The sequence below is a fragment of the Chelmon rostratus genome, chromosome 13, assembly GCF_017976325.1.
Source record: "Chelmon rostratus isolate fCheRos1 chromosome 13, fCheRos1.pri, whole genome shotgun sequence".
Taxonomy (NCBI): domain Eukaryota; kingdom Metazoa; phylum Chordata; class Actinopteri; order Chaetodontiformes; family Chaetodontidae; genus Chelmon; species Chelmon rostratus.
The window spans coordinates 8,856,994-8,924,418 of NC_055670.1; the positions used below are offsets into that span (position 1 = coordinate 8,856,994).

The 67,425-nt window shown below is 42.6% G+C and overlaps 3 protein-coding genes across 6 annotated transcripts; 1 reads left to right on the forward strand and 2 right to left on the reverse strand.

Moving 5' to 3' along the window:
• Positions 1-14,756: 14,756 nt before the first annotated feature.
• LOC121616534 (TLR adapter interacting with SLC15A4 on the lysosome) lies at positions 14,757-16,806 on the reverse strand. Of its 2 annotated transcripts, none has more exons than XM_041951336.1 (2): positions 16,709-16,806; positions 14,757-15,956 (listed from the first exon to the last, which is right to left on the reverse strand). In XM_041951336.1, the coding sequence occupies exon 2, from the start codon at positions 15,952-15,954 to the stop codon at positions 15,007-15,009; it is 948 nt and encodes a 315-aa protein (XP_041807270.1). In that variant the 5' UTR covers positions 15,955-15,956; positions 16,709-16,806; the 3' UTR covers positions 14,757-15,006. The 2 variants fall into 2 exon arrangements, with proteins under 2 accessions (XP_041807270.1, XP_041807271.1); XM_041951337.1 differs by having other exon boundaries at positions 14,757-15,975; positions 16,709-16,787.
• Positions 16,807-18,365: 1,559 nt separating this feature from the next.
• On the forward strand, positions 18,366-20,624 carry LOC121616609 (uncharacterized protein C13orf42). The gene is made up of 3 exons (XM_041951451.1): positions 18,366-18,820; positions 18,901-19,045; positions 20,380-20,624. Exons 1-3 carry the CDS (start codon positions 18,407-18,409, stop codon positions 20,622-20,624), a joined length of 804 nt encoding a protein of 267 aa, XP_041807385.1. The 5' UTR covers positions 18,366-18,406.
• Positions 20,625-21,847: 1,223 nt separating this feature from the next.
• On the reverse strand, positions 21,848-27,863 carry rnaseh2b (ribonuclease H2, subunit B). 3 transcript variants are annotated; one of them, XM_041950892.1, is made up of 11 exons: positions 27,677-27,863; positions 27,187-27,255; positions 25,497-25,604; positions 24,886-24,962; positions 23,526-23,640; positions 23,376-23,440; positions 23,157-23,262; positions 22,791-22,872; positions 22,647-22,692; positions 22,287-22,364; positions 21,848-22,002 (listed from the first exon to the last, which is right to left on the reverse strand). In XM_041950892.1, exons 1-11 carry the CDS (start codon positions 27,747-27,749, stop codon positions 21,892-21,894), a joined length of 930 nt encoding a protein of 309 aa, XP_041806826.1. In that variant the 5' UTR covers positions 27,750-27,863; the 3' UTR covers positions 21,848-21,891. The 3 variants fall into 3 exon arrangements, with proteins under 3 accessions (XP_041806826.1, XP_041806828.1, XP_041806827.1); XM_041950894.1 differs by lacking the exon at positions 22,287-22,364; XM_041950893.1 differs by lacking the exons at positions 27,187-27,255; positions 27,677-27,863 and adding an exon at positions 25,862-27,105.
• Between the last annotated feature and the right edge of the window lie 39,562 nt (positions 27,864-67,425).

Consider the following 67,425-nt stretch of genomic DNA (forward strand, 5'->3'; position numbering starts at 1 on the left):
ACTGCCGCACAAGGGTCTTCACAGAAGGTTGTCTACTGCGGAGAAAGGATGACACTGAGTGCACGGCCACATTCATGAAATAGCAGTAAGCGGGACCTCAGCGTCCCCTGCTGTGCCGCGTTGAAGGACGCGGCTATGAATGGAGGCAGGATGAAAAACTTTTGCAGTAGTGCCACAACATTGTTCGGAGGCTGAATGTCTTTGTATTGATTTGGCTGAGAGAGAAAACAGAGAGATTTTTCACATGTTTATATCAAGGACGCCGCGGGATAAACAGCCTTCGCCCAGCCTGTCTCTTCTCCTGCTCAAGGCCCAGCCAGCGCAGGTTATAAAAATCCTTCTGTCTCAAGGAGAGATTACATTATTGTTGCAAAAGCACAGAATTGAAAAGACAGCTACAGCGCTCTGTCGCTCTTTGTCTTGCTCTCGGCCTCCTTTGTTTATTTATCAAATTTGCACAAGATGTAGGCTACTTAAGAAGCTCTCCACTTCACCATCCTTCCTCAGACAGAGCAAATCAAATAAGCCTTAAATATGTCTTTAATAAATGAAAAAAAGAGACCCCAACTCATGATGTGTAGCCACATGTAGCTCAGAAAACCAGGACTTTAGTTTAAATTCAGATCAAAAACGTCCAAAGGTAGCAAAGTGTGTCTACAAGGACGCACAATGGATGATGAATGGAGAAAACATAAGGTCTTGGGTTTGAATATTTCACTTGATAGCGAAAATACTGTATACGATATATTATGATCATGGTAGCGACAGAGTAAAGACAACCCAAGGAACACAGAGAGGGTGATCAAAGAGATGCTGAATGAAAGACTGAGTCGGAGAAGCTAGTGGAACAGAGGCCAGGCCGGACTTGAGGCAAGGAAACACTGAGTGTAAGCTCATTAAGTGGATGCTGCAGAAACAAAGCAGAGCGTAATATAAAACGTGGGGTTTGATTTGATGAAAATCTTAATGATTTTAACTAAAAAGGAACTAAAACAGGATGTTGGAAATGTAAAAGCGGGTGATAATAATACTTCAAACACTGTTCAAACACTTGAAAGCATCTGTTCCTGACAAGCAGCCTCTTTGTGGTAATTTCTGCCCTCTCTGAGGAGCAAAGTCAGAAGAAGTGTGATGTTGATATGCTGCAAAATATCTAAAGAGGAAGGCGATGGGGTTGGACGCCTGTGGCAGTTTAATACTCGCTCTTTTGTCTTTCATTGTGAAGCGCTTTGTGACATTTGCTCTTGAACGCTGCTGTACAAATAAACTCACTTCTTAATAAATGTGCAGATTTTTTCAGCAACGAAGGTTCATCAAAACACTGGACTAACCGCCAAAAGCATTTTTGTTTTTTTTACAAACCATGATTCCTACAAAGTTTGAGGGATGCTGTGTGAGAGCAAATAAAATCATTTACAAACTAATTGTGTTTAGCATCAGCCACGCTGAACCTCGCTCCATTCTCGCTTGTGAACAACTGAGCCTTTCCAGGATGCTCCTTTCATACCCAATTATGATACTATCACCTGTTACTAATCAACCTGTTTACCTGTGGAATGATCCAAACAGGTGTTTTTTGAGCGTTCCACAACTTTTCCAGTCTTCAGTTGCTCCTGTCCCACCTCGTTGATCAAATTCAGAATAAGCAGATATTTACCAAAATGTATAAGGCGAGGTCAAACATTTAATGTATATATGTTACTAAAAACTTATACTGTTTTCAATTGAGTATATGTCAGAAAAGATTAGCAAATTATCACATTCTGTTTTATTTATGCTTCACACAGCATCTCAGTTTTTTGGGAATCGGGGTCAAATTTGAACCCAAATCAGTACAACGCAGTGGACTCTGTCCATCTCTCTGTGTGTGTGTGTGTGTGTGTGTGTGTGTGTGTGTGTGTGTGTGTGTGTGTGTGTGTGAGAGAGAGCAGTATGTAGCTCTACCTTCAACCCTTTTACCAATTCTTAACTGCCGCTGGAACAAGAGGTCTGTTTTTCATTTTTCCGAAGTCTGTGGAAAAGCGGATGAGCAGATATTTACAAAGATCCATGTACTCAATGAGGTAACATTATGATTGATATGTGTATATATTGCATCTTGTCTTTGTACTGTTTTCAACTGAGCACATGTCAGAAACGATTGGCAAGTTATCACATTCTGCGTCCCAATGGAATCGGGGTTTCAGAAGTTACACCACCAAGTAAAGCAGCCACAGTCATGGTATCAGCTCCGCAGGTCCAGTTTGTTCTTGGGTTTCTGTGACATAGAACAGACTCTTCCTCTGGCCCAGTGCCTGCTGGTCCCAAGCCCAGTTTAGAATTGCTCAGCGTGGAGAGGCCGCCTCACAGCCCTACCCCATAACTTTAAGGATGAGAACACACTTGCCACAGAACACAGCGCCCTGTTTGTCTACAGTTAGTAAACTGTCATATTTCAGCATCACATATATGAGCTCTGTCCGAGTCTCCTCTGACTCAGCTGGGTCACACTGGCTAAACCTACCAAACTGCTCTGATGCAAAAGTGTATTTATACGATTTATCAGACGCCACACGAAGCTCTCCTCTCTCCCCGACTGCCTTCTGCCAAAGACTGATCCGAAATGTCGGCACACACAATCTCACAAAGAGTTCGCCTGTTTTTAAACAAAAGAGAATGAATGCACAAAGCTTGTTCTCTCTCACACACACACACATCTGTGTGTGATCTGCACTTCTTAAAATAATTGCTATGACACCCAGACAGCCGGAGTCAGACAGCATCAGCCACGCTGCAGCTTTGAGTCTCACGCTGAAATTTAGAGCAAGGTCAGCACCAAAGACGCTATTTACTCATAGTCGGACAAAGGGCATGGGAAAGTGAGAGCAGAGCACATGCAGGAAGTGGGAAGGGAAGACAGAGTAAAGTGAGCAGGGTTCCAGTGTTTGAGGATGGTGAGTCGGCTTTGTGACAAGATCGCTTTAAAAACAATCATTCGAGAGAATAAGTGCAATTGCTTCAACTTTTTTGTTCTAAACCTCCACTAGGATTTCTCTCAACTCTCACTCTGTTTCATCTTTGTCTGCAACCAAACTCTTTTTCAACACGGGCCAATTGCTCAAGCAAATACACAAAATGTTTTCAATAAGTGAGCATTGTTATGCCATGTTCTTTTGCAGCAGTAAGCATTTCCTGAAGGCTGATTGCACAAATGAAATTTTGAGGTTGCCATGACCCAAGAAGACAGCTCTTTGGCGCATTCAGCCGAGCCGGCCTTGAAACACAAGGGTGGAGAAAAACACAAGGTTTTTACCAAACACTTGGGGCTTAGACACCCACAGACACTCCAAGACAGGTCTCTGAAACTTAAGAGGACAACTTTGTATGATTCAAGGCTTTGCATCAAATGGCTCCCCTGGAAAAGTCTTGTACTGCATTGTTTGTTGATTTGTTGGGCGCTCTTCTGGCGGTTGCTATAGTGACTGCCTCCATTTTCTCTCTGTGGCTGCTCACATAAAGGACTGTGTCCTTGTCTCCATAATAGTTACAAATTGAATACTGCACTTTCCAAGGACTCATGTCACCAACTTACAGCAGAGAGAGAGAGAGAGAGAGAGAGAGAGAGAGAGAGAGAGAGAGAGAGAGAGAGAGAGAGAGAGAGAGAGAGAGAGAGTGTGTGTGTGTGTGTGTGTGTGTGTGTGTGTGTGTGTGTGTGTGTGCGTGTGCGTGTGCGTGCTTGTGTGTGGTGTTTGTTGGAGGGGAAGAAAGGAGACAAGTTTGCATTAATGCGAGGCAAAATATATATTTTATTTACTTAGTCTTTGTTCATTTTGTGAATCAGACAATACAAAAGCGATATTAATGCAATTACTGTGTATCAACAGCACAAACACTGAAATCAATGAAAAAAACAAAATCCTTTAAGACACAACGAAGCACAACAAAGATACAGAAAACAAATAAACAGTAAAGTAACGACCGAACGATTAAAAAGGTCAGCATTAACGTACATCAGAATTATTACGAGACGTAACTCACACTCTTCTCACTAATGGATTACATGAGGGCTGCCAAGTCAGATCACCACCCATTCATCTTTTAACTGGAAATAGTGAGTAATAGCTCCAAAGAGGAAAGAGAAGGTGTGTAATGGAACTGTGATCATAAAAGAGATCGTTTTCTTCACATAAGCTCTTGATAGCTGCTAATGTGAAGAAATATATATATATATATATATATATATATATATATATATATATATGTGTGTGTGTGTGTGTGTGTGTGTGTGCGTGTGTGTGTATATGTATGTATATAGATATATATACATTCGGAGTCATTTCAGGGAGGGGGTGTACAGTGGGATTGAGTTTTTTTCAAGTTATTGCGGGGAACCGTGGCCATATGAGCACACCTCCCCACAAGTTCCTGTTCAAACTGAGGCACCAAAAAAGCTCTTAGAAGAGCCTCTGCACTACATAATGACAATTTGTACAATGACATCAGTGACATCATAGCAGCACAACCAAAATAATGTAAGTCGACATCTCAGCACTCAGCCATGAGCACATTGGTTCCACAAAAATATTTGAAAATGGCTCAAAAATACATATAGTTTGACAGTGATTTCCTAATCCAGCTGGGCGCTGTGGTTTCAGCACACAAACAAAAGAAAAGAGAAGGAAATGGTGTATTTGTTGGGGACTATTTTCCGCTGTGCACTCGCTGCTGTCCAAAAGCTTTGCGCTTATCAAGTCGCAGGAAGGCGGTTGCGGTGGATGGACAAAGTGATCGCTGTTTCAGTGAAATGTTGCTGAGCAGACCATCTTCATTCCCTAACCTTCGTCAAGTGCTGCAGCGCATCAACACACCCAGACCTACACCCTGCTGTAGTCACGATGTGCATTTTTGCAACTTGCCTGATACGTTAATTAACAGTATTCCCTCATGGTGTTAATGGATAACAGAATCCAGTTGTAATTTCTTTCGACACCTGTTTGCTGCTGTAAATTATCTGCATGTAAACTATACATTTCTAGGAGACGGCGTTACGTGGAGACAGCTCAAGGGTCTTGTACGGATCTTTGGTGATGCCAGGTGGTCGTATGTGGTGGAGAGCAAGGCAGTAAAACCTCTGTCTCTGTTCAAAGATGCTCTTTGGCGCTAGATTTATTTTTACAGTGAGTTGTGTGTAGTACCATCACTTAATGAAACAGCTCAATGACGTACAGAACGTTCCTTTGAACAAATGCAGCTTTACTTATTGTCTAATTGTGAACCTCCCTTTGAATGTGGGTAAACATTCGATGATACAATGGTCCAGTCTATTATCTCTCCTACTGTTGCAGGGTTCAATGTCAGTATGTAAACACAAGGTCACCCTGCTTACAACAAACAAAGCAGCAGATTTGGTGGTTTTCAGGCCAGGCACAAGGCATCTAGCTGTGACAGACTTCTGCTGGGTTGTGTTCCCACTTGTTGTGATAAGATATGTGGCATTGAGTCACATTGCGAGGCAGTGTTTTCTGGTGGTGCGCACGGCGACGCTATTCATCTGTGTTTTCGACCCTTCAGTGCTTGAGCTTTGCAGCTCAGTGATTTTGTGTTGTTGGTTGTCTGTCGCATCAGCTCGTTCCACATTAAACAGCATAGCAAATATGTTCAGTTCCTTTTGTTTACTTTGCATGTCCTGAAAACTTGCGCCACACGCCCGAAGGAGTTTTCACACTCAGCAGCATATTCATTCCCAGCTGCGCTTGCCACAGCTTTAATTTCACTTCAAATGATTTCACATTTGAAAGCAGAGGGCTGAGAAGCTGGCCTTCAGCTCCGAGAGGTACTTGGTAATGTCCACCATGAAGGCCAAATCACACAGACACTTGCTGTCACTGAGTCTCCACGTCAGGTTTTCTCTTCATCTCTATGAATTATTCCAGACAGACACTCTGGAACTGTTTTACTTTGTCTGCTGCTCGCAGCTCCACAGCTGCAACAAGGCTCTCCTTCATAAACTCCCCTTCTGCATGAGGTTTCAGCTTCCTGCCTGTTAGCTCTCTCACCACAAAACTTGCCAGCAGAACACTGTCTCTGTCAGAAAGCTGCTTGTTGAGCCTCCAAACTCTGCCAAAGAGCGTTAACTTCATCCAAGCGCGTTTGTCCTTGCAGCTCATCCAGTTTAGCATCAATCAGTCTGTAATGGTGCTCGAGATTGGTCTTCTTCATCACTGCGACTAACTCTTATTTTCTTTTATGGCAGAAAAAAGTAACTGCAGTTTGTTTTATTTCTGGGCTGCATTTTCTTGTGTCTCTGAAATGCCTCGTTGGCTGGATCACAACGTCTCACAAGTTCCAACGACTTAGAGGCCAGACGTTCATACCCCCACTTTAATCAACCATGTGTTGACAAAGTGGTGAACCTCGCTCCATCCTTGCTCGGGAACGACTGAGCCTCTCCAGGATGCTCCTTTCATACCCAATCATGATACTATCACCTGACACCAATCAACCTGTTTACCTGTGGAATGATCCAAACAGGTGTTTTTGGAGCGTTCCACAACTTTCCCAGTCTTTTGTTGCTCCTGTCACAACTTGTTTGAAACATGCTGCTGCATCATGTTCAAAATAAGCAGATATTTACAAAAATCAACGAAACTGATGAGGTGAAACATTGAACATATTGCCTTTGTAGGTTTAGCAAGTTCTCACATTCTGTTTTATTGATGTTTTTCAACATCATGTGTCCAACTTTTTTGGAATCAGGGTTGTGCAAATATTGCTGCCATATTTTCACTGAAGTGTTTGTAAAGCCAAACAGCTAAAATAAAAGCAAACCGAATCTGCCTAAAAACGACCAAATATCCTGCATTCTGTAAATGTGTTGTAATTAAAAGCTGAACAGCGGCTCAAATAACTATTTTCAGCTCTGCATTACTGCAGTCTTTCACTGAGATCCGAGCTTTGGGTGGACACAGGGAGTGATGAGCCACAGGGACATCAGTCTGGGGCATGATGCCCCTCAAACTGCAGCCTCAGGCCACTCGCCAGCCAAACATGGGAGTCTTGAATTGAACCAGACCACTTGGCAACAAGCTGCCAATAAGAACCACCTGTGTGTTGATGCTGTATTTCTCAGGTTCTTATGTCTCCATCTTTATTATTGTGCAGCTTTTTGGACATATCATGTATCACATGAAAACCTGGTAGCAGCTTTATTTATTTATTTAGCTGAATACAATTTAAAGGCAAAAACCTTATAGTTTTCCAAACCGAGTGTGGTCTGGAGACGGTATCTATGGTTTGTACTATATAGTTCTACCCACAGATAACTGAGTCAGTTGGTAATTTGGCCTTAATGATCCAAATTAAGGACTAGTTGAAAGGATCTTTAAATGTTAAAGGTCTTCTCAACTGCTCCTGATGATCCAGAGATCTGGGAGATTATTGTTACTGGAACGATTTGTGAATAATTAGTTAGGAGCTATTATTTGCCTTAAAGGTGGAGTGAGTCATTCTGGAGAATGATTGTTGATGACAGATTGTTGAGATATTCACTGAATTTGAAATTCGGTGAATATCTCCCCAAGGTCGTGTAGCTGTCCGCTCTGTGTGTGCACAGCCCTGGCTCTGTAAACAGGAAGCCATCAGAGTGGCTCGGACCGAGCCACACAACACTATTCCAGCCAATCGGGAACAGGTGGCGTTGGTCTACTGGTCGGGCCGAGTGTGAGAAGGACAGCATATGCTAACATATAATCGCATTGTGAAGAAGGAGAGAGGGCAATATCAGCAATTTTTCTCCTGAATGACTCAGCCCACCTGTAAGAGGTTTAATGAATACAGCCTCAAGGATATCAAAAACTCAGATTGGATGGGTTTTAGAGGCACTTCAGAGGCACACAGGAAATTGCAGGTGTAAAGAATAGCAGCGCTGGTGGCTCAGTCACTTGGCCGCTGTTACCGGCTACTTATGAGAAGTAGCAAGGCCAAAACTTTGAAAATCTTAAGCTGCATCCATTTTTTTAACATTCACAGTATAACATCAAGACAGATTTTCACTGTCATGTTATATATTTTAGGGAGCAGCGATTAACTAGGAAGCCTATTGTTAGAAGGAATATTGGACCTGTTTCAACGTTCATCGTCATCATTTATTTAGAGTCTCTGTTCTGTCCTCCTGATCAATGTAAGTTCAATATTCACTCTCTTTTAGTTCTGTTTTTGGTCTCCACCAGCTCCTGAGGGAAATATCAGGCTCTTCAGCTGTTTAATGTGTCTGCCATTTGGTGCTGGCCAGGCAGGGTTCAGGGTTTTTGTTGTTGTTGCTGCGCTGAAAGATGGTGTAACGCCTGTAGAGCTGAAGGAAAGGTGATTCGTTTCTATGAGTGCGACCTCATCATCTGATGAGGATTTAGCCGCCGGGAGCAGCAGTCAGTGAGTCAGGCTTCCGGTGTGGCCAGTGGATATCCGCCTAATGGATAATGGATATCTGGGCCAAGACTTCCTCTTTATTGTTTACAGGCCGATTAGCAGCTTGACCTTCGAACTCGACATGAGCTCCAAGCTAAATTGTCATCAGACAATAGCCGATGGGTTCAGAGATTGTATTTCGGCTAATGTCTCTTTCGCTCTTTACATGGACTGTTTGCATGCATGCAACCAAAGCTTGCTCAAACGTGATTGGTCGGACCACAAACGAACTACAAACAGAAACCAGAACACTTCCGCTACTAACATATTGTCCCTTGCCTACAGAGTCTGCATTCATATCTGTTAATAAAGATTAATTTGAGTATACATGTAGTTATCTGATCGCTTCTTATTCTAAAATGATTATAGCAGCTTTCGATGTCCTAAAAACACGCAAACACAGGTGCCCACAGAGACAGATTAAAAGGATAGAGATAAGTCGTTACTACCTGTACCACTGCCATACAAACACAAACACAAATACAGATACGCTCACTACAACAAAATGAGGGAGTGAGCGGGAGGCAGCGCAGAGGCGGGACGCTGCAGTTGTAATGTCCTTGTTGTGGATAAATAGTGTGTTGAACATATGCCACTGGGACGTGAGCTAATTAGCCAAGGTTGAGTGGGACCCTGGGTGGTGGGGGGTGAAGGGGGGGGGGGTTAACATGTAAGGAGGAGGGAGGAGAAGAGGAAGAAGCTGCCAAGGTCAAACCCACCAGTGAGCATGTGCTACCGAATCCTTACGGCACAGTAGTCCCCCAGTGCCGCTCCGATGGGTCCTCGAGACCACTTTGACGGTACATACAGTACCTTCCTTCCAATTATCTCACTTACCTCAGCAAGTCACAAATAATTTACCCTACAGTAGTGTTGTAAAAGTACATTTAGACATAACAGTGATCAAAATGCAGATTGCCTCACCTGACTCCTACATACACATCCCATTTACCTTTTCCCTCTCTTGCCCTTTCCCTCTATCTCTGCTTGTCCTCCCTGATCTATTTATCTTGTCCAAATACATGTCACACCATGAAACAATGTTCCTCTTTCATATGTATAGCCATTACCGAGACTACATGAGAGACACGCATGCATCAGTGTGTGTGTGTGACGTGATGTGTGGAAAGGCTGCTGAGTGAATTATGAAATATTGTAGCTGTGGACTAATAATTTATGTCCCTCCTATCTCATTCTTTATTGGTCTCACAGTGACTACAGTATGAATATTTTGCCTTACAGCATATCGAGGACAGGGTCATGTTTGCATAAGGAGGTAAATTATGACACTAATAACAATGTCGGCGTGCCAGGAAGGGACGCGGGAGGAGGCGGTGAGGATGAGGGGGCGAGTGGAAAACAGGAGAGGGCTCACATATGGGAAAGACCAAGGTGAGGGAAAAGACACACATTCAGAATAAAAATCGAGGAAATGACGAAGACTGAGTGATAAAATGCAGCAAAACGACCGACTATTTTCATCCCCGTCCCAAAAATTCTCATTAAATTTGTCAGTGAGGTTTTCTTTATTTGCGAGTTGTGCACCTTGAGCAACAATAAACCCATTTTCAGACTTCTGTAATTGATTTACCGACAGGCACTGAGTCATGCTGTCTGACTTCGCTTTGCTTCTGTGATACTTGTGTGATTAAAGACCATAAGGCCTTGAAAATGCGATGTTTTTTATCTTTTAATATGCCAACCTGAAAGTATTGAACTTTCTTCTTTTTTCAAGCGCTGTGAAATTACTCATCATCCGCTGAAAACCTCAGAAGTCTCTTCCAGACAATAAGTTTTATGCAATTTTATACAGCACTTCTACTCCACTACATGTCAGAGGCCAATCTGCATCTCTTTAGTTATCTTTTGTATGAAGCAAAGATTAACTTTTAACTAAAACCTTTGAAATTCAAACACTAACCTTTCTTTGCTGTTTGGCTCTATATGTGCCTCTTTTCATGCAGTATTTCAATGTTAGACAGCATGGTGAACTTCACTTAAAGTGTTAGGGCGCCATTTCAAACTTGCACTGTGCTGCACAGACCCAACATACATGACTGGAAAGGCTCGACAATATCGACATCAAGCAGTGAAATCCTATACATTTTCCCCATTTTATTCAAGCCAATTAACCTTGAGCTTTTCACGGAGGTGCAGAGAAAATAGCTTTTATTGTTTTCACAGCTTTTACACAAGCTGGTGAAAGACAGTTTTTAAGGGTGTGCAAATATTGCACGGTAAGACAAGTGAAATTTTAAAAGTGCTGGTAGTATGCATGCAGTACAGAGTACAAGAAAACAAAGAAAAACTGAGATTGTGTATTTATTGCAGATTTTATTTTGAAAATCTTTAACTTCTTGCCCTTGCATTTTCAGAAAACCATATTTATGACCTGAAAGCAGCACGTCATACTCCTTGACAACAAAGGAGTCTGTCGCCAGCCACTTATTTTCCTCAGCACAGTGCGAACACTGGCCAGTTGATTCCTGTCTCGCATGTTTAAGTCGCCGAACAGAAATCACTCAGCAGGCAGGATGAACAGCAACAGCAACTTTCTGTAGACAATACAAACCTCCACAAGAACTCCAGCTCAGGTCTGCTGACAAAAGGCAGATACAGGCGAGAAACTGCAGGAGGTATGCTCAGAACAAAACTGGCAAAGCTCATGCAACACAACATTACCCACTGCTAGAAGAATACATGGCCAACAATGTCCACAAATCAACACAGTGTTAAAACCACCAGAATGCAGGATGAATATATCTAGTAAAAAAGAATAAATACGAGTGGAAAAATCTGTTTTTCATCCACAATCACACGTGTACCGTGTGCTGTGATATATAGTCATGAATTACCACGTTATGTTCCCCAGCTCTTTGAGCGCCGGATCCTGCTGCCCCGCTGTCTCTCAAGGTCTCTCTCTGTCTGCTCTACCTTAGCCAAGGTCACCCGCGCCGCTGCAGGCTCCCTGCAACCTTGAGCGGCTAACTGACCGGGAAATGTGCGCTCTCCCATTCCACCACCTACATGTCCCAGTGTCAATCAGCCAGATACAGAGCAGGACTGTCATTAAATGTTCCAGCTTGCTGCCACTTGGACATTAGGTCATTCCAGTAGATGTAATCTGAAAAAAAAAACATATTCGCTCAAGGCCAGCTATGAAATTAGGAGAAATAGTTCAGCTTCCGGGCAAATGATAATTGAATTAAGTGCCTCAAGGCACCAGCTGTAGTCTGAAATGCTGCCAGCGGTGTTTGTGTGCCTGTGAATGAGCATTCTTTTCTTTTCGATTGTGACCGTATGGTATGTGGAGTTGTGTACTTCGTGTGTTTTGTCCTTTATGTTTGCGGCGTACTGTTCCATCTGCACTGAGATTCACTCCACCAGCCCAGTGGTATTAAATGAAGCTCGAAACTTTATGGGCAAACTAATCCATGAGTTAAAATAATAAGAAATAATAAAGGAAACTGGAAACGTGTGTGTGTCTGTGTGTGTGTGTGTGTGTGTATGTGTATCCATGTCTGATCCAAAGAGCTTCAAACTATCTTGACTTTCAATACGCCTTGAAAAATTGTGATAGAGGTTCTTAAATCACACAGTCACAAAGGAAGAAAAATATAAGTAAACAGTATATGACTGTTCCAATTAACAAGGCCACATACTAAAAGCTTTTTAAATAAAGGCAAGCCACAGAGTGCTACAGAGCATTAAAGCCACAATAGTGAGAGTGTATCTGGGACCTTGGCTTTGATATGAAATCTTGTGGCCTTGCCTTTACCGCCCTCCATGGTAAAAGCTCTTTGTGACAAGGAAATTACTTTATGAACCTCTGAAAGACGCTCGAACACTTCAACCTCCCTGTTAGTTTCATTGCTAGACCATGAGAGGAGTGTTTTTTCTCCATTTTTGAAATCGCTGCGGCTTGCCATTCGTTTTAATCAGTCTCTGTCCCTGCTCTTATTTCATGGCTTCTCCTTCATTCTTTGGCCTTAGCCTCACTTTTTCTTAGAGAGAAAAACTACTACTAATTACAGAAAATAAAAAAAACTCTTTGCCTTTCAATGTATTTTGTACAACCCTGATTCCAAAAAGTTGTGATGCCTTATATGTTATATATATATGTCAAAAAGGATTAGCAAATTATCACATTCTGTTTTATTTATGCTTCACACAGCGTCTCAGTTTTTTGGGAATCGGGGTCACATTTGAACCCAAATCAGTAAAACGCAGTAGAATCTTTGTCCATCTGTCGACAAGGAGACGTATGTCATTTGTGCACTTTGATCAAGTTGAGGCTTTGTGAGTAAACACTCACAACCTGCGTGCGTGCGTAGGCAGTATGTAGCTTTACCTTCGACCCTTTAAACAATTCTTTACCTCCACTGGAACAAGAGGTCTGTTTTTCATTTTTCCAAGGTCTGTGGAAAACCGTTTGAATATGCTCACACTGCTGGGCTTGGCATTGGGTGAATCGTATTTATATGTGAGCATGTTTTTGTTTAGGTCTGTAAGGGTTTGGTTCCTTTAACATGTACCTGGAATGTTCAATCCGGATAGAAGCAGAAATACCAAACATGTGTCTCTGCGGCCTTGAGACTTCACAGGGCTCCGACTGCAGCGCTCAGCTCGGTAAACACAGTTTCCTCCTGTGGCTCTCTGTTTGGACAGGAAACAAGGAAGCTGATCAAACACTGGCTCAGAAGGCCACGGCTGCACTGAGCTGGAATGGAGTTGCAGGTCTTTCAAAGCACTTTGAATAGGGGGAAACGTAAAAAATACTTTGCATGCTTTTAGTGTGTAAATCCATCGGTTTGCAGCCCTGCTGAGTATCAGATCTGTGCAAGAGCAATATTTTCCCAAAAAAAATCATGCACCATAGATAATCTTATCTTCAACTTGTATTTGGTTTACACAGTGAAGGAACCAGTATCACAAACACAGTGTAATATTTGGTGTTAGTGCCTGACTCCCTGCGTGCTGTAGATTTACAGCCCAGTCCTTATGACATCATAGATTAGCAGGGTGTGGATGATAGGAAGCATTATCTGGATGGATGGATGGTGGGTGAGGGAGGGGGGTAGACAGTGAGGAGGAGGAATAAATGAAAATTGAGGTTTAGACAGTGTGTGTCAAAGTCATTGAGGTTAATAAGTTAGGTGATCATGCTTCCCCCTTGTGACTGTTTATTAAACTGCAGACTTTGCATCAAGTCATTAAGGATTTCTTCATCATTAGCAGGGGAGCATGGGAATGAGCAGAAATGATCAACTTATATGTGTGGATATATAATTGGGTGTAAAAATATATATGTATAATATATAATATTACAATACAATATGAATTAAATGTGGCTTTCTATCTGTTCAATTGCACAGTATCAAGTGATTGGGCTTTTTTCTATACTCAGATGTATGACCAACAAACATTATTACTCCTAACATACAGCACAGACTTAAAGGTCCAGCGTGTTGAATTTAGCGACACCTACTGGTGAGGTTGCAGATTGCAGCCAACTGAATACCTCTCACCTCACCCCTCCCTTCCCAAGTGTGAAGGATAACTTAATGTGGCTGCAAAAAATATGTGAAAGGCTCTCTTTAGGGCCAGTTTGTCCTTTCTGGGCTGCCGTAGAATATGGCGGTTTAACATGGCCGACCCTCTCCTTCTGTGGATGTAAAGGGTTCATTCTAAGGTAAATAAGCACAACCATAACCACAACTTTTTTTTTAGTGATTATACACTAATGTCAGCATACTTACATACATTATATTTAGCTTTAATTGATGAATATGCAAATAATTTAAGAGTTTGTGAGCTGGAGGTTTCACATTCCTGTTTGTGCAAAGTTGCAGATTGAACCACAATTGGTTTCCAGCCTTGTGAGGTCATAAAACCCTGCTCATGCATGCACGTGTTGAGCTTAAACAGAGAAACAGATGAAGGCTAAACTCTGCACACACAATGTCATGCACATTGAAGGTCAAATATCCAAGCGAGGCAACAATAAGCAAAATACATTTTTGAGTGGTTGTTGAGTTTATTCCATTGAAATAAACAAAAGTGGGGCAAATCTGATGGTTTTCAAACTATTTTGAATTAGTTTTCTAAACAACAGGGATACTCTCTTCTTCTGCACTTAACCACAGAGAGACATTCATATCAGACAAACAAACGATAATCAGTTGTGCAGAGAGTTAACGTTTATTCAAAGACGTGGCCGACTGTGCAAAAAGCAGGATTGTGATGTTGATGATGTGTTGTTTTGTTAGAAATGAAGAAAAAAAGGGAAGGCTCACTTTCAGTTTTCGGTTCCTGTCTTTATTGTTCTTCAGAAAGTGAAAACAGTGCACCACAGGCACATGCACCAGTTGCATGACTGCATATTAAAATGATGATACATAAGTACAGCACACTCTCCTGGTAATTACTAATCACACACAGAATTTGCTTTCAGCGTCAACCTCTCAAAAATAATTGAAATGCGGCTGAGCTTCAACTTATTTGTGGGTGATAGAAACTAAAATGAAAGGGAGAATTGGATGAGAGAGTTCCTTGACACTGGGGTTACTCCTCTTTATTCTCTGTGAGCTGCTCCCTGGATGCCTCATTTGAAATCTGCAGAAAGGGAGTACTGAGCTCACTTGACTGCTTGTCACCAGCCACCCGCAGCAGGCAGCTGAAAACCATGTCCTTTGCCAGGCCAGCCTCCAGGTTCCCTTCCCGACTCAGCTGCAAAGTGATCTGGTCTAGGCTGGTCAGGACCAGCTCTGAGCACAGCAGAGGACAAATGGGGCCAGTGTCGGAATCCCCTTCCCTTGCCATGTTCTCCATCATGTATTGCTGGTACAAATCCATGACTTTCTGCTCCAGATAGTGATTTAGGAGAGAGTTGGAGAACGGACCTTCACGCTCCTGGAACAAAAAGCTGCGATCACGCGTGCTCCCCAGTCTCCAGCGATTTGAACCTCCTCTCAGTGGATGCAGAAGCCCACCCTGAGACGCCTGCTCTGGGGAAGAGTCCTCTACAGCTGGGAGGACATCGCAGGACTGGAGGAAGGGGCCTGTGGCCTGGGTGTCGGTACAGAGCCGGAGCTCGCCATCGTTGGCTGAGCGCGGCAGCACCTGCTCGCCTCTAATATAGAGGTCGCTGTAGTTTTGGCAGATGCTCTGACAGAAGGAGGGAACCAAGAAAGGGGAGTCGCCACCTGAGCAGGCCTGAGCTGGGATCTTTATCTCTGGAGAGGTCTGTCTGCCCGGCTGGGCTCCGTGGAGATCCGAGGAGTGCAGCGGAGAAGCGTACAACTCCGCTGAAGCACCCCCGCTGTCCGCACAACCTGTCGGCTCGGGGGAACTGTGATGAACAAGTGGAGCGTGTCTGGTGGAGCCTGGCATGGGGGTAGCAGCTGCTCTTGGCAGCTCATAAGCACTCTGGAGAGACCTCTGAGGAGGGAGGGGATCCCGCTCCCCATATTCACCATAGGTCATGCTCAGCAATCTGCCTTCACAAAGCATGGCTGCAACAAAGAGCACACCCTGAGAAGCTGTGAGCCGAGTAATCAAAACACACAGACATGGTGCTGCCTATTGTTTTAATTCTATATTCATTTAAATATGTGAATACATTTTTTTGTTTGTGTGGCTACAGCCGCATGTCATTGCACAACCCTGCATCTATAATGACAAATTAAAAAAAGCTGCATCTTAGTATTCAACATGTGAGAAGATGCAACTCTCAGCAGAAATGTATTCATTAATTTAATGCAGCCACGTCCAAACTATCCCATGCAGGGCCATGTGGCTGCAGGCTGGACTCATTTCAGCAGCCGATCTCAGTCTTCAGCTCATAATTAGGTGACCTCTTGATTGATTTGAACGAAAACCTGCAGCCACGCGGCCCTTTATGGAATAGTTTGGGCATGCCTGATTTAATGCTCATTAGCCGGTTAGCTTAGTTTAGCTAAGTGGTTTTGATCCTCCCATCAAATTCTCCACCAGAAAGCCAACAAGCACATGTCAAATTATTCTTTTTCACACACACACACACACACACACACACACACACACACACACACACACAAAGCAAATATGCATATAAAACAGCTCAATGATATAATAAAAGCACTTAATGACAAACACCAGAGTCTCAAATGATCCTATTAGTGCTTCATTTTGACAAAAAAAGGCGTAGGATTGACAAACTTGTTCCATCCTTTACCTAACAATCATGAAGGTGAATCATGCACCTGTGAAGCAAACGTCCTCCTACCTCAGTCAGTCTCTCAGCTTTCACGTGTCTTTATCACGGTGAAGTGCTTCTTAGCAATGTTGCATTTTCTATCGATACAGCCGACCGAATGTGTATACTGATTTAATTCAAGAGTTGTGCACCAGGCTTGTTTTATACTCACCCCAAGAGGAAGTGGGAACGTCAAATATTTGCTCCTTCTTCCCTTTTCTGCAGACTTAGTGTTGCAGCTGAGTTGATCATGAATATATTCCAACTCATCATCTTGCCAATTAGTATCTTATTTCCACAGGATTGTAACAGACGGGCTGGGTATGTCCCCCTCCAGTTTGTACTTGTGTAAGTTAGATGAATTTCACAGCCTCACATAAAACAGTGAGCCTTCCTAACACTGCATGAGCCGTTCGTCTTGCAAATTGAAGTGAAACCACAGATGTTGTGTTTTTATGGACGCAGAATAAGCTGTAAAAAGAAACCACAGCAGTTTTGTTTTCTTTGTAAGAGAGGCAGGTGTGCAGATTGGGGTTAAAAGCAGAAAAGAAAGTCATATTTGATGTTACAGAAATATCAGGAAAAAGCGAGTTCTACAGATGCTGATTCCTGTTTTCGTCATCTGAGAGGTCTCACCATGTGTTCTGAGCTGCCTGTCTATGAGGACGGGGTCACAGGCAGGTGTTTCAGTCGAATAGCTGCTGCTTGGAGCTTTACGCCTCCTGCCAAAGCAGAAATGTGACTTCATGAGCAGTTATGCAACCACAAGTCATCGCTTCCTCCTTGAGTCTCTGCCCACTCTGCAGCATGTTGAAGTATGTGCTGAACTTTGCCTGAGACCTTGCGACACTTGTATTCTATTCGACTTGTTTACCTCCTCTCTCCTCCGCTGGGCGAACCCTTTGTGTGATTCTCGCCTCTTTAAATCAGCTCTCTGGTGAAAGTGAGGGAAACTTTCAGAGTGTATTTACGGCCGGGATTTTTCCGAGATGAAAGTCCCCTGTCTGCATGTGGGACTCGCTTCAGGTGAAGAACTTTTTATACCGCCTGCTTACAGGGAAGCCCGGCGATAGAGGAGCGTGACACATGAGAGAAAATGATTTATTATTAATTAGGCGAGGAAACTTGGACACAAGTCAGCATCACAACACTTGTTGAGTTTTGCCACAATCTCCAGGCCGCTCGGGCAGCTGAGTGTGTTATTTTATGAACTTTAACTGGTTTTCATGTAAATGTAAACATCTGAACAATTGAACTCATCTGCAGTTCATCAGATTTGTTTCTGTTTTTAAGCCCTCCCGTCTTGTCTAACAGGTGGTCTATGAACAGGTGGCACCAGCGGGGAACTACAGGCCTGGGGTCTGTGGCCCTGCTGGCTGTTGTTGCTCTGTCCAACCAGTCTGGACACCTGACACAGGGCTGCTGCTCGTGGTAGCACAAGGTGTAGAGTTACCGGCCCGTTGCTACAGCAGTGTTGCTGAGCAACATCCGGTAACATTAAAGACATGCTGAGACCTGGTCAGACAAGAGGCTCAGATCTGCTTTTGTGTCGCAATAGAGGCGATTTCAGCACCCTGGACAGCAACCGGCCACAGTGAACAGCTCCAGACAGGTTTAAAGGAGTGTGTGTGTGTGCGTGTCCTGAAGAGACCAATATGGATGGATGCTTCACAAACACTAAGGAATCTGAGGACAAGTCTGTAGCCCTAAGAGACTCCGTGTAGAGGGATGTTCAGGAAGATTAACAATGTGTTCCGGCCCAACCATCCCGCGCACAGGGGGCGGGATGGCGGCGGGTGTCGGTCCGAGCAGGACTACCACAGCGCCTGCACTGTCAGACTGGTGCGCAGCACCTCCATGCTGGTGGTGGGAGAGAGAGCGCAGACAGCCGCCGGCTCGACTTTGAAACGCAGCAAAAGTACAGTGAGCATCGAGTCGACCTTGTACTATTATCAGAGACAAGAGGACAGGATATGGCTCTACTCTCAGAACCAGAACTGCCTGGAGTACCTGGAGGCACTTGTGGCTTTGAGACGGCAATACACAAAGAGCGTGAGCGACTTGAAAAGTAACGACGCCAAGGCCACAGTGTCCTCCAGGAAGCCAGCGCCGCCGCCGCCGAAGGAGAACAAGGAAGAACCGGTAAGATTACATCATCCGTCACAGAGCACAAAGCAGGAGAGATCAAAGCCCAATGTTCTCCCTTTTTGTCCAAACCACAGATATCAAGAGCCAAACCCTCTGCGCCTCCAGTCCCGGACGAGGAGGACACTTTGCAGTTCTTTGACGCGGTCATCGCCAGCTGCGACAGCGAACCTCTGCGCAAGCCTTACGCGGATGATGGACACGCAGATGTGGACTTCATAGGTGAGTTTGAAGTGTGTCGGTCCTGGGGTTTAAGGTGGACCACATCACACCCCACACAAATGCTAACAAGATCCCTGTCACCTATGTGGCTCTTCTCCGTCCCATTTGTTAAGACCGGTGAGCCTGAAACCGATTATATCAGCATGACATTCAGTCATAGTCAGAAGTGTGCAGATTCACTCAAGCATTGAGTACAAAACACAAGATGACATGATTTATTAGAAATTTCGAGGTACCTGGTAAATTTAGATTTTTGCATACAAACTAAACTGCACACCAGTATACAAAGTGTGTAAAAATCAATCAACCTCAAGCAATTACATTGAAAACTTGCTTAAACATCTATACATCATCATGATCAAATAAAATAATATGTACAAGACTCAGAAAAGGGTGCTTTGACTACTTCTACTTTGGATACTTTAAGCATGTTTAGCAGAAAACACTTTTACTGAAGTAATATTTTAAGTGCAAGTCTTTTACCTGTGCCAGTATTTGTTGTATTGCTACTTTTACTGAAGGACCTTCGCTGGCTGAGGTCAGAGATGGACATTCCCTCCTGTTTAAATCCCCTCACACATCCACGGTACTCCCACACAGGTGCCGTCACATATTGTGCCTGATTAGACCTCTGCTCAGGGCCGAGGGAGTGTACAGACCAAGTTTGATCTCTGTCTGTTTCATTCATTTCAAACACAACACACTAAAGGGACGTTGTGCATTGTACTGCTTTTATTCCTCAGTTGTCGTTGCTAGTGAATATTTCACAGGGCTGAACATATAGTAGTTGTAGTTGTTTGCAGCCATACATGAAGCTCCACCTGGACCAGCGACATTAAAATGCTGCTCACAGATTAATGTATCAGTAATTAATAACTCTCCCAACTGCGTCTTTTTACTTGTGATGCTTAAGCAGCTTTTGCTGTGTTTAGATCCATACATTTACTTAAATGACTTGTAATGGAATATTTTAACATTGTTAAATCACTACTTTTACTTAAGTTTACTACATTATGAGGTTTTGGCCTCTTTACATGTCAAAATGTATGCTTTTCTCACATTTTTTTAACAAGGAAAGTAAATTCTTCATCCTCTACTGGTTGGATGGGGCAGCTAAAAGTCAATTATGCTTGGAACATATTTTGCAAGATGCTCATTTATGCATTGCTCCTGCTCTTTGGGGCCAGCTGATTACCTAAATCAGCTACTTAATCTAATTCAAACGCTCCCTCCTTAGTTAAAGTCTGGGGTCTTAAGGTCCAGGAGTGAAAGCTACTCATCTCAGTATAACAGCTTTCAGCCTCAGCTCTTCTCCTCGTTCTCGTCTCCCACAGTGGCCTCCAGCTCGGCCGAACACGACCTCCACTCCAACTGGGTCTTGCGGGTTCCTCGGGTCGCGGACGACTCCAAGCAGAAAGCGGCTAGTGACTGTGCCAACGACAGCGCCCCGAGGAAGAAGAAACAGAGCGGGTCCACGAGCAGCCGACTGCGGCTGCAGAGGAACCCGATCCACCTGCCCAAAGTGGTGGAGAGTGCTTTCCAGACTCTGCGCTTCAAGCCCAAATTAAAAAAGCAGTGAGGCTTGATAGACATTTGAAACTGGCCGCACCGCTGCGCTGCTGACGCAGAGCTCGGCCTAGTTTGTATGGACACTGTGAACTGCTGACAATCCAGCCAGACAGTTAATACTTCCATGAAACACTGAGAGGAATTTTAATAAAGTAAAATCTTAAAAAAAAAAAAAAAAAAAAACTGTGTAGCTGATAACATTAAATTAATTCCTCTTGGTCCTAAGTTTTTTCACAGCAGATATTTTGACTTGTCATGGTAAGAGAAGCATCAGTATCATAAACATTAACACTGGCTTTGTTCTGTTAAAGTGTCCCTGTAACAGCCGTGACAGTGTGACAGCGAGCCAACACGCACAACACCAGCACCGTGAAGCTGAAGCACTAACTTTCCTACTGTGATAAGTCATATCATCTGTGTGGGGGTAAAAAAGCCTCTCCAGCATCATTTGTTTCAGGGATTTTCTGAACTGTTAACTGCAGATCAATATAAACATCGGTCTCAACCAAAATCCAACTGACATGCATCAAAAGGACGCCACATTTAAGTCAGAAAAATATAACTTGGATGATATTTACGTTTCCTTCATTCCTCCTGACATCTCAAGATTAGTCTGACCCATCAGTTAGACCCATAGCATTTCTTTCAGGTCTGCTTTTGAACCAAGTTAAATGAGAGGAATGTCCAATGTTGTGATGGGTGTGGAATTTAGGTCTGCGAAGAGGCTGCATTCCTTCAAGGTATCAAAGCCAGCGGTAAAATGCAACATGTCCTTCACGACAACAAGACTGGCTGAAAGGTAAACATATTTTGGCACTGCATGAATACCTGTTTCATTTAAGAGTGAGGTTCAGGTTCAGTCTAAAGGCTAAGTTGACCGAATAGTTCAAAACCAGCTTAGGTTATTCTGATCATCACTGCCCAAGTTAAAATGACCTCAAGCATGCAGGGCAAATTTACCAAATTACAAAAAAAAAACGTTTCTGACTTAACCTTTAAGATATCCAGCAATGCTGGCATTTCTGGATTTAATTGACCGAGTGTTGCGGTATGTGTGAGTCAGATCTATCTGTGGTGCTCAAAGCATTGAATATTAAATAGACCCTGAGATATCTGCGTGCTTGCATATCGCTGGCCGTATGCTAGCATGCTAATACAAACAATGTCGCAACATTAAAAGGAATAATGCGAATGGCTCGTTCTTATCTAATTCAAAATGAAAGTCACGTCAACTACATTTTCTTTTCTTTATTACAAAACCAAAAGTTATTCAACATTCATTGCTTTTCAGCTTTGACCTTGGGGCTGAAGAAGGATGACATAGGCTTCATGCCAGTTTTGTCCACCTTAGCCAGACTTTTCTGAGCAGCACTCATCTTCTTGGGAGGCTGGAACAAGGGGAAGGAAACATCAACGTGGTGACTCGACTTTGCACGGAGACAGCAGGGAATTCATTACACGTCCTGAACTTCAATTCAAGCTGAGAAAAACACATTCCCACAAGGTAAGCCCCTTTAACCCATGTGTATATTATATACAGACCAAGCATAAAGAAAGCAAGAGCAAGAGAAAAAAAAGACTGCAGCGATGACACAATCAATGCTGCTGATCAATGCTACAGATTCCAATAATCAATCGGTCTATTCAGGCAGACTTCTACATGTACACTCACTTTCCGCGCAAAGTCTGCACTGTTGAATTTGGTGTAGTCCTCTCCGGCCTCCACCGGTTTGTCTGAAAGTTTCCGCTTCTGCCAAACGAGGAAGTAAGAAATTGCTTTTCATGACAAAGAGCACAGAACGTTTTGCCACAGAAACGCAGCGAGGCGCCCGGATGACGTCACACTGACGGTGAGAAAGCTCTTGCAACCCGGGTTGAAAACACACAAGCACAACGTGAGGATTCCATCTCAATCGCATGATCGGAAATATGCAAATGAAACAAAGTCAGGGCGAGGTGGAGGTTGGACGCCATGCAGGGGGAGAGTGTGCTCCACAGACTTCACTCACGTCAAAGAGAGACACTAACATACCTTGGAAGGAGGTTCTGCTTCCTTTGGGCTTGTGAGCTCTGGTAACCTGTGGATGGAATAAGACACAAGCTTGATCTTGTTTCAACAGCATACATTAGCACTGATAATGATCATAACTCTCAGGTGTTAGAAGTCTGAGCTTACTGCAAGTGTTTGAGGAGGGCTTTGCTCAGGTCTTCACTGATGTACTCTGATATCAGGCCATGGGCGTATCGCAGGTAGTCCTCTGTATCATAAAGATGGCAGGACAGTGCCAGTAATTAGCAATATAATCCTACTTCATGTTTTATATCGTCTAAGGTTGGGGAAATGTTGTTTTGTTGTTAGATATAAACTGTGCAATATTACTGCCATCTATTGGTTAACGTCCTATCTGCTGCAAAAAAAGGAAGCTAGAAAAACAGTGAAGGGAGGCCAAAAAAATATTGTCTTTTCGCAGGAAGGCGAGGTTGGAATTCACACAGTAACAAAATGGGATTTGTCTAAAACAGTGAAGTTAGAGCAACTTACCCTCATGGTAGTCTGACTCTGACTTCACTCTGATGTATGTTGTGGATTTGACTCCCTCTCCCACAGAGATGTTTCTCTTCTTGAGTGCACTGACGGTCCTCTCCACCTACATAAACGAATTAAGAACATGTACGCAACTCCACTGTGTGAAACCAACTTTGAATTTTCCCATTTTCCCAGGATATGTCTGAATTCATGTAAAACAGTGGTGATGAGCACCTTTTTCTTCAACCAATTCATCGTCTTCTCTTGACTGTATCGATGGAACTTCAGTAATTCCACTTCTGCAAGTAGGAAACACAGCATATAGACGATGCGTTCATCATACCCTTATAGCTTAGTGATGTTAGCTTCAGAAATAAATTGCACCTTTTTCCTCCGCGATGTGGTGCAGGGAGGCCAGGGACCGTGTGCAGCTCAGCAGCCTCGAGCATGCTGGGAATTCCTCATCCTTAATAAGTTGATCCACAGGCTGGAACTTCCCCTGAGCAGCAAATTACATACAAAAAAGATAAAACAGATATATTATTACTTCCAGAAATAAGTTCATTTGGCCTGTTGAGACTCCAGTGCAGAGTTAACACCTTCTGAGATTTCAGAAGAAGTTTTACATACATATCATTTATATGACTTGCATAGAAAAAAAAATCAAAACTCGACGTACTTGCAGGAGTCATAGATGTGGAGCCATGGTATCATGACTGGATATGAAAGGGGCATCCTCAAAAGGCTTATGCAAAGTCCACATGTATTTTTAAAAACATGGTTTTTGTAAATGTATGTATTTTGGCCTTTTGTCCACACACAAGCGCAGTTTTAGGTGACTGAAAACAGAGCTTTTGGGAAACTTGTTTCAGAGTGAAGATATTCAGAAACTCTGTTTGCAGTGTTGATGTGTAAACAGGGACAACTGAGTGTTTGGCAGTCACAAGCGAGAATGGGGAGGTTCACCACTCTGTGAAACATGGTTGTATGAAGGATATTACTACACATTTTGTAAAAATGTTGTCGCGGTTTATTTACAAATGATTGACAAATCATTGTGAACACAGAGCTTTTGAAATGTCGCTCCTGTCGTTCCAACATAAACCAGAAAGTGTTGTTTTAGCATTCGTCACCCTGTGTGCTAAATGATAAAGATTCAACATGACAGTAAGTCAGTTGTAAAAAGTAATATATTATTTCTTTATAACAGCTAAGCCTGCTACTTCCTCACTTTCACTCTCAAGTTAAACACACTCAGTACGTGTTCCCACCAGTACTGGAGGTATTGAGTTATATTTATTGATCTTGTTTAGCTCTGGATAACATGCAGACAATATATTCCAAGTTTCCTGATATGAACGAAGAGGTAAACAGATTTAGTATGCTGTCAGATAATATAAGAAGCAGCGATGTTACACAGTAAACACGAGCATCACAACCTAATGACAACTCTCGCACACTTACATCAATGATATAAAAAAATTTGTACAAAGATAGGTCTTCACCTTCCTACAGCTGATTGAGATGAATTCTTCATCATGCTGGAGCCCCACAGCATATTTAATTAACTGTATATTTAGAAATAGTATATAAAATAAGTTCAATATAAAGTTTTAAAAATAAAATGTAAATCAGACTCTACTGGGGTTCAAACTCTCAGCTCTGGCAGTCGTTAAGATGCAGAACAACACTGCATTACACCGAAATGATCAGCCTGAAAACATGAAACTGAAACGTTTCTTACCTCTCTGCCACTTTTAATCAAATAGGGCAAAATTAGAAAGAGCGGATCCATCGGTGTTACAAAGAGAAGTCTCCCATCTGTTTGAAAAAAGAGACAACTGTGAAAACGCAAACTCCTGATTAACACAGATTCTGAACCAAGACCAGTTAAAATCACAGAACGGACATGCAGCATCTCTGAATACTTAAATACACTACAACAAACAATTTAAACTTTAAAATAATTTAATGAAAATGTTATTTCATTAACACAAACACTGTTGCAAAGCCAGGTTGCAAACCAGTTTGCACTATGAACTGCTGTTTATTAATCACAGACCTGAGGGTTAATTTGTATCCGCAGTCCCGCTTTCTCAGTGTTGTTTGTCTGTGCTTGGTGTTAGTTGTCCTAAATGGACACTTTTTCTGTATTTATGATCAATATACCAGCAGTTTCTGCATACATATAAGATCTGTTGACCCAAGCTGCTGTAAGCGCTGACTGCAAAAACTCTTTTCCGCCTGACAAACACTGTTGATGGGAATTAATGGTGATGCACTGTCTTTGTAGCAGTGTTTGTCATTACGATTAGGTCGCTTCAGATATAAACTGTAACGAGGAATGAGACCAACCTCTCTGTACAGTCTGGCCAACGAACCAGGAGTGGAAATCTTCCTCAAAGGCTTTCACCTCAAACAGCTGTACATCACCACTACTCAGCATATACAGAGATGCCGCATCTGTAGGATAGAAAAATGAGGAACTGTGTTAGTTTCTCTGCCACTTCTGCAAATGCAGTTCTCAAGATACAGAATTAGACTGCTGTGTAAGCTCAAAGGCAACATGTCTTTTATCATAGATTGATTTAATGTTAATGTGTTATTGGGGCTGCAACTAACAATCATTTTTATCATTTACAATTTTGATCAATGAAAGGTTCCCTGTGGAGTTTTCTTGTAAACAAACAAAAGCTATATTTACTTTCAGTGTTACTCACCGAGACTTTTTGCATATCCTTGAAGTCTGACATATTGTGTTGTTGTGGTGTTGAATGCATTCCCTTCCTTATAAAACATTTGCAGAGTCAATTTTTAAAGTCCAACATTGTTAACATCCAAATTCACTTGCTGGCAGTCTTCTTCCTCACTGTCTTTGTTGTTATGTTGCTGCATGTGTGTCCTCATGCAGGAGCACAAAATAAACAAAACAGCTTCACAGCCAATGCGTACTTAACTTTTTTAATCAGGTACTCAGGTGAGTACCAGGAGATGGTGTTTCATATTCCACCCATACATAGCATGGTCTTAATAACCGCAATCTTCCTCACTTTCCTCCTCTGTGTCTCCCTCACTGTCCTCTGCTTCAGCTCCTGCATGGTATATGATGAAGATGGACCTCTCAGTACCTGGTTCAGACTCAGATCAGCTATCTCCATCCACAGGCCAACAGCTGGCTTTGGGTCAAGTGTCTCTGTGGTCGTCTTTGACAGGTGAATGTGCATCAGGGCTGAGAGACGATTACATAACAGGCGACATCTGTGCTTGGTTTTCATTTTGTTGAGATGTGAGAATCCTCTCACTGCTCGAAGGCAGTATAAGAAACAATTTAACCACCTTGTTGATGTTGGAGTAACAATCTAGATTGTTTGTATTTACTATTTGGACCAAGTCATACACAGAGGATGCTGCAAAGCGTTTTCCTGTTTACATTAAGCACATCTACTCTCTCACAGCAGATTCTCTGTCAAGTTGCAAGGTGGTTTTTGTGATGTCCTCTGCCCCCCTTTTTCTCTCAACTCCTCACTGATAGTTTGTGCATTATCTGTGCTCCCCCTTCACATGAATAATACACACCCCCGAGATTCATTCCTAGATGCAGCATAGAGACATGGGATATTTATGTTTAGCCTCATGAAATGTTTGGAAGAAGACGTTGCACAGAGTTGCCGCTGTTTCTCATTAAACTTGTTTCACCATTTAATGAGTGGGTGACAGGACTTTTTAGCTTGACTAGCTTGTTTGTTAGCAATAGCTTGTGCCACATTTGTGCACTCCTTAGTCTTTTCGTGCCAGTTACTGCCACCTTCTTCTGTCGCGTTTCATGGCGGCTGGCATCCACCATCTGATGGATTGGAACATCTTAACAGCGCAAACTATTAACAGTGTCAATTTTTAATGCGCATGCACAATTTGACGTCACTTGGGGCTCCAGCAACTTGAGATGAACATTATTAACTTTATCTTCTGACAGTTGCAGATCTTATAAGATAATTAAATTGTTAGCTGCAGCCCTACATAGAAGTGTAAGTATAAAACGATAGACCTGTAGAGGGATTCCGTAGTCGCACAAAAGCTGGGTCACTTTCGTGCTTCTGTGTTTCGATGGCAGAGTCTGTGGACACCAAAACAAAAGCTCTGTAACTAACGGTGTATGCTAATCGAGAGAAAACATCGCTGTGTACTCTATATGAAATGATCACTGTAACGTTATAGCTATATGACATTCAGAGAATGAACACGCAAAGTCAACACCGGGTCAAAACACTAATGACTAACGTTAATTTTGTCGATTTCGACAATTCTGACTTTGTAGTAGTGCGTTAACTTTTTCCCCGTTTCTGTTGTTCATTAGCTTAACTCAGGGGCATGCAAGCATAATGGCTGAATACTGCTAGTTATAAAGTAAGTACTTATAGCTAGTTGTGTTATGACAAAATTACCAAGGTCTAACAGCTTTGCTATCTACGTAACTACATAGCTAGCTAAAGTTAGCTTAGTTAGCTCAAACTGTCTAACCCCACTGCTTAACCTACCTGCAGCAACGACAACCCAGTTGTCATGTTGTGCATTAGGGGTTCGCTTCTTTTTAGTAGCCATGTTGTGCATTTAAGTTTAACGGGAAGAATTTCTGTTGACGTGGTTGGCTACTCGTATGAAGTTTCTTTGGGCTAAAAACAGTGTCGGCCTGCTGAGCGCGATGGTAACATGTAGCCTGATGACATTAGCTCAGAAAAGGCGCCTCTCTGCGCGCACTTCCTGGGTTTTTCACATAGGGGAAAACTAGCGATTTATTCTTTCGCTGTCAGCTCATTTCCATCGTGTTTCCTAAACAAGCAATACTAAACACGTTAATAAATTAAATTTAATATTCTAGAGTTTAAGAAAAGCTCAAAAAGAAGCGAAAGAAAGACTGTGATAGACTTTTAATTCACCCTGTTCACACTGTTTTTATTGCAGTGGAACATTCCGGAATCTCGTCACGCTAACTTGCAGTTCTTTGATAAGGTCGCTAGAGGTCGCTCAAGAACTTCGATTATAACTGCGTGGTAACGTTTGGGTTTGTCGCACAGTTTCCCTCACAGTCAGTTAGGTTGAATTTGTGAAATATGGTTTGGTCTTCACGGAGAGCCAAGGGGTCTCTTCTCTCAGGTGCAGGATGTTTGGTGACCAGTCCTTTGGCACACTAGCACACAACAGATTGGGGGATCCATCTGTCCTTCAGTAAGAGGAGGGCATCTCTCACTCCTTCTCTCAGGATATGACACTGTGTGTCCCAGTTGGTTTTCAGAGTGAGTCACTTGTATTGTTTTTTTTCCCTCCTGCGCTGTTTATGTGTACACTCAAACAGGGATGTGTGGGATGCTTGTGTGTGCCCCCATTAGATGACAAGCTGTGTCATTTGTTTAACTGTTCAGGGGCTCCTCCGATATGTTTGTAGAGCCTTTTTGAGCTGTTGATGTCCCTTTCTCTTGAAGTCACCCGCTACACAGCTCATTGACAGTTTTTTAATTAGCTTGTTTTGGTAATGAGGAAGGCAGGGGTTTGTGTGCTGGGTGACTGAGCTTTTAAACATCACCATACAGTGTGCCTGTGGGGAGCAGATGATGATGATGGGGAAAACTAGAGCCTCTGTAGGGTGACTTATGGTCTCAGTCTTGCTCAATTTCGTGCCACCTTTTTCTCCATTTTTAGTTTGTTGTGTCTTGTATCACTTTTCTTTTCTGTCCATAGAAAAATAATGTCACTTTGCAGGCCCATTTGCCCAGATTGGAGCAACACATGCTCTAAACCCTTTGAACACTGTCTCAACTCTTCCTTGAAATCAGTTAGATTTATGTTGCTGTAGTCTGTGGCAAAGAGAGCGTGGGTGAGATATTGTCTGTGAATTACTTGTTTTATGGGTCCCGGGAGTATCATACACAACAGTCTGTGCAGCTAAACAGAATATTCCATGAAAGCTTTCTTTCTTTTTGGGCTGCTTGAGGCACGTCTGCGTTTCTGTCTGCCAGGGAGAACAACAGTGGCCTCTCTGATACACTGGACCACAGACAACCCCAGAGAGCCGAGTCCTCTGTCACCAGCGTGCAGACGAGAACAAAGTGGGTCTAAATTTAGGCCTCGATATGCCTTCGTACCCCTGGAGTCCAAGACCCCTCTATCCTCTCCCAAATCCAAATCCTCAATGATCATGACATGCGACAGAGAGAATTTGAACATGGCCAAAGCCATGTCTCTTCTGTCTGTCTCCCGCTCAAGCTCTACTTCCTGTTTCCCATTGTACGTCACATTTGAGCTTGCTATTTCTTGTTCCAAGTAAGACGATTCCACTAAACTTCTCTGTGGAGGTAGTTGTTTATTGCAGCCAGCAGGCTGTAGGCAGTTGGTCACACTCTGCTGAGCATATTGAACAGCCTGTGGTCAAATCTATCTCTCTGGTCTCATTTGTGGTGGTCCAACGCAGGGTGACTGGTCCGGCTTACACATCGACTCAGCCCCGAGCCATGTCACCGCCATGTGCTGTGCATTACCGTCACCCCCTTCATTCTCTATGTTCAGGATTTATAAAGCGAAAAGAGCTGATTTTGAGAGCATTCACCGGCGTGCATGTTTAACCGTCATGGCTGCCAAGAGAAGCGGGTTATAAATAGAAAGACAACATCACTCATAGTTCCACGTTTTCCGTAAAGGTGCAAACATACTCTGTTATTTCACATAGCTGTTAAAGCCACATTGCCATGTTGAATCCCCTGCAGATGAAAACTCCAGCTACAGCTCCAGGAGGTAACGTACACACTGATACACGTTAATAATAGACACGAGACACACACACACACACACACACACAAAAGCAGATGTGGAGAGAATTCCCCTTGGCAGCAGAAGCCTTTGAGTCATCATCTGGGATTCCCTTCCTCTCACTTCCAAATATGGGTGGGATTGTGAGAGAGCGGGAGGCAGAATGTGGAAGGCAGAGTGGAACCCCCTCGTGATGTCAGAGCTCTGGAACAGTGAGCCTCACGCTGACTGGAAATCCACAGGAAGGAATGCCGGGAATGCGACAATCACCCAAGTGCTATGCCCCCATACATGTTTGAAAAATCTGAGTTTTAGCACGCATTTAGCTCGCACGCATGCGCGCGCACACACACACACACACACAATGTTCTTCACAAGTTCTCTCACTGGGGAGATATTCCTTCCCGTAAAAGTCTTATTCCAGTTCCCTTCACCCACCCCTCAAGACGATGACTCCTTATTCCCAGCATCAGCTGCTTTGTGTGAGGCCTCCGGTTGAGCTGGTCTCCTCTCTCTAAAGGCAGAAAATGGAATAGTGGCTCGGGCATAAAGCATTAAGGTTGCTTGGGGTAAAAATTGGTATTTTGAAAATATATCCATTTTAATATAAAAAAAGGGCTGTTTTACTGCTGTGTTTACCTGAGGACTGCAGCTAGTTTGCACAACATATGCAAAACATCAAATAATAACATTTAAATCACTTAACATGGCCGGATTCACCTGCTTGCTGGCCCCAGGGCATAAATGAGCCGTGGGCCCCACTCCCACACTTGCTGCCTTTAAGTGCCATCCTTTTGTCCCACATTTACTGGGTGTCAATTGATTGTTGCAGTTTATACTAGACACAAGTGTGCTTAATATTAACTGCAATAACAAACGTTTTACAGCTACATTGTATAAAAACTACATTTTGACACATGGCCCTTCTATGAGACAAAATAGGGAAAAAAAGCGAGAGCCACATTAAGCCTCACATCATTTCATTTGGCAGCGTGCTTCAGTATGCTTCAGCACATTCTACCAAACATATTTGCAACTGATCAAATCACTACGACAGTAAACACACAGTAAAACAGGGGCCTTGGTACGAATGAGGGTGTGAGGTCCAAGGCTGATTGGGTGGGTCAGTAATGCAGCCTTGGACTTGACCCTGTTAAGTTTATGACCACTAGTAGCACTTCTCAACCAAAAGGTACCAGGGATTATGGGACCAGAGTTACTGGTCTCAGGAATTTAACTAGGAGTTAAATGTCCCTTTAGCGCATAAAATACGTGTGAAGATTTGGCAGATTACACAGATGATGGATTAAAAAACAACGGCTAAGGTTGAAAAGCTGTTTTGCCACATGAGCAAACAACAGCACGGAGTGATTCTGTTGTTTTACATATTTACTGTTGCGTGACTCTGATGTTGGAGTCAGATGGAATGGCTGCATGGAAGTGGTGCTGTAAAGCAGCGTTGTGATGAGTGGGTTCCCATTGTGTTTGTATGTCATGCACACCACACCGAGGACGAGAATCACACGATATACATTCCTGCCAATGGTTTCACACTATTCCACTGATTATAATGTGCCAAGAAAAGGAGCTCCGGGGCAGTAAATTCCAGGGAAGAAGACTGCAAGCTGGCAAATATGGATGTAAACAAATTCGTTTTCAATTTTTTTCAAAAACATGAGCTTTGCAAGGTTTCTGTCAGGTAGGAAACACGTTCAACATGTTAGACTTCCACATTACACACGATGCAGCGTGGTGAGAAACACTGAATGTTAACAGGACGTTGCTTGTTTTTAACTTTAATATGTTAGTTGTTGAAAACTGAAAGTAGCATTTTGCTCCTACGTTTATACATACATGTCCTGTAAAACATTTTATATTAAGAGCAAATTACTGAACCAGTTTGGCGTCAGCTACCATTTAGCAGCTGGAGTTTGTGCATCTCTGCATTGTTTATTCTTCCCATCTGTTTTTGAACTTTAAGTTTGTTAATCATGCAGCGAGGGCTGACACATCTTGTAAAAGTAATTGATTACTCAATTTGCAGAAATCACTGTCATCACTTATTTTATGCTTAAATCATTTATCAAGCACCGAAGATTCACCACGGCCAGTGAAATCCAGTTGTCAAACATGCTGATTTGCCGCTTTTGTCTGTTTTATGTGATTGTTAATTGATGACAGTTGGGGTTTGGATTGCTGGCCAGTCAAAACAAGCTGTTTGAAGATGCTTTTTGACAACATAGAGACTAAATGATTAGTTTATTAATAGAAAACTTTATTGGAAGATGAATCAAAATGTAAACTGAGCGTTAGTTGCAGCTCTATGTGGAACTCTGAGCTGTGGTTGGATAAAGATTCAAACTTTCACCCTCTGGTGGTGGGGGGGGGGGCTGTCTATCCCAGAGGCTTTCATGTGCCCATGATCCCTGCCTGTCTCCTCTCTCCCTTTTCTTTCCCTCTCTTTACTCTGTCCCGCCGAGTAGATGTCCCACAATACACCATCCCCAACCCTAATTATTGTTTACTGGGATCAATCTCCCTCTCGCTGTCTCTCCCTCGCTCTCGCCCTCTCTCTCCCAGCGTCTCCCTCTCTCCTTCAGCGTCTCCCTCTCTCTGCCTCCCTCTCTCTCAGTGTACCAGGGACCAGAGATGATGTGGTAATTACATCTGCCGACTGCTGGTCTGCCGCAGACGGCTCCGCAAGTCTCTCTGCTCACAGAGAAATTAGAGACTGCTCAGCACATGTCCAGGGCTGTAATTAGAATAAGTACTCTGTGTATGAAATGTGTTTATTTGTTTATTTATGAGACCCCAGAATTCCAGGGCACTTCTCTGCGCCTCGGCTCTCGACGGCTGGGTCATGTCAGGGGATGTGCACCAGAACCCCTGTTGGAGAGTTATGTGAGTGTATAGCCGCGGTGATAGCTCTTCTCTGGAGCACCAGTGAGCTTGTTGTCGTAGCATGTGTGTCCCTTTGATGCTGCTCTGGTGTGACTGGTGGCAGTTTTCCAAACGTTGCTGATAAAATGTACGATTTTGGGGCTGCGTGTGCACAACTGATTTCATTTCACTGTAGAAAATGTGGAGCACGAGTGGATACTGTTCCAGTCACATGGACGTGCATCTCAAAATATCTTCCTTTTTTTGGCAAAATCTTCTCTTTTACAAGTATATTGAAAATGCTTTTTTTCTTTCAAAGCATTTCACATGTCAAAACTGCACAAAGACACGTCTCCACGGTCAGCGCCTCTCCAGCAACTGCTTCCTCTGGCCACCACTCCTCTCCACCGGGACTCCTGAAAGTCACTGGAACTCTCGGACAGAGCAGACCCTCTGTTTCCTCTCCTTGGCTGATAGCGGCACGTCTCCCGTCTCACTTTGACGGGATCCTGTTTCAGACACAAAATAGTCAAGGGGACCCAGAGCTGCCGAGGGGCGCTCTCTCCACTCCCAGATTTATGAGCTGCGCAACGAGATGGTCGACAACTCGGGCCATTAAAAGATTATCTGGATCTTTCACAGGCATACTGGGATAATTTGGGAGCAAAGTCATTACGTTCATTCCGTATAAATCTACAAGGTGGAGGGTGACACATTGGGAAAGGAACAGTCTATTACAGTGTGTGTGTGTGTGTGTGTGTGTGTGTGTGTGTGTGTGTGTGTATGTGTGTGTGTGTACAGGCTGTTGCAGTGTGTTTGCGGTTATTTCATATTCCCCCTTGAGATGTAAATTCTCCAGCATTTAGAGGAATTCTCAGCTTTGGAGGACACTTTTGATTTTGATACCAAACTGCTGTGTATTGCACGTCATCTCTTATCAAGGATGCTGAATAATTTAACCACGAGGGTTGGAGTGTTTATAAGCAGCTTTGCGTTTGACTTATTTTCATTTCTTTTTCAGCGCTCTCACACTCCATCATCTGAGAATCATTACCGGGACAGAAAAGCAGATGCTGGATGAGATGAGATGAGGGCGTTTGCGTTGAGGGAGGCAGAGTGACTACACAGCAGTGACAGGTACCGGATGGCCGCGAGCCCGGTGTGTAGCCTTTAACTTACCTCAGAAGATGGATCGACCCGGCTGCTTCATAAAATAACTAGTCGGTCTCTTAGTGAAATTGTTCCCATGATGGATCTGTGCTTTTATGTCAGAACTGTCATTTTTCCACTAAACTAAAACGGCTCTCGTCATGATTTCACGTGCTCTGAAGGGCTTCGCATTAGAGTGACCCCCGTGCACATGTTCAATAAACACATTGGCATTTTAAACACAATCATTTTTAAGTAATGCTTGAAATGGTGTGTGTCAGCAAATATTTATATAGGGACATGAATGGATAGACAGTGTGTAAGACCACTGACTTCATTATTCGTGACCAGCAAGACTAAAACGTTATTCATGCAGTGAGGGTTTTGGCAAATTTCCATGCTACAGGAAATGACAACTTGACTTGCCAACACCATTATCTCAGAGTGTGAACAAGCTCTCTAACTGACCAACAGTGGCCGAACCAGACGCTTTCATCTCACTAGTAAAGCTGGTAATGACTCTCCAGACTGGACCACAGTCTGCGTTTTGTCCTTGGCTTTTCGGGGATAAGGGTCTTGGCATGAACTGGCCGGGTGTAATGTAATCGAAAAATGCAAGACCGTGAATCTGGTGGCGTGATGTCATCACTATGAGACACTTGTGTGATATCATAATTATGAGGTAATGGCGGGAGGGGTGTGTAAGTTTATGACTTTGGCACACGCTCAGTTTACCGTCAGCCGACTGCAACAGGGTACTAATGAGAATGGATGGCCCGCCTCGAGCTATCCATGTGTGCCTGTGTGTGTGTGAGAGAGAGAGAGAAACAGACAGACAGAGAGAGAGAGTGCACATGTTCATGCTATGATAAATTGATGGTTATTGGCTGAATGATGTTGTCACAAAGGGACAGATGTAAATGACCTACAGGTACGCGCCAGAGGAGGACACATAGGAAGGCATGTGAGGTTTGAAGGCAACACATTTAGCATGACTCTGAATCATTTTCCCACTGACACACGCCGTTTTTAGACAATGTCTCATGAAACAAAGACTCAGACAGTGCAGAACAACTCATCAGATGAGTATCAATGTGAACTCAGTCAGAATGACCAGAGGTTGAGTCTATTTCAAAATTTACTCTTCGTGGTCTGAGCAATCACCACAATCTCTCACACGAAATCCATCCGGCCATAACAGAGCTGTGAAGTTAATGCCTGAGCTTCAGTGGATCTGTCGTCCTGATTTCTGGTTGCTAGTTAGTTTGGTAATAAAGCAATCAAAGCTCCTTCCACTGTTGGGCTCGTTGGTACTCTGAATAAGAGACCCAGACGAGTGAGTGAAATAGAAATAGTTTAATGATGAGCAGTTACTCAACATCAGAATATGTTTGCACTCCATTCACATAATGCTGTAATTCTGTTGCTCCAGAGTGTAATTTATTATTTTTGTCTACTTTGCGTATACAACATCTAATGCATGTCTGCCCATCGTAGAGGAAGAATCTTGCTCTGCTGCTCTACCCGAGGGTCACTATTTACTATTACTATTACTATTTCTGACAGTGTCCAACACATAAAACACAGATGGAACAGTGTGGATCAGGTTTCCAAGAGGAGAAATAACTTAAACAATTGAACTGAAGTAAGACTAAAGATTCAAACTGATGAAAGGAAAAAGAATAATTTATTTAGGTCAAAAGAAAATATGTTAAAAACAACTTGTATACAGAGACAGTACAAGAGAAGCTACCGACCAGGGTGAGGGTCACAGTCCACCCAGCTGGGGGAAATGAAGGGGGGCAAAAAATAAGAGACAGTACACTGACACACAAAAATAAAGGTGAACATAACAGACACAGATAAGGCAAAACAGCAGCAATCACACGCTAAATGAGTCGTGAAGAATGATTTTAAATGTTTCAGCTCAACAGTAAACGTGTTCAATCAGTCATTCACCTCTGCATGAAGACACATTCTGGGAAACAGGTGCCCTGAAGCAGCTGCGTTGTCAAAATGCAGCACACAGTATCCTGCTCGTCGTCAGTCGTAAACAATGCAGGAAACATGCCGGCAGGGGAGGGAAGACCTGACCTGCAACATTAAAACACGTCAGTCAATCATCTGAAACCACAGAGGGGATCTCACACATTAAAAAAACATAGCTCAAATAAATACCTCAAACAGGCCCGAGGGATGAGGAGCAGTGTCTCTGACTGCCTGAGAATTTGCCTGGTGAATATAGTGGAGCATAAGGAGCTGTACCTGGTGCTTACTGGAGTCTAATCAAGCCTGAGGTGGACTGACCTTTAAGGTAGACCACCTAATCCTACGCCACTCCTTTTTCCCCTGTTCAAGAGGTTTCGTGGGGGAGTTTTTCCTTATCGGAATCAATGATGGGAGGGTGTAAAACCCTTTGGGATAAATTTGTGCCTTTCTGAAATATGACTAAAATGTGACTCTCTGAGTGTCGTTATCAAGCATCAGATGATCAAACAGTTGCGCTTTGTTTCCTTTGGAGAAATTCATCCTCTTTATCAGGAAATAAAATTTCAGCCAACACACAATGAGGAGGACTCAAAGGATTGATATTTCTTAATTCCACATATAAAACAATAATACGGCCTATTTTAAACATCAGAAACATCTCTTGGTAACCTTCCAGGCCACTCGTTTTGGCTTCAAAGGCACCACAAATGTAGGTGACACTGTCACGAAAATGTGACCATGAAACTGAAGGACTGCACGCTCAAGAGGGCACGGCCGAAACATCTGTGCATTTGCGCCTTTTTCCCTGAGAAAATAAGAATGTTCTCAACACATTTTGTTTTTTTGCGGTTACATATGGAGAAAATTTTGACCTCATTTACATACAATAGCTGTGCACAAGCAATAGGCTATATGTAGCACAAAACTCAGACCGTGAGTTTTACAAAAAAAAAAAAGAATTCTGTGCTTTTGAGGGCAAATTCAATGATTAAATTGTTTAGTCGTGACTACCTAATTGATGTCTAAATTTGTCACTACTCAATCTGCAACATGGACCTGCTGTTTCGTTGTCAATTACAGTGAGTTAGAAGCAAAAGTGTGACCTCACCCAAACGATCACATGTGCCAAAGTCACCCTGCAGAAATGACATCATGGATAATGATGTCATCCCAGGATTCCAGACCCTCTCCCATTCCCGCTTAAATGCTTTTAGGCTTGGCTGCACACACACACACACACCTACGCGCACACACACACACACACACACACACACTAGAGCGTGTGCATTTTACCCACACGCACATACACACACATAAAACCCACTCGAGGAGCCTCACCCAAGACTGAGTCGTGATATAAACAAGACAAGCACACAACAGATGCGATAAGGATGTCATTTGGCCTCAGAACAAATAAAGCCTCCAGTCCCCAGTCAAAAGTCTCCAGAACTAAAAATGCCTAATAATAAGCTTGTAAATCTACAGGTTTTCTGACAGAAGCCAGGCCGCAGCTTGTCGTATTCTGTCATGCCAGGAAAAAAGCTACTTTAAATCACACTCTAAATGCAATCCTATTGCACCCAGAAATAGTATTGTGAGCCACTGTGTTAATTTTCCTCACAAAGTAAAAATAAATCAACTGGCAGTAAAACAGGACCTTCTCTGAGTGTGAGAAGAGCCACATGTGACTATATTATCTGGACCTATATTGAACTTCTGCATTGCTCAGACGACAATTTGTGAAATGGTTATGCTTCTGTGCCTTCGTTTAGATAGGCTGGACTAAAAATTTGTGGTATTGTGATGGCAGTAGTGGATTGCAATTAAACTAACTTGCTTCTCTCTCTCCCGCTCTCCCCTTCACTCTCTCTCCCTCTCTCTCAAACCCGTGCACATGCTCCCCCACGGGCTCTGTGCCCAGTGCCTGACCTTAGTAAATACGTGGCTAATTTGAAGCATGTGGCGGCAAATTGGAAACACTGAGCTTTTAAAACTGTGGACTTTTCTTTTGCACATGCTAATTCCTCCCAGGAGATCCCATCAGATGAAATGACCCAAAACATGTCAATGTTAGGGCGACATTTGGGCCCACAGGGGGGGAGGTGGGGGGGTGGAGGAGGAGGAGGAGGGGGTTCGAAGGGTGGACAAAGAGCAGCTGAAGGGCAGAGGAGTGAGTTAAAGAGGGTGTGTTTAGAAGGTGGAAATTCATCCAAGTCATCCCTTAATAAAACACCACTGTCGCTCTCCTCCCTGTTTTACTGCCTCCCTCTTTATCTGTCACTTATACTCGCACATGCACATACACACCTCCCACGCACAGGTGGAAACTCTTAGTGCTCTACCTCCTGCTCAAGCGAGAGCTGCATGTTCCACATAAGACAACAGGTGCATGCAAGGCAGGAGTGCACATGAGCTTGTGCACCTGTGTCTGAGTGTGTGTGTGTGTGTGTGTGTGTGTGTGTGTGAGCGAGCTCATGTTCACACTACGAGTCTTTATTTTGAGTAGTGCACAGAAACAGAGAGAGAGAGAGTGTGAGCTTTTGGCCGGGCTCCACATCTCACTCTGGGTGAACTCCTCGCCCAGCCCCCTCAGCGCTGCAAAAAATGTCCACCTCACCTGGTCACCCTCAAACATGGCTTACCATCCTGTTTTCTCAGAGTACGACTTTGCTCAAAATATTTCTCTTATATTCCTCACATATGCACATAGAAAAGACACCATAAGTTGACTCACTTACCCAAACACGTCAGTCTGCACTGGATAAAGTTAAATTATGTCCACCCAATAAGAAGGGACATGGCAGCATTTTAACAAAAATCATCAGTGCGTTCACATTTTTTATCCACACAAAGTGAAAGATTGTCTCAAGAAGGATTGGCAACCGCTGCTGACGTCTGCACAGCATTCACTGTGTTCAAATGAAAGGGTTCATTGTTTCTGGTCAAGTAGACGCCTGGAAATATCGTCATAAACACCACAAAATATCAGCAAGAGACATCTTCTCAGTCGTCTCAGTCGGCGGGAATCAGACCGTGTCATCACCATAACATGCTCACTATAGCAATGCTAACATGCTAATATTTGGCAGGTATAAATTTCACGATCTTAGTTTAGCATGTTAGCATGCTAACATTGGGTAATTAGCATCGGACATATCGGACATATAAAACTCTATTAAAACATGAAAGTGTGAACTAAATTTCATGGACGTCCATCCAATAGTTGTTGAGAAAAGTCAACTTAAGCCAAAAATGATACATCCTTGTGGCTCTAGAAACACCAAAGTCATGAAATCACCTGGGAGTGATGAATGTCTGTACAAAAGTTCATGGTGATCCATCAAGTGGATGTTGGGGTATTTACAGAGTTAGCCACTGGTGAAAAGTCACTGTGATTTATCCTCTGGACACCATGAATGTCTGTACAAAATTTCATGACAATCCAATAGTTGTTGAGATATTTCAGTCTGGATCAGAGTGGTTTACTGACCAGCCGACATCGCCATCCCAAGAGCAAAAAAAAGAATTTAAAATGTTCCAGAAACATTTTTTAAAAATGTAAAAATTGCACATTTAAAGTGTTGAAGGAGAATATTTTTTGCAGTAAATATCCTCCCTCTATGCTTGGCACAAAGATGAGGGCCCCAGTTTTCCAACAATCTGGAGGATCTCGATCCCGCTTCGTGTCCACAGACGAGCTTCCTTGTTTGTCTAAATATAGCCCTGGTCCCCTCTGGAGGCTGGAGCAGGTGGAGGTGACGGGGGCCCTGGCCTGTACTCGTGGGACAGACGGGTGAACACCATGACCAAAGCCCCGGACCTCACAATCTAGTTATAGAAGTGATAATGATATCCCCTCCTCAGCGCGCGCACGCGCACACACACACACACACCTCTAAAAATGAGTCTGTTATTGCCTCAAATGGATGGTTATAATCTGCGTCATACTATGTTACAACCCGGGGCTGAAAACAACAGATTTCACTGGCAGACTCTAAAACCACTTATCAAAACTCTTGAGCACCGCCACATGAAAACCTCCAACCATGCCTCAATATTTTGAGACTTGCAACATGTAATTTGAGACCAGCTTTTGTGGGCACGCAGTCTCCAAAGCTCACCATTGTCCCTTCTATAGAGGAAGAAGAAGGGGAAAAAAAACATGCCAAAGTGCTGCAACTTTACCTTTCCACCATAATGACTCCAATATCTAACACCACACATGATGTCTATCCCCACCGCTTCTCATTTCAGAAACTTGCTGATCCCCGTATTGCTGGCCCATTCACCAGGATGACATCATTGGCTCAGACTGTGCCAACTGTGCTCAATAAAGCCCAGGCGTGTTTCAGTGTGGGAGTGCCTCTGCTGCACTGAGACTCGTATGAAAGACGTGAGTGAGAAGATCTTTGTACTAAATTAGTCACGGCAAAAAAAAAAAAAGAAAACAGAGTATTGCTTGTCACCAGTATTTACAGGGTAATTGTAAAGAAACTGAATCATTACACCAACATCCTTTCCTTCCTCCAGCCGATCACTGGGAAAGGTGAGCTGCTGTGCAGTGATGCCTTTTATTGTGAGGCAGCCTGCAGCGGGCTCTATTTAAGGAAATATGAAGTGTTAATTGGTGCGTTTCAGAGGTGCTGCTAAGAGGTTTTAGACTGTCCTCCCAAGAAGCTGACGTTTCTTTCTTTTTTCACAGTATCCTCAAGAGTGTTCCACAGCCTCAGCCAACTGAAAAACCCCTCTGACCTTAACAGTAGTCATTCTCACCTAGGCTAACCTAACCAAGCCTTTTCTGTACCTAAACCTAACCAAACCTTCACAATAGCGCAGTCACGTCTTACAAAAAACAATGCATTTCATCTTTTAGTTTGGAGAACTTGGAGGATCAGTACCACATTCATGTCTGTAGGATAAAAACAGCCAGTAGCTAGGTAGCATAGCTTAGCACCAAGACAGGAAACAGCTGGCCTAGCTCGGCCCAAATGTTACAAAATTAGCTTGCCAGCGCTTCTAAAGCTCACTAATCAACACTTTTGTATCACATTTGTTTAATCCGTACAAAAAGCCGAGTGTGAAAATGAGAATTTATGGTTTTATGGGGGATTATGTGCAGGACTGCTTCTTGGCTCGGAGCGGCGACTCCGGGCCGTTTCCAATCTTTGTGCTAAGCTAAGCTAACCAGCTGCTGGCTGCAGCTTCATATTTAGCATACAGACGCAATCGGTATGAATCTTCTCAACTAGCTCTCAGCAGGAATGCGAACTACCCTACAAGTCCTCAGAAATAAATGGCAAAATACGATGAGCAAATTTCCCGAAATGTGGCATTATTCCTTTAAACTCTCTGTTGTTTACCAGAATTTTGCACCAGACTGTGAAGTCTTACATACATCAGTGTTAACAACAGACAATAGAGCCCAACAGAACCCAGACAGTCTGTGGCACTCCTCCATGTATACTCGTTTTAATCTTAATAACAGTGTATGCCTGGGCTTTGTGGTGTTATGGTAGCAGCAATGTTGTGTAATTAAACTACTAACTTGCCCCTCGGAGCCCATCCCCTCCCTGAGTCCTCGCCACACTTCCACTCTTCTTTCTCTGCCCTCACATCACACCACCCCTGCTCTAAAGACTAGCTCGCCTCTTTCTTTGTGTAAATGTTTCTACCTTCCTGGCAGCTCGTGTCTATCTCCCTCATCCTCCTTTGCTCTGCTCTCCCTCCCTCCCTCTCTACTTGTGCTAGCACGGCAGTTTGGCCGATGGTCTGGGTATAGCGGGTGTGTGTCAAACAGCACCTTCCCTCAGAGGAAAGAAACAGAGGGAGGGCTGCAGGAGGAGGAGGAGGAGGAGTGGGGAGGGGGGCACAAACACACATACACTGCATGGTGATGTCATCTGAAATGACATCATCCCATGGAGGGGAGCCAAGGGACCTGATGGGTTAGCATCCTCCAGTGAGTTAAAGGGAGAGAGCAAGAAGGAGACAGAGAGAGAGAGAGTCTCGTAAATAAAGAGAAGGAAGAAAGAGGAATGGACACCGTGAGAGAGACAATGACTGTGATCTGAATTTCCACTCTTTTGTTTTCTACACGGCCGCTTCTTGTTCTTGAGCCACGCGTCGCTCTTTTAGGAATACTTCCTTCATTTCCATTTGCAGGTGTTGCCGTCCTGAGGGAAGCATGCATGAGTGCAGCTAGAGTGCAGCTAAAGTGCAAGTGAATCAATACCAGCAAGCTAATACAAACACACAAACACATCACACACACACGCCGCGGTAGGATCTGCCAGGTTCCACACACGCACGAGCGCACGTATTGCGGTAGTATGCATACGGCATATGAACATATGCTATATGTACAACAACATGGGCTCCCAAGTAAACATGCTCTCACACACATTGGGTTCCTAGCAGGGACACCTGTGTCTCTGCGTGTTTCCATTGTTGTCCACTTGGCTGTGCTGTGCTCCACACTGTGCTCACAGCATGCCTGCCATCTGAAACTAGACACCTATGGACCAGTATCCTGCTGAAGCGATACACCTCTCCTCCTTCTCTGGAGCCACTGCCGATGCTGAGGACGTTCCACTTGGCACACAGTGATGTGCACTTTGTAAAAGGCTTTACTTTACTCTGTTTATTTGATAGCAAGGGTATGATTATGCACACTTTTCTTTGTAGCTGGTCATATCTTTTAAACACTTTGATGAACTGCCAGCGACACTCAGTGTTCCCTTTTAAGACAGTATATTGATAGATGAATGCTGGTGTTTCTAACACGCGATGATTCAATCTTCCTTATCGCTCGCTGCTGTCAGTGGCAAACTGACTCAACAGTATAAATAGAGAGGCATGTAGTGTGGGACAGAGAGGAGCAGGGATGAGAGATTGGAAGGGAATGAGGGAGGGCTCGTCGTGATGTGAGGGTGTGAGGCCACACAATGGAGGAAGAATTTGGTCAGGGATATTCCAATAAAATTACCGGCACAGATGAAGCTGTGAAATTCTCTTTTTGCCCCGACCAGCATCTATTCTTGGCAGGGATATTACTCACAGCCATGTATCAATAAACAACAGCATAAATGTGACGCAAGCGAGGGCTGCACACATCTGATGGCCTTGTGCTTTTTCAGAGCTTCATCGGGTCACTCTTTATGACTCCAAAAAAGTCAGCTTGGGTGCAGTAACTTGTGCGCGAATGCGTTAACAAGAAAGATATACTTAGAACAGAGAAGAGGAAGCGGACAATTTTAGTGATTACTTCCCCTTTAAGACCCTTGGTTTTATGTTTTGTTGGAATAAAAGCTTGCATGTGACCCCTTCCCTGACTCAAAAGAAAAAAAAAGTTAATAATTCACTACCACAGACATGTATTCACACACACACTGTACATAATGTATGAATAACACTGATCTCCCCCACACACAACATGCATAAGTATGATTTTGCTTGTGGGGTCGAAGTGCTCATCAAAATGTAAATGTTTACACAAATGAGGGTGAATCTCACTACCATCTCACTCCACACACACACTGCCTATTTTTGGTCTTCTTTGGCGTATCCGTGCCCAGTCCAATCACCAGCCACTCTTTCCTACCTTCTTTCTTTTCTCTGCAGCATTGGTATGGCAACATTGGCACGGCCACACTCCTACTCTCTTCCGATCTTAGTCATAGGCCTCACTCATGAGGCACCAGCTGAAGCCCTCCAACAGTTGATGTGTTTGGTCACTTCCGTGTGTTTTCTCTCGCTGCGCCTTTATCACTCCTGCACACGCATGCTGTACACGCATAAACGGCGGCTGCAGCTCCCAACTGAGAATAAAGAGGAAGCGGGATTCATTTGAACGTGCAGTCTCTTGGTTTTTGTGCGGTTCCTCAGGTAGGTTAGGTTCGCATGCGTCTGAGTAATGATGAGCCTTTGTAGGTCAACAGAGAGGGAACACAGTGTTGTGATTAGCCGTTGTATTCAGACTGTCTGAGGAAAATGTGTTGGGCTCAGGTCGCTAAGTTACCTGTTGATTCCCTTTGTGCTGAGCAGGGTAGAACACTTGCTGTCCCTATGGACGCCTTCCCGAATAAGCACTTGCGTTTGCTCGCATTGAGGGCCGTGTGTGAACTTCCTGTCAGCTTGTGCCAGATTCTGCTATCTACATCACGTAGCCACACACTGCATAAGATCAACTTTATTAAACCCCAGATGGGGAAATTTTGCATGCAATATAAGCAAATGTTGACAGTTTTGCAACGTATGTAACAGGAGTTTATTTGTTCACTTCTAACTTGGATTAAATCTCCCTCTGTGTTACAATTGCACATTTCTGACCCTTGCATCCACACTGAGGATCAGCTGTGCTACCTCTGTCTCAGCAGCTCGACGGGGGATGCATGTAAGCTTCGCTATTAAGATCGCACCGGCAGCTTTCACAGTGAGCTGCGGCCTTCGGCGGCAGCCTGAGGATCTCGGGCTGAGCCTTACTGGCTGTTCCGAGAGGGAGAGGAATGATTGCACCGTCTAATAGCTGTTTCAATGCACTTGTGCGCATGTGAGTGTTGTCTAAAGGCAAACTTGAAAAATGTGAACATATCCTTCAGCAGCAGGTATTATGCCTTTACTGTAAGTCTTCTTACATCCTTCAAATCGTTTCTCAAAGCACACTTTTACAGAAAATGATTGTTATTTACTCGTTTTAGGGCCTGTTCTCACTGTTTCTGTTCCTGACTGTCTCCTTTTCTTTACCTTTAGGTCTACTTCTTTCTTTTTCTTGTGCTTCCATCACAGTGGTATTCATATGCTTAATTTGTTCTGTAAGGCACTTCAGAAAAATGCTAATCCAGTCTAGTATGCCATACTATCTTTACTGAAGCTGGACCGTTAAATACACCCTACTGCTTGGCAAAGACTGTGTAATTGACTGAACATCTCTGAATGTTATTTGTGACAGAGAAAGAGAAGGGAAGAGAATGGGGAGACCTTTGAACTTAGTCAGGCAATTTGCCATTAAAAAGCATAATTGGAGGGGTCCAGCAAAGGGCTCTACGTGCTCTCAACCCACTCCCAACTAAATGGCCAACGGTTTATTTAAGGGGACAAATAGGTCAAACAGTCTCTAATTATCCCTCAATCGAAGGCAAGGATTTTCTTCTCCTGCTTTTTTTTTTTTTTTTTTTTTTTTTGCTCCTTTTCTTTCCTGTGTGTGAGAGAGAGCAGCATCGTTCCAACTCACCAACCAGCGGTCTCTGTTGACCTAGTTCTGCTCTGGACACAGGGTGCTTTAGAAGGGACAGGCCTCACCCACTGTCTCCTCTCTGGGCCCGTAGACACACAGTCCGGGACCTAAACATATTCCCACAGAGAAAGGCAGAGCTGTGCGCACTCTCATCCATAACCTCTCTGACATTTGGTCCATCAGGTTAATTGAGTGAACATCATTGATCTCGGATGCGTCCCCAGCTGACAAGGATGCCATTGACAGAGTGACAGTGATTATGTTTGCATGCTGGCGGTGCATTTATTTTCAGTCTATATAACATGAGCGAGGAGCATTGCTGTCACATGAAGTGTGTTGTGCAGTTGTCAAATTCCTTGAAATCTAACCGTCTAATTTGATTTCTATGAAAATCACAGTCAGTCTGAAGCCATCAGATGCAGGGCAGTAGGTTTGCTTTGACTTAACTGATGACTACATTTGAGCTGAGGTAAATACTGGGCTGCTTATATGTTTGGACTATAATGAATATGACAGTGAGTACACTTTAATGTATTGACGCTTGTTGTTTTTTTAATTGCTGTATACCTAGTAACCTTAAGACGGAAGAGCTGCAGAAATGTTAAGAAGCTGAGATGATTCCTATCAGTGTGTCATGCACACACACACACACACACACACCACAAACACACAAGCACAGACTAATCAGTTTTTCGTTTCTAGTCATATAGATTCCTCCCACACAATATGACCTTTCAGTTGCTGCTATATTGTAAATATCTCGACTCAGTCACACCAAAGGTGCTCGCTGTCCTGCTCCTGCGCACTTGAACGCGCTCCTTCTAAGCTCGCCATATCTGCGTGTTGAAAATGCCTCAGACAGATAATCGGTTACAAAGTCGAATCAAGAACATTTTGTAAACAGCTGCTTTCTGAGCGCAGAGGAGGCAGTGTTTGGGTCTTTCAGATTCGGCTGCTTTTCGTGTTCTTTATAGGTGAGATGTTGCTCGTACAAATTCATCTCTCAGTTCCAATTTTGATGCACTTCTTTTACGTGAAAGGGTGCTGATTTGAAAAGCCAGTGTGTGTGACGCATTTTCCCTTGCAGACTGTGAGAGAGCTGAGGTCAGCCCCGCTGCATGTGCAGCTCGGAGTTACGCACAAAGTTTGAAAGGTGTCTTTTATGCGCATCTGTCTTATATTTTCAACAAGTCAGCTGTGTGAAAGCAGAAATGCAGAGAGATAGAGAGAGAGGGCAGGAGCCTACACAGACTATCTTAAGCAGCATGTCCTTGTTTAGGAGAACATGGGTGGTGGACAGATATTCAAGTACAAATTATAAAGTCTCTCCACAACTATTTCAGCGCTCTCATTGCAGTCTTTTTCTTCATCGATGACCTTTAAGGGGGACCGCAGCCCATCAGATTATTGCGCCTGTTTACTGTTTCTTCTTTGCATTCTGACTGTGCATCGGCCCACACATCGGGCAAATATTCAAATACTGCTGCATAACTGTGAGTGTGACACTCCCAGAAAACTCTCACACACACGCGCGCGCTCACACACAAAGAGAGAGCAAGCGTCATAACAGTTCTAGTTACTTTCCTTCAGCTCTGTCGGCTGAGCGCTTTAATTTGCGCACAGAACAAAGGAACCTTAAGGCAGGTTAGCAGCAATACACAGTCAATAAAGTAATTATATGCAAATAAAATGAGCAGGAAATTGTATTCTGTGTGTATTAGGACTTGTCATTCTGGTTTTTCAGCGGTCAAACCCTCAGGTTTTACATCAGTTTCGTTTTTCTTTTTTTCTTTTGCCCCATTTCTGTCAAACTCAACCAACAGAACATGTTAAAAATCTGCTTATGACTTCATATTAACATCTGCAGTTTTACCACAGGTTAAGATCATTTAATTGGCATCCCCAGTGAAAGATTTCTAATTTTCTCTTAGAAATACGAGTCATTTCATGCGTTTTCCTTTTATTAGCCAGCCACAAACGGGATACGGGTTCAGTATTTCACCCAACAATCAACTTCACGGGCGCAATAAAGGCTGCACATATTGTGACTGCTATTCCTCATAAAAGACTGCAAACGAGCTCTGCAAATGCTCATTAAGTCCAAGAAACAAATGGGCAGCAATATTTGGTGCGTGTGAAATGGGAAAATATGACTTAGATGCTTTTCTTTTTCGTTGTATGTTTTGTTTTATTGTCACTTTGCAGCACAGACAGTAAACGCATGTGCTGCCCGGTCGTTATTACACATGACCTGTGGCGCATATGAGACGTACGACGGCTGCTGTGCACCTGCTGTTACAAGGATGAGGTATGAAAAAAGCCTGAATCGAACCTTTTTCTGCACGTCTGTGAGACTGATTTAAACTTGATGTTAAACACATACTCACCCGCTCATTGAAGATGTGGAGGCGCAGCGCTTGTTGGACAATAAGGACGCTGTCAGTGAATTGCTTCCTCAGCAGGCTACTGAAAAAAGCCTTTTGAATTTGTGCCTCTGATAACAAGCAGCACCTTTTACTCTCTCGCTATCGACCACGCAGGGTCACACGGCGCATGGCTGCTTCACCCCTGCCCTCACTGCGAAGAAGCGTGCATGGCACGATTAGGTAGGCAATTGTGCAAACTCTGTAAAAGCAATATTTTGTCTTGTCACACATAGAATCTTTATTCATATATTCCTACATGCACATACAAAATGATTCCCATCAGACTTTTACGCGAATCAGAACTTCCCAGGCGTGCACGGCGCCTTTTACGCACGCAGACTAGGAGTTTATTGCGGGACTGTGAGGTAATGGGCTAAATCTGGAGTTGCTTTTGCAGGATCTCTCAAAAATTGTCCTCCACGGGCAGTATTTTTATACTACATTCAATTTAAGAAAGCTTCAAAAGAGTTCGTAAAGTCGGGATATATCTGCAGTAGGCCTAAAAGCTGCAGGCCTGCAGTGTACGTGCAGCAGGAATATCTCTGATGAGCTCGTTTTTTAAATGCTCGTCGCTCAAAGCTGTCACACTCATCAGAGGTGCATTTCCCCCTCCACGGTTGTCTTTTTAATTCAGCTACAACCTTTGAAATGAACTTCCTCGTCGCTGATATCTGCAGCCCTTTCTTTTTGCCGTACCAAACATTTTGCCACAGCCTCTGGCGCTGTGAGGTCAAAATATTTTCAAGGGCATTTAGGCGCTGAGGGCACGGGCTGCTTTTCATTTGATATAGAAATGATCTAAGCGCTCCCTGCCAAGCATATGCTGTGATAGTCGTCAGGCTGGATGGGAGAGAAGGGCGTCTTGATGGTGGCTTCACTGACACCAACAACTTCCTGACGCAACGCTACTGTAACAGCGGCGAGGAAACAGGGAGCTCACCTTTTTATCCGATGAACCAACATGATCCTATTTCTGCATAGTAAGCCGTCTCAGCTCTCCCTCCCCTCGGTTCCAAGAACGGTGACGGACTCGTTACATCAAAGAGACGACATGCTTCAAATTTCTACAACATGAGGGCAAACGCCTCATTCGTTACTTGTTGCATTGCTTTACGGTCCTGACTTTGCCGTCAGAGAGCAGGAAATTCCAGCCCGGCCTGTTGGTGATGTCCGAATCGCCTCTCCATCTTATTTTGTTTGCCAAATCCTGCTTCCACTAAGATAGAGTAAACTTTTTGCCACCGATCTGTGACAAAGAGCGAGAAACCTGAATGGATGGACGGGGGTGATCGCTCAGCTCCAGGCCGGCGTTTTAAGCTGGAGGAAAGGTGACTTTATGTGACAGCAAAAGAGTTTTTCACTGGCAGGAAATCGCAACTATCTATACTCCTACTCCTTGTCGGTGGTAACGCGTTACTGAGCATGTCGTTACCGCCCTGCACTGTCCGGGAACTAGCAGAGTTTGAAGTCGAAAGGCGTGTTGGCTGCATGCGCTCTCCTTTTGAAGACTGGCTCGACGAAGTAGCAGAGAGAAAACCTGCGAGCGCCATTGAAAGCAAAGGAAGGAAGCCCGCGTGCGAATCGGACTCTGTGGTTCTGCAAAAGAAATCCAAGTTACCGGGCCCGGCTACGCAAATGTGTGTGTTCCTCTACGCGCGCACGGGGCGCACCGACCTGTAGTAGCCTGATCTTGGACAGCCTATCGGACCTGGGCGCCGCGCGCTGCGCCGCTTGTCTATTTCACTTTGAAGGGATGCTAGCCGCCCAGGACACGTGAGCTGAGCTGATGAGACGAGTTTATCGCGGATTTGGATGAGGGGTTTTCTGTGCGTTAATGGCCAGGCGTGCGAACTAGGCTATGGTGCGCTCAGATGTTTTTTTTCTCTCTCTCTCTCCCTCTCTCTCTCCCTCGGTCGCTCTCTGTATCCACCGCTCCGCCTTCGCCCCCTCCACCCCCCACCCCCCCTTTTCGCAACATTGACGCAACCAAAAAATACTGGAACAAAAGAAACAACTTCCTTGAAGCTTTGCTGAAACTGCACTTAGTCGGAGAGAGGAAGCTTGTTGTCAACTTGCCTGGATGGAAGCGTCGAGGTGAGGGTGTCACCGGTGGCCGGCTGGCAGCGAGAGAGACGCGGTCGATCACTCCGAAAGGCATCCAGGCTATCGAGTAAGTGCCATTAAAACATTCGGTGGAGTCATTTCAACTTTTGCTGTGTGGCCTCTCGACTAGTTGAGTTTGCCGTACGGTGTCACTCACTGCAAAAAAAATAAAGTCGTTTTGGTCGATTCTCTGCGACACGGGGCACAAAGTAAAGTCCCTTTAAGGTTGTCGAATTGCCGATGTAGAATATAAGTTATAGGCCCATAGATTCATTGTGGGGGATGTCGACGTGCACGCTTCTTTCAAAATGACAAGTATGTAATCTTTTTTTTCAACAATCTGACATCCAGGAGCCGTTGACAACGAGGCTTTAACTACACTGCTGTCAACAGACTGTGGTTGTAGGTTTTGGTCCATCTAGTGTGAGCGTGAGATCAGTTTATATGAGGTGAACGTGAACAGCCACGCTCCGAGTAGTGTTGTGCATTGACAAGTCTCCGGCACAGGGCTGCCAGTTTATTATTGTTATTCATGCAGCAGCCCTGAGCGGTCGCCGGTTGCATGAAGATCCTGGTGATCAACAAACAACATGCTCGCAACGGAGCGGCGGCGCGATCGTTTTGTTAAACAGCTTTGCGGTGTCGTGGTTTCAGGTGATGCGTCTAACTTTGCTTTTTGAGGTGTGATCCGCAGTTTTGGGCGGACGGTCGCGCTGCTTTGTCGCGTCGGTGTTTTCGCTGCACGAACAAAGGACTGGATGGAGTAGTCGGCTCGGCACAGAGCGTCGGTGGAGAGCAGGCGGGCTGTTTACAATAATAACACGATCGCGGTGACGTCACGTGACTGACGGCGGCCTCGGCCAGTGGCGGAGCCGCTTAGCCATCAGCAACACGCTATATTTGGAAAGTGGTTACATCATCGAGGTACAACAGCGGCCGGTGGAGGGAGGGACTTCCGCAGGGATTTTCAATTTGTAGTCCAGAAACAGGACAATGAATATGTTCGCCTTGCCTTTGGAGCTTGAAGGAGCTTTTTCTCCTTTTTTTGTAAATTTCTTCTCCTTTTTTTTTTTTTTAAGCTCATCAACACCTCCAGAGCCCGTTCACACTCTTGTGTAGCCAAGATCCCCATTAGGTGTGCCTTAAACACTGCTTATGACTGTGTCATTACAATGCAGGCATGGTCAGGTAACCTATAATTTAATATAACCTCTATAGTGTCAATGGAAAAGGTGAGTATCTGTCAATAGTGTGCTTCCAGTTTCAATGCTAAACATACTGAACACTTAGGAGGCCGCAGTTTAATTTTCATACATAGTCTATATGAAAATTCTCAGCAGCAGCCTACTCCATTAATAATGTTTACTGATCCCCAAAGATGTCTAGAAACTGTGATGGGAGGTTGTACAACAAGTGTACTGACACTGCGAGACCTGCAACCGTTTGTAGTGTAGTGTCGACTTTAGCAGGAGTATTGATCATACGGCAGTTTTAAAGACACTGATTTTTTTTTCTTTTGCAACCATACAGGAGCATTTAAGATGCCACCTGTCCCCAGTCCTCCTGCCCTCAGCTCCTACAAGGGCTGAGTGAACAGAAAATTTGATCGATTTAAAGGTAGACACTTGGCCTCAGTGATACAAAATTGTTCAAACACATCTGAGTTAATCATCAGAAAGAGCCTACAAAGATGCAGCAAAAGAGAAAATTTAAAAAATATTTAGACTCTGTTCAGAGTAAGTCTTGAGGTTGACTGCACGAAGAATCTTTGTTAGGAACTCTGCTGTATTTAAATGCCAGCTGCCTTGTGGCAAGCTGCATTACAGCTGTGTTATTACTAGTAGTGGTGGTGGTTGCAATATTTTACATGCAAGATGTGGACAGTAATTTCTGTAACTGTCTAAATGTAATCTTGTAGAAGTCAGATGTGAGCACAGTGAGTGTAGTGACCAACAGTGTGCCTTTTTTTTTTTTTTTTTTACTCCTCAGTTTAGATGGAAATCCTCACTTCTATCAAATTGCATTCAAAGTTTTTATCAATGCAAAGTATCAGTATTAGTATCAGTGAGGCCCGCTCTGATATCACACTCTGTAAGAATGGAGTCACTCTCCACTCTGGACGCTGTTTTTCATGAGAGCATAAGATCATTAAATACAGGCGGCGCACTTGAAACAAGCAGCCAGGAGCTGTGGTTGTCTCTACCCTTAATGTAAATATTGGCCAAACATTTAATGAATGTTAGGCTTTGATTAGTTCAATGCATGTCATCTCACTTGAACGCAATTTTTTTTCTAGCATTAAAACCGTACATAGAGACTGTGCAGTAACTTCACAACAGGGTGATATTTGCCATAGAACATCACATAAATGTCAGCTGTACATTGATCATTGCAATAGATAGTAGCCCTTAGCCTACAATGCATCATGAAGAAACCGTTTTCTCTGTTTTCAAAACAAAAATACTGACAATGGAGTCTCAGATGAACTAATGTGATGAGCTGATGCCTCATGAGCATATATGCTTATGAATGGGGGAAAAAATTAGATGGCCTTATACTGCATGTGCTTTGTTTTTCAATCCATCTTGTCATTCCAGCAATCACTTTGCATACACTTTCGAATGTGATTCAAAATGCAATCCAGAGAATTCAGTCCACGAGTGCAAAACGTATCACTTACAGTGGAAATCGGTGTGTAATATTTGCTTCTTAATTGTCTCCGTACACAAGACTGAAAACAAACACTAATTGTAAACAATATCTTAACGCTGATATTTGTACACTACGAGTATAGGCATGCTGTGCAACCCTTATGAATGCAATTAAGGAAATCTGCTGAAGGCTTTAGCGTTATTTAAATGCTCTCTGGACTAGAAAATGCCAGCGCGTGCCGTGACCTAAACACAGCGCACATCTAGATTGTGCTAAATGTGATAGAATAAATGAGAAACTGAAGAAAATGTATGGCTTAATCATGTAAGAAAAAGGAATGTCCATTGAAAGTGCCTTGTAGCAGTCTGCAGGGATGCTTTTGTTATTTTAGCTTCCACCGGAGCTCATATTAGGATGATACTGCGGTAAATTAATTTGCAAATGGTGCAGACATTGAGCAGTCTTCAAAGACATTTTGATGTATTTCATATATAGTAATTGTTTAGGGGTAACCTGTCTCTGATTGGAACCTGATTTTTTTTTTTTTTTTAAGATTTTTTATTAAATTGTACACTAATCATTTATTTAAATTTTTCCATCCTGGTCTCAGTGGAGAGTCTTAATCCTGTTGTGGAGCTGCCGTTCATACCATGCTCGGCTTTATTTTTTGCCACAGTCGTCGTCACTTTAAAGATAAAGACTATAGGCACAAAACATCCCCAGTCACTGGCAAAAAATATATCGCTGTTAACACTGGCCTTCCTAAACTTATTCTCTTAGGCCTTTCTGTAAACCTGCATGCCTTGGATTAGATCTTGCTTGTGTTTAGCCCTCTCTGTAATCCCTCTCAGCAGTCTGCCTCAATAAAGAAAAAAATACTGAGTAGTGTGGACAATCGTCGAGATAAAAAAAAAAAAAAAAACTAGTAGACCAGAAAGAAACATGAAGAATGTTTTCTGGGTGATTTAAACCTGTCTCAAAAATAACGCTAACATTCCTTGTGAATTGAACGCCTCTCATCAGGTTGAAACACCCCAAACAAAACGATGGATGTTTGTCTCTAAATGCAGTGATGCATGTCTCTTAAGTTATTGGTCAAATTGCATTGTTTTGCGCACAAGATCCATGTTTTGTTTTGTTTTTTATTTAAATTTTGTTGGCACATGATACCACATTTAGTCCAGGAAATGCAGCATTTAATACACGTGAAAACAGAAAGCCCCATAGATGCTGTTGTCTGTATAACACAGTTCAAAAACACAATTCAAGCTGCTGTTGAGAATCTTGTCAGCGATAGCTCTGTGTTGGCAGACCACACAGCGTTTGCAGTGTCTATATTGAAGTCTTTGCTGATTCTTTTGATATTTAACACACAAAAATTTTATGAGAAATCTCAAACCAAAGAATTTTTTAGTGAAACATCCCCAGCTTGTGCTCCATCTCTAACTGCTAAACATTTGCAGTCTGTCCTTGTTACCAATGCAGCTCGCAGAGTTTTTCCCATAATTGTCCTCTGTTTGTAATGTAATTTTAGACTGCTCTATGAATTATACTCACTTAATTTAATTGCTATGTGTGAGAATATCTGTAAGATTATACAGAGACTAAATAAAAAAGGGCTTCTTGTGCTGTAATATCTGAACTTATTGCCCAACCATGTGATAGCGTTTAGCAGAATCCCAGCTATAAGAGTCAGTTTTATTCTTTCAAGATGAACGTGTCGTTTGTCGCTGGAATAAGTTTAGGCAAAGATTGGTAAAAGTAAGAATATTTTATCATTTCTGACTGCAAATGTAGATGTGAAAAAGTTGTGTGTGTGTGAGTGTGCCCTTTTTATAGCGCTCATGGGTTAATGTGACCACCTCGCAGCTTTTGTGCTAAAAAGAGGTCAGAGGTCTCTGTTGTGTTTTCAGGGTGACCTGCTAGTGACTATTAGCCATTGATAAATGTGATGTCCCACAAGTGTGCGGGCCAGACCCCTCCGAAGGGGGAGGTGTCATAACACGCCCCACACTAACCTCCCAGCCAACCCCACCTCAACTAGTACACACACACACGCAAACACACACACACTCTGCCCTGCTGACAGGAGCACAAGGGGGCAGCTGCTACAGATGTCTCATAGAGAGAGGGGGAGGGGTACTGAGGAGACATCAATGGAGAGTCTCTCTCTAGTATGGAGTTCTCAGTGGGGCTCATTGTGTTTTCTAAAGACCAAGACGAGGGAATAGGCCACGTTAATATAGTAAGCCCATAGTCTCTTATACTGGGTTTCAAGGTGTTGCTCACTTTGACTGCTGGGCTGTTCTCTGCTTCCATTACTTTACTTTGTCTTCTGGCATAAACTTATAATATATCCCCAAATATTAGCTCCACTTACTCAGATTGATATTTACAATAAAAAACTGAAGATTTGGATGTTTTTTTAATGACAAAAGGAAATAATTTAGTCTCCAGTGTTACTTGATGTGGTCTCTGGCATCTTTAAGTCAAAATGTGAATGGAACAAACTGTATTTAAAGCTAAAATTCCGCTCTACAGTGCGAAAAGTAGGGATGATTGCCACAGTTAGTTCATTCGTAATGGCTCATTCAGTTCGGGGATTGGCAGCGACGTACCACAGAGAGCTGACGATGTGTGCATGCTCTCATTTCAGCCAACACCACTTTCAACAACGCTCCCGTGACAAAATGTATAGCACACTTGCACCAAGAGTGAAGCGAAATCACCTGCAAGTGCCCTAAGATGACATTAAAGCTGCAAACTGTTAGTCTTCCCTGGCACATGGTGCTTATCCCTGGTTTAATTTCACCTCTGACCTTAATCGACTTTTTGACATATGTTAAAGGTGTCTTTCAGTGTTTTGTTGATATTTTTCTTCACTTCAGTAAAAATCGAGCCAAGCTGAAATTACCTTCTTCTTATTTGTATTCTTATCTTAAGACTTGTTTCCCTATCATTTGATGTGATGCGGTCCCATGTCTGGTGTTGATGTGAAAGACCATCTTTTGAGTCACATGAGGGAAGAAGAGAGAGAGAGAGAGAAAAAAAAAAGGTCGGTAAAACTCCTCCTTGAATGAGAAGCAGCTGACTGTAACAGCCAACCATGCACGCAAGTCATCTAACATGAAATCAAATTACATTGGACTAAAACTGCCCCAGCATGGCAACTTTGCAGCCGGGTTAGCCCGCTGTGGCCAAACACCACGATACATGACACTGTGCCTCTTGTTCAGCTCGTCTACCATAAGACAAGGGAGAGCTCCTCTCTGTCTCAGCCATCCTAATGAAGAGATGTATTATGATGTGATTTCATTTGGGTCCTGCAGAAAAGCTGCTGTGGATAACAGAGCAGTCTGAGTAGCATGGTTCATTTGTGTAGTGACATGTGACTTGTGTTTTCGTGAGTCATAAGGATCTCCTGCCTAATGGAAGGCAGTGTGTGCTCATGTGACGGTGACACAATGCAGGATGAACTGTATAGTATTCAGTAGAGCTCAGCTTGGCTACTGTTTGGCACTGCTAATAGGGACCCATGAGCGTCTTTTTATCTTGTTAATTTTTTGTCATAGTTAAACTAAACAAACCACAATTTCTGTTCTTGTCATTGACGGGCTAGTGGTTACTGCATAATCTTCTTGAAACTCTGACAAAGCTGGTGGTTTTCAACAATATATTAATCTGCAAAGCTGTAAGTGCCGCATATGTGCATTTGTAGACGTGAACGCATGCATGCAGGCGTGTGTGTTTTTGTGAGTGTGTGTACACGCGTGAAGTCTTTGAGTACTGCATCATGATCTTCCCTATGGTCACGGTGGTGTTTTTGCTGGCTCATCCCTGCCTCTCCACATGCCTGTTTAACAACACAGAGCTCCTCCTTACTGGCTTCCTGTCCAAACCAGTTTATCTGTAAACAAGTGTGTTTTTTTCCTCTCCGCCCCATTGTCCACACTACACCAGAATGCATACACAATGGGCGCCCTCTCTCTCCCAGTCTGCTTTTGTACTGCAAGGCAAAAAACATTATGTTTTTACTATAATGCACACAGCAATGCGAGAAGTTATATGCTTTTTGATGTGAAGTTTTAAAATGCTATTACCTGATGATTGAAAAAAATGGAAATACCATCTTTAATAGTTCAAGCATTTTTAAAAAGACAAGTTGAATATTGACTCTGTTAAAGTTGTGTTCAAAATATTGGCTTCTATTCGCTTAAGCACACCCTAAAACTAATAGCAGGTTGCATCTAATTCTATTTCCAATGTACCCTGGTGGAGTCAACTACTGACATAGCAGGTGAATGTTATGTTTTGTTATTATGTGTGCATTGGGATGAAATGGCTGTCTCTGTTTATCTTGCCCGAGGTACACTATGCTACAGTAGATGCGATAACAGCAGGGTTATTGTGGCAGAGCCCAACCCGTGCCTGCTTTGGCCGTTGCATGTACGCTACAGTGTGTGTGTGTGTGTGTGTGTGTGTACTCACATAGTGTTGCCAGGCTAATCTTCAATTGACAAGCAGTAGTTATGACATGTAATGTACTTATGGAATTTGTTTCTTTTAAGATAGATATCCATGTCCCTTTGAGAGGTGTGGAAAACAAATCAGTCAAACATTTGCAAAATGGAGAAGCTGAAAAGGAAACTTCATTAAATTTTGAGAGCGCAATATGATGTTACAGCAATTTAAGATAAGAAAGCCTAAGAATGTCCCCACTCGAACTGTGAAAAAAAAAGACTAAGAGAGTGTCTTTAACCCAACCCCACATTATGTTTGAGAAGAGCATGGAAGGAGAGCGTAACTGCTGACTGAGCCTCTGTACTGTAGCAGCCCCTTTACCTCACTGACTCAAACTTAAGGCTTTTATTGCTTTTTGTTCCTTGACATCCTTCATGATTTGCTTTGCATCTGCTTGGCCTTAGGAGTAATCTCATCAATTCCTTTACTTCTTGGCCTAATAATACGCACAGACCAGATGTTATGCTCCTGCCATCTATGGTGGCAGTAATGTGTTTTATTTGGCTATCTTATGATTGTTTTTGATAGGCCTGTCACTCCAAGACAATCACTATTGTGCTAACTGCAGATAAGTACCCATTCTATAAATAAGGAACACATTTTAAATAGACTTTCATGGCACTCGTATGAAGAATGGTTATAAAAATATTGCTCTCTTTTCAGTCTTATACACCCATAAGGCAATCGTTTTGCATGTGCCTACTGTGAAAGAAATTCCTTATATATATGATATGCTGTAACAAAGCCTTCCAATGTCTGTAGGCTATGTAAACTGGAAACAGTGTGTTTATATGTACGCAGTTCAAAAGGTGTTTCGATGTGCTCTGACAAAAAGCATGTAAAAGGTCTTTAGTCACATTTTTGTATAGGATGCAGTGCAGAGAATAGCACAAGTACCAATACCACAATGTCAAAATACTGCTTTATAAGTACAAGCCCTACATTTGAAATCCAGTATTATTAGCAAAATGTACTTCAAGCATCAAAAGGTCACAAGATTAATATGAGTGAGATGATTAATGGGAGAGAGATGAAGAAGAAACTAGGGATCGTTTAAATGGCTAATTTGACCTCTTTGACCCTCAAAGAGTTATTCAAATGAAACAATGTGACAAGTTTTGAGGGGGAAAGTCTCTTTGGTGGAACAGCTAATGAATCATAGACATCTAAAACCATGACAAGAGGCCCCGAATAGACATTGCTTTTTGCAAGAGGTCACAAGCCAAAAAGACTGGAAACCACTGCTGTAATCTTTTACAGTGCATTGTATTTTGTCTGATAGGATATAATATATAAAGTCTTAATCTGAAAAGTGACTTTAGATGTCAAATAAATGTAGTACAGTAAGAAGTACATTATTTGCCTGTGAAATGTAATGGAGTATACAGTAGCAGAAAATGAAAATATTAGACAGTTAAGTAAACTACAAGTACCTCAACATAACACTAAAGTACAGTACTTGAATAAATGTATTTTTTAGTTTTTTTACTTTTTATCACTAATGGGATGTCTTTATTTAGGAATAATCAACGAGTTGAAGTGCAAAAGCAGACAGCTGATACACTTGAATCCAGGTCATCTTATTGAAGAACAGTGTATTTTAATCATAGTGCCAGTTGCAGTTTTGTTGTGGATTGCAATTGAGTGAGCTTTTGAAGTTTGCTCTGTTCAGTTGGTACCATGGACATTCATCAGACTTACAGGTACAGACTACAGAGCCTTCAATAAAAATGTTAGCAATTTACATTTACCAGAGGTAGGAAACTTGACAAATGATGATGTTTGGTATAACTTTCAGTCAAGGAATCTCATGCAGCTATACTATTTCTTATATTTTTGCAATATTAATTTTGGTTTATACATACAGTGTGTCTTTGGCACCTAGTAATGCCACTGACTTTATTGCTCTTTTAATTTTACTCAGTCTCTTGACATATCACCATGGAGTTTTTGCAGTTTGTTTTGTGACTCATAAAAGTTGCATGGTATAATTGATGGTGCAAAGTCGTTATCAAGGACCGTGGTCTTCATTTCGTGTGAAAAATCCTGGTTTTAACAAGTTTGAACGTGAAGGTTTAAGCTTTGGGTGCTGCTGCAAAAGACGTTGAGGGACCTAAAGGGTTAATGTACCTCTCTGTTGAACGCTGCGTGGGCTGCGAGATCATTCGAGAGTGCATTTTCAGCGTCCAATCAGCAGCGCGGAGTCCACTCTGCATTCAGCCAATAGGGAGAATGGGAGGCTCTATCGAATTTGAATGAGAGTGTATCTTTCGGCGCCATTTTCGAGTGAGCAGCGATTGCCTCAGCAGCTGCGGAGAGAGGATGCTGCGAATATAGAAAGCTGTCGCTGAGACGGAGAAGAAACCAAGCGCTCAAAATTAAACTGCGCTTTTAGAGAGGGACGTCACGTACTTCCAATGGAAACACAGGTAATAGAACCCACAAAGTATTTAATTTGATTTAATCGGACAATGTAAACGGACTTATGGAGAGAAATACGTGGAAAAGAGGAGAGACCGACCGTGGCGGGGAGACGTTAGCCATTTGGCCAGCTTTGCCAGCTTCTACTACTCCTAGCAGCTAGCCCGCTAGCTTAGCGTGCTAGCACATACAGAGGGATTTTTGACTTTGCTGCGCTGTAACGGTAGAAAAAAAAAGCGTTCACACAGCGGTCCGTTTATCCAGGAGGCGAGAGAGATATATTTGGGAAAAAATAATAAAATGATGGAAAATTATTTTGTATGAAGGAGGCACTTGTCTTAACGGTTATAAATCAAAGTTGAACTATAATGGACATTTTTTTTGGCATTGGAGTCCAATTTTGAGCGGGATGTGCAAAAGCAGCCAGGCTCGAGCAGAGGAGAAGCACAGTCGGCAGTGTCAACAAATGCACACGGCACCTACACTGGCTTCGGAGGGAAAAAATCAATACGAGAGACCGGGACAGACACAGTGCCTTTTGTGGTAACTCAATTTTACCAAGCTTGTTAACCAAGGCAGACTTTTTGTCCGAGCTGGTTAATAGCATACGTGTTGTTGCAAGCGGTTTTGGATTGTTAGACTGAAAACACCCGGTAAGTTCGTCATTGTATCGCTGTTTGACCTTATACGTAGTGATGCACTTAATAACGACGAAGTTTGTTCCCCCCCCCCCCTATCTGTGTAGTGAAGTGGTTGGTAACGTGTCACATTAATCGTAGTCTTAACGTTACCAGGGCAGCTGGTGTATTAATGTAATTGACTTAGTCTTATCCAACGTTTAGTAGTTGCTTCGTGCCTGCTCGTATTCAAACAAATTTTAATATCTTACCATAACGTTAAGTGATCAAATGATCTCCCTCAAGTGACAGCATTCATAGGTCGCGACTTCTGATGGTTCAACTTTTAATTGCTCTGTTGAACGTTAGACTGATGGCTGTCACAACCACAAACGATGCCGCGAAAGTGAATTAACGGTAGTTATTAAAAATAAGAATTGTATTGTTAGTTGGGGCGCTGCTCGTGGCTCGCTGTAATGTTGGGGTTTTGGTTCATCATGGGGTTTCAGTCGTTGCTTTCTGTCGTCTTTTTTTTTTCGTCTTTTTTTTTTTTGCCCGCTTTCAGTGTGCCCTGGACCCTGATTAAATTCAAGTACATTGAAGGGGAAAAAACCTCTGCGTGGTCTAATCGGTTTAGTAAAGAATGACCAAACGGACCCAGTCATTAAGTACTGGAGAGCTTGTATATTTGATGTTTTATGCTGCCTTATGCTTCTCATCATGAACATGACTACTTGACTAATAAAGCATAAGAGAGGCTCCATATAATTGTGCGTCTAAACCCGCCCCTTCTACTTCCTTCTAAGTAGAGATCGGTTTAATGTGTTACATAATGTGAGGCCTTCTTATCTTTTATATGGTTGCCTTTATTTAAACAAATAGATGTCCACACTGTCAAGCCTCATGTTTACATTAAAAAAAAGTCTGATTCAAATTAACTGTTAAGAAAGTGAGGTAGATCTCTTTCTTTTCCCTGCAATGCCCCCACCCCCATCCACCCACCCCCCCATGGCCCCCCTCACAAATGACAATGTGCTTACTAATAGCATCTTTCCAGGATTTTTATTTTGTCATACATATTCTGCTGCAGCTACGTTGACACCTGTGTTTTTACTTCAATTAGATATCTATGACCTGAGTGGAAATGTAACTAAATACCATCGTCTTAGGCATAGTTTTTCTTCGCTGAAATTGCAGATTGTACCCTTAGTATAACAATTGTGGTAAAAGTGGGGCAGCACATGATGAAACTGTCTACCTCATAGTAAGATTTTGTTTGTTTATTTTTGAAGGCATTCAGTTGGTCGGAAATTAGCTGATATGATATGGGGGAAAGACCTTTCACAGCCACATAGCAGAGCAAAGAGGAGGAGGAGGAGGAAGTTGCTGTACTATAAGAGTTGATGTGTCTGACTGGCAAGACTTCCATTTGTGAGTGTATGAAACACAATTATTAGTATGATAGATAACTAAATGTGACAGCCATGGCCTTATCTGCCGTAGGAATAAGTACATTTGTAGATATTTATTGTGCACCACATGGTGTATTTAAACTAGCTGGCCAATTTATATTAACCCAAGTTTCCAAGTGTTGTCATGCTCTGTTATGACACACACACACACAATGTAACCCCCCCCCCCCCCGAAAAAAAAAAAAAACCCTCAACCTTTTATTGCTAATTTGGATAAAAAATGTTTTTTCATAAATTGATCTGCAATGAAAAAACCCTATACCAAGTTTGGAAGTGTTTTGAAGGTGTGTTTTTCGTACCACTGGATAGAATGGGTGTAAAAAAAATAGTGTCTGGGAAATGTAATTATTCAAAGTTAAATATGTTATTGTTTCTGTGGGAGTGATTCACAACATCTTGGATATTGCTACACTATTGCATTCTGGTGTATGTATTGACAAACTAAGTACATCTGCCTGCTTATTTTGTGCTAAAAGTTGATACTGCCTGTCTACAGGTCTTTCCTAGTGTTAATTCAGCCAGATAGCTGTTAACAGTTTTATAGATATAGGAAGTGAAATTGCTCTAATACTGTTTGTTAATGGATTAAAAAAAATACTGAATGCTTTATAGAGTGTAGATATGAAAAAAAAATCACATTGAAAAAGTTAGGACTCATAGTGTTAGTTTATTTGTTAAAATGAAAAAAAGGCTAAAATACACATGTTAGAGATAGTGCTTAATGTTTCAGCTGAGGCAACATTAGTGATTATTAAAATCCAATTTCAACCAGTTTAGTTGATGGAAGCAATCTTCTATAATCAGTATTACAATATCAGCTGCAATTTGTGTACTTACTGCTGATATTTTTGTTTTATAAAAACTACAGGTTTGAGTTTGTTACATCTAATCTGTGGGAAGGAAGAGGTAACACTTTGTCAAAGAGAAATTTTATGACCATGAATCTTAGTAATACATAGACTTTTACACAGCAGTTACCTAGTTTTAGAATGTGTATCTGCTACAGTGAAATAGGTGTAAATATTTTGCTCATATTCTTCTGATGAGGCATTCCAGTACTGTTGATACCACATGTACGCAATTGTCAAATTAATACTGGTGTATTTTAACAGTTTTTATTCCTGTTGTTCTTACAGTTAATCTCCTTAAAATGCTACAGGTCTATGTCTCCCCGTTCTCTGGTATTTGCCTTTTCACTCTCCTTGCAGAGCTCCGTTGTGCTGTTTCAGACTGTTAGCATGACATTCTGTGACTCATCATTCTGTCTTCTCAGACCCCTCCGGCAAAATGGGCTCCCACCCCCATTTCCTGGTGAAACTGTGCCTCTCTTCTTGTACTTGCTCACATGTGTTGTAGCCAGGCTGCAGAGATCCCCCACCCTTCTCTTCCTTCTTTCTGCACCACTCAGCACAAACTTTATAGTATTCAAATTTGCAGTGATGGGAACAGGTTTTCACGGGTCTTGTTGGTTATTTTCCAGAAGCTGGCTTTGGTTTCAGTTCTGTGCCTCAGCAGCATGAAATAGAAGCTGTCAAATTATTTTATGTGCATCAGTCATTTCTGATCAGTCAGTTCTGGAATAATTTTAAATATTGGTCAGTCTAGGTAACCCTTAAGTTTGGTTGTGATCTTTTGTGAAAATTCGTGTCTTTTTATTTTGCATGATGTATGCATCCACAGAGTTAAGGCTGATAACACTGGCAGCAGGGTGCCAGGTACTTGCATGCTTCTTACAAGTATGTTTTGCATTGGCTTTGACTTTTGCATACACTAGTTGCTGCATGCAACTCTGTAGTGCATAGGAGCTTGCATCTGTTTCAGTAAAACAGTGAAGATTTTTATGAGTTTATGAAGGTGGTATTAATGTTTTTAAATAATTGTCAGTTACTGCTGTCATGGTTTGTGTATACTCTACTACATTTTCATTAAATCCGGTAAGTTCAAGAAGTTAGTGGAATTTTTTGACCTGCTTAAGTAACGTCATTTGCTGCAAACATTGGTCTGTATAGGTTGCCAATTCATCTTAAAATGCTGGTAATTTTTCAGTCACTTCTCTAAAAAATCTTGTGCCTCTGTAGCTGCAGTCAAAAAGTTGCAGACTCCATTGTTATTGTTTTGTGTAGTGGCAGGACGTAGATAGCATGTTTTCAAAGAACATGTCAGCTGTTACAGTGTTGGTGAATTCTCTGCTTGATAATTAAATTTTAGGTAGTAATATGATAACCTGCAACAGCACCGGCAGTAAGATCTTACATAGCAAGACTATGCCTCCTCTGACGACACACACAGTGTTTTCATTTCTGCTGCACCAGCCTTTTTTCACCTGAGGGTGCTAGATTAGCCCAAAGTATTAACTTGTAAGCAGTTAGATTGGAAAGATTTTTATGATCCTAAAATATTGTTGACTGGTTTGTGTATTTCTGTATTAGTAGCCCTAACTTTGTGAGCAGGTAACCTCTCACCCTCTGCCCCCACTCAGGCACTGTGCTTGAGTGCAGAGAGACCACATAAGTGCACACACAGTGTAACCAACAGTGTCTTGTCTGGTCAGTTTTAAAAGTTTGCATGCAACACCTAATTTGATGCATTTTCAGCAGTAATATCAGCATATATAATTTGGATTTACTGCTATAACTAATGTTGATCTGTTAGTGTGTAATTGTAACTGCCCCAACAGTTGTAGGTAGGTAAAACCTAGCAAAGAATGTGAAATCATCAGTAAAATTATTTATGCCTGTATTTGCTTGTAATTAATTTAAGTTTGAGCCCTGACATACACAGGAGTCATAATACACTTTGATTCAATTATTTATTTATTTTTGTAATTTTTTTGGTAGCATGTAAACTCAGTCGACAGTGTTAACAACAAAACTAGAAGCCTTTGGAAAGCCTCATTATTTTTAGTAGGAAAAATTTTGGTTGTGATGTGTATTTAACACACATTGTTTACACTGTGAACCAGAGTAATGTTTGTATTTGAAGTCAACCTAGGCATTTCAGCTGGAATATGTACAAAAAAAAACCAAGTATAGTCTGTGTGTTTGTGTAATTGGTGCATGAGTGTATGGGTGTGCCATTCAACTCTCACACTTTGCTTCCTCTTTTGCCCCTCTTGCTTATGTGTGCATGTTCATACAACATACACACTTAGTAGGATCCTAATTTCAGTCTTACTGGTGGTTCTTTAAGAAGTGATTCCCTGTAATTAAACAAGCTGTGGTAGTCACGTTAAAGGTTGTGGTAGTTATCAAAACTTCATTTGTTTAGGTTATTTTTGCTTCTTTTTTTCCCCCTGCTTTTTTTTTTTTTAAAATAGTTTCATGCTTTTGGTCAAGTGTAAATCATGTCCTCAGGTCGTACTTTTGAAATTGCATCACAGTGTACTGCTTTGTCTGCATCCTGTTTATTGCAGCTCTGGCTTTCGTGGCAGTAGGAGGAAGCTTTAGATAGTTGAAATGAAGTGGTAAATAACTGGAGAGATCAGAAATGAATTAGTTGAGGAATGTGTAACGCTGAGTTAAAATGTATTGTTTATACAGTAGTGGCAGGTACAACAATTGTGTATTCAGATTAAATATTTGACCGGACACATTGTGGACACACTGCTGTGTTTAGATGACAGACATTGCTGTTGGTTATGGGGGAGCCATATACTGTGGTCCACCCATTCATTGGAGGTGGTTAAAATGTCTTTGAACTATTATTAAACCTTGAAAGACTTGTACTGTCCTGCTGTGAAGTCTGCTCTCAGTAAATAATTAAAAACAGTACAGTGAATCATAATAAACATTACTTTACATGCTACATGAATGTTGTACTTTCACCAAACCAGTTTTAGACATTGATTGCATCATGCTTTTCATGTTTTTATTCAAATCAAAGCTTAATATCCAATCCAGTGTTCCACATAATTTTAGTCACTGGTATAGATTGTTTACCTGAAGTGTGATGAGTCCATCTGTCACACTCACACCTGACCATAAATGGAGGGGGTGGTTTATACCTGTGGAGTGCAAGAATGACTCAGATGTCACTCTCACATATCTGCTAGTGTTGTCCTGTGAAATAGGTTTATTCTCTTGTTGATCCCAGGTATGTGTTTCCACGTGTTTCTGGAGTTCTCTGTAATTCATTTGACAAGACATGGCTGTAGCTTCCAGGGAATCCCAGTAACTCTGCCTGTGCTATGCTGGACATGTTTTGATGGGTGAACAAATGCAACAGGTTTTTCTAGGATTAACACATACCATTACCATTACAGTACTTGTGTTTGTATGGAACAGAGCAGGTCTTCATAGGTAGCATCCCTGGTCTTCAATGAACAATAAAATGATTCATCACCTCCTGGGTAGCTTTTACATTTTTACACTTACACACCTTCTGAAAGTATTTTTAGTAGAAGGTGGCATTTTTTTTCCCCATTATTGATATGTCATCACAATTGGTTGCTTTATTATTATGGATGAATTGGTTTTTGTATTTGCTTTTATTACTGTAGGGATCTCATGCTGCCCCAGTAGCTGATGAAACATTTTATCACACCTTATAAAGTTGTGGCACAGTGAACATAGCATATTTGTTCTGTCTACTTGGTTTGCCAAACACCAACAATGATTTGGCTAGCCTATTATCTGGTGTTTATCTGGCTTAAATTTTTTAAGTCATGGATTTGCAATTGTCTGTGGATATATGTGCTTTCATGCCAAAGTGAAGAGAAACAATGTGGCTACTTTTACCTTCATTGTGTTCAGGATTGCTGGCTAAATATATTCTGAAGCTAGTATTAATCAGTTATGTTTTTAAAGTGTTGGTGCTTTCAAACTAGGTATTTTTGTCTGCAGATATTTCACTTGTAGGAGTTTCCTTCCATGTCCCAAAGGCTAAAGATAGAATGTTTCATGAACACAATGAGAAACTCCAATTTGCATAGATCTTTTGTTGTGGATAAATGTGATTGCCATTCAGGTTTTTTTTTTCTTTCCCCCACAGCTTGCGATGTCATTATAGATCTCCCTTTAGTTTGTGCTTATACAGGCAGAAGACGGTGTAACACAGACCAGAAGAGGCCAGCCCAGATCACTTCTGGGGAGGTGATGAGTTGTCATGTCCACGTCCCTGTACCCAATGTGGTGTGGGAGGTTACTTGACCTTCCACCTCTGGGTCAGGTGACTCTTTGAGGCCATTGTATATGGAGCAAATGTAATAGGAATGGGTTAAAAAGGCTGAGCAGTGAAGGTGACATGTCTGGGCATGCTTCCTAAAAGGAGAGGGAGGAAAATGGGGAGAGGTTAGAGTCATTGATGTGAACAATTCCACCTGGACCTGTAAAGAAATTCTCATCTTAAAAGGAAAATACACAGCTTACCTGATTAATTCCTTTGTGCATTTTTGTTATTTAATTTACAAGGTTGGGCAGGGTAAAGTAGTTGTTTCATGACTTCTGCCACAATTTAATTCATGCACTACTGCCTCTGCATGAATTGGCTGAAAAATAGCATGTGCACATGACATGGAAGATAAGGAAATGATTGGGCAAATTATGGGTATGTGAATTCAAGTAAGTGTACGTTGTGTGTTTCCCGTGTTTTCCACTTTGCTTCGTGTAGATACACAGTATGCCGTAAAGTGTCGCACGGACACAATTTTTTTTGTTCATTTATTATTAATTAATTGTTCAAATGTTTGAAATGATGGCAAACACCACCTGCAACTTTCAACAAGCCTATTCATGTCTTCAAATTTCTTATTTTGTCTTAACAGCTAAAACAGGTGATTTAGTTTACAAAGATATAAAAAGCTGCAAATCCCAGAGGAGCTGAAACCAGCCAATGTGGCAGTTATATGTAACAAACTACTCACTGATGTTTAAGATAGTTTAATTTTTTTTGTTGCTCACATAATTTTATTAGGTACTGCTTCCAATAGTTGTTATTATGCCCTCTTCTTTGGCAGGGGATGTGGACCCTGTTACCTCAGGGCTAATACAAGGAGATTTTGTCATGCCCCACAAATCTGACAATTAT

Excerpts from the sequence above, each read along its gene's own strand:
- LOC121616534 (XM_041951336.1), bottom strand. The coding sequence starts at position 15,954 with ATGCTTTGTGAAGGCAGATTGCTGAGCATGACCTATGGTGAATATGGG.
- rnaseh2b (XM_041950892.1), bottom strand. The coding sequence starts at position 27,749 with ATGCACAACATGGCTACTAAAAAGAAGCGAACCCCTAATGCACAACAT. Across the intron at positions 23,441-23,525 it reads CCACATCGCGGAGGAAAAAG|AAGTGGAATTACTGAAGTTC; the intron begins GTGCAATTTATT and ends TCCTACTTGCAG. Across the intron at positions 23,263-23,375 it reads TGAATTGGTTGAAGAAAAAG|GTGGAGAGGACCGTCAGTGC; the intron begins GTGCTCATCACC and ends TCGTTTATGTAG.
- LOC121616609 (XM_041951451.1), top strand. The coding sequence starts at position 18,407 with ATGTTCAGGAAGATTAACAATGTGTTCCGGCCCAACCATCCCGCGCAC. Across the intron at positions 18,821-18,900 it reads AGGAGAACAAGGAAGAACCG|ATATCAAGAGCCAAACCCTC; the intron begins GTAAGATTACAT and ends TCCAAACCACAG. Across the intron at positions 19,046-20,379 it reads CGCAGATGTGGACTTCATAG|TGGCCTCCAGCTCGGCCGAA; the intron begins GTGAGTTTGAAG and ends CGTCTCCCACAG.